The sequence below is a fragment of the Engystomops pustulosus genome, chromosome 4, assembly GCF_040894005.1.
Source record: "Engystomops pustulosus chromosome 4, aEngPut4.maternal, whole genome shotgun sequence".
NCBI lineage: Eukaryota > Metazoa > Chordata > Amphibia > Anura > Leptodactylidae > Engystomops > Engystomops pustulosus.
The window spans coordinates 166,908,877-166,980,965 of NC_092414.1; the positions used below are offsets into that span (position 1 = coordinate 166,908,877).

The window sequence follows — 72,089 nt, forward strand, 5'->3', positions numbered from 1 at the left end:
ACAGAGCGTCTCCATGGTCACGAGATGCCGACCGAATAGCGGCCACCCCAGTCTTTTTTGCCGCTCCGCCTGCGCATGCGCACTCAGCGCGAGTGTTCGATTAAACATGACAATGGTAAGATTGACATTAAAAGCAGAAAAGGAGTCCTCCGTGGTGAATACTATCACAAATATTTATAAAACCCTCCATACATGGATTGTCATTGTATACAATGAACTAATCTTATTAGTAATATTGATAAACCATACAGTGAGTCTGGCAGTATAATGTGCATTACATATCCCAAGCGCCAATCAACGCTCCAAAATTGGGACAATCAAGAAAGTGATCGTGCATAAAAGTGACCTGTGCTTACATGTGAATGTAAATTACATCAAGGAAATATATATGGATAAAAAATACGTGAAAACCACATTAAAAACATATCAACAGTTTGATATGTTTTTAATACGTTTTTAATATGTATGTTCCCCCTCCACTTGGATGTCTCATTCAAGTAAATCTCACTGATGTAGTCTGGGAGAGTAATTACTATAAAGAGTCAACAATGCATGCACGTCGGTAAGCCCCGGAAGAAGCCGTGGAGGCGAAACTCGGAGTTGGGCGAGGAAAACCGAACGTGCATTTTTAAATTACTAAAGGCCTTATTTTAACTTTTGTCTGTGAGTATATTGAATAAATGTTTCAACTTAATTACCCCAAAAGTTGTCTGCACTATCGCGTGTTATCTTCTCTTCCTTTTGACGAGTGAACCGGAGTGACCGCGAAATTTGTGGAACACACCACACGGTGGCAGCAGTTCCTGGTCGGAGGATTTTATCCACGCACCGGTAACAAACAACGATCCGGAGTTTTCGTCCAGCAAGACCGGAGGAAAGCTGAGTGAGAGCGTGGAATACGAGCACACCTTTTTCCATCAAGAAAGGTACTGTCTAATCTAACTTCACTCTTGGCGCTTGATGTGCGCTAATAAAGAGCGGGCAAGGACGTTGATGCGGTGAACAATATACTTCTTTCTTCTGTACAATCTGTGATATGATGGAATCTGATAGAAGGATTGGCCAGAATTTTTCCAAGCAATGATACATATTAGACCAATTGCTGTGGTATGTCGTTACATACCTGATTGTAGTGTCACCCGATTTTTTGGGGTGAGGTTGGTGGAGTTTGTCACGTGGGGTATCTTGTGCTCTTTTGAACGCCTTAGAAACAATGCGTTTTGAATATCCCCTCTCCAGGAACCGATTGGTCAAATCCCTGGATTGCCTCTGAAAGTTCGAATTCAATGAGCAGATCCTTTTTGTCCTCAAAAATTGTCCCGTTGGTATGGCATTTTTAAGTTGCTGGGGATGAGAAGAGGATGCAAGTAGGAGTGAATTAACGGACGTCTCCTTTCGGAACAGATCAGTCTGAATCAGACCCCGGTCATACTTTTTGACAAGGATATCCAGGAACTCAATCTGGCTTGGATCAGATTTCCATGTCAACTTAATGTTGACATCATTGTCATTGAGAGATGTTAGAAATTTATCAAGTTCAATTTTAGAACCATGCCAGATCAAAAATATGTCATCGATGAACCCAGTCCAAAATAGGACATGGTTCACCGATGGCAGGCGATCTGTCATGAAGAGATCCCTCTCCCACAGCCCCAGGAACAGATTAGCGTATGAGGGAGCGCAGGCTGCCCCCATAGCTGTTCCCTGGAGCTGCAGGAAGAAGGACCCCTTAAAAGTAAAAAAATTGTGCGATAACACAAACTCCATTAAGACACATATAAATTGCAGATCCCTGTCCACATTTGACATCCCCAGAAAAAACTGTATGGCTCTTAGGCCATCTACACTGTTTGTTTTTTTTCTTAAAGGCATTATATTGGGGGCAGGGGCTGCAGGCTATATACTATAGGGGATAGCAGGCTATACACTACAGGGGTCTGGCAGACTTTATACTAGGGAGCTGGCAGGCTATATACTACTGGGGGCTGGCAGGCTATATACTACAGGGGCTGGCTGGCTATATACTGGAGGGGCTGGCTGGCTATATACTACTGGGGGATGGCTAAATGATACAGGGGCTGGCTGGCTATATACTACAGGGAGCTGGCAGACGTACTACTGGGGGTTTGCTGGCTTTATACTAGGTGCAGACTGTGACCAATGCATTTTCCAACCTCGCCATATACTCGAGTCAATAGGTTTTTCCCAGTTTTTTGTGTTAAAATTAGGTGTCTCGGCTTATACTTGAGTATGTACTGTATATGTTCATTCTACTATACACTACACATAAAACCTGTTTATTTCCCCATCTAGGGTGCTCAGGGAATTCTGTACACAGCTAGGTATGTGTAATATATGTTCATTCCCCATCTAGGAAGCATGGGGAACACATAATACCTCTTTCTTTATTTTTGTTAGTTTTAATGTTCATTCTTTTTAGTATGCCCTTTTTTGATTACTTGGGTTTTCCCAAGCTTTCCAGACAATTACACTGATTCATCTGCCCCACAGATAACAAGCCCCCAAATGCAAAATAAAAGGGTTTTGGAACGGGGGAAAGCGAGAAACAATAACGGAGCTGGTGCTGAAGTGTCTTTGTGAACTCCGGTGTCCATTCTGTTGACTTTCAGAGCCCCTCCCCTTCCAGTATCGCTGACCCTATAGAACTCTTTAAATAACAGCAGCGGCCAATCGGAGAGCGGCAGAATGAAACGTGTCATCGCTTCTGACCAATCAGCGCGGCTCAACGAACACCTCAGTCACGTGAGCTCTTCCTGTCTTCCAGTTTAAACTCCACGTAACTGTTGCCCAATCCCGTGCGAGCATAACAAGCTCCCGGCCAATCAGCGACTACGTTGGAGTAACGCGCGGCCGGTTTGATCTGTGGGACTGAGTGAGAGGAAAATGGCGGAGACTGGATGAGGCGCAGTGACCCGGTGCTAGCGCTGCTCTGTCGGGTCACACATGGCGTCGTCTCACAATGTGGTGCTGCTGGTGGATGCGGCGGACGCGGCCGTGAAGGAGCGGGTGAAGCTGCTGTCGCTGCGGGTGCTGAACTTCCTGACGTGCCGGGCAGGCCTCGGCCGGGTCCGCTGGAGTTATCGCTTCTTGAACTCCCTCGGGGGGCGCTGTAGGCCGCCGCGGCGCTCTGACCTCCGGGAGCTGGGCCCGCGCAGCTGGGATGAGTTCGAGGAGGAGCTGGAGGCGTGCTGGGAGCGGGCCCGGAGCAGCCGTGGCTCCAGTACCAGCTGCCGGGCCGCGCTCACCCACACCGCGCTCATGGACACCCTGTCAGACTTCCAGTGGGACCGACCCGACATCACGTCTCCAGCCAAGCCCGCAGCACCCCGGGGCCGCCGCGCAGGACGCCTCATCCCCGCCGAGGAGACCCTGAAGGCGGCGGCGGACTCCCCCTCCGAGGTGGCGGCCAGCCCCAGGAACGCCGTGTTCATCCTGGCACCGTGCCCTCACTCCCGGCCACAGCTGTCACACTTCACCGGGGGCAGCGGCGGGGAGGCCGGCCTCCAGCTCCTCATAGACAAGCTGCTCTCCAGGGCGCTGCACAACATGGTCACCAACAAGAGGGTCACCTTGTACTGGATGGACACCTCCTCCTGGGCACAGGTGATGACACAGGGGGACAGCAGTGAGTGCCCCCCATCTGACACCTGCTTCACCTGCACACTGAGGCCTCCTCATGTCTCACCTGCTCCTATGAAGGGATCTGTTGTGACATGAGAGATTTTGACAGGAAGAATAACATCCTGCGCTGCTCTTCCTGTCAAATCTGCAGACTCTGTGGTGATGCGTCTAATGTGATCTGCTGTGCTGGGGTGTAATCTGGTTATCAGTCAGATGGTGGGCGAGGGAACATGTGGCAATCAAAAAAAAATCAGGCATCTCAAGTTTGACGCAAGTTAAGTCTTTCTTCTATTGCTGTCAGTCCAGGTTCAAAAACCTATTGGACTCGGCTGTCCTTCTGTCTGTCACATTTATCAGATAGTCGGAAGATATTTTTCTTAGATTTGAAACTTTGCTTCATACTATAATCTCTTTCTGATATTACATCTAGTTTCTGAATAGATAGACAGATACTTAACATCTGGACGCCCCTGTTATTTATAATGGGAGTCTGAGGCCACTCTAAAGCCCACAACAAATAAAGTAGCATGTTACTGCGTTTCACAGTGGTCTCGGTGACAGTGACTGCTCCCTTATTACCCTCATTGTATGATGCTGATCTGTGTGCAAAACAGAGACTGATACACAAATATTAGTTTCTGCTTTTTGACACATATGCATGGTGTGTTTTTGGTGAGGATATTGAAATGCACATATGCTGAAAGCGCTTCTCAGATTCATTTGTTAAAGGGAACCTGTCACTGGGGACCTCATTTTCACTAATGACAGGTTACAGAACCCAATCATGCCAGCAGTGCAAAAATGTCTTTCTGCCTTTTTTAAGCAGTTGCATTATAATAAAAAAAATTATGTTGTAACGTTCCCTGCACTCCTCTGTGTAGATCTGGGGATTGGGCTTTGCTTTGGACACATTTCAAAAAAACATGTGACTTGTCTGTGCTGCACACTCTTTAGCTCTCAGTCCCCACCTTTGTGCTCCTGTACAGCTCCTTCACAGAGCTCACAGCCTGGTGAGCTGACATAGGAAGGGAGGTATTGTACAGGACCACAAAGGTGGGGGCCAAGAGCTGAACTGTCTGCAGATTTTTTTTGAAATGCACCCAAGCCAAACAAATGATTCTGTCAGGGTGCAAGGTAAGTTATAACACACAATTATATTGTAATGAAAATGCTTAGAAAAGACATATGGGCAATACAGGTGTAATAAGCTTCTGCAACCTGTCTTTAGTGAAAATGAGGTCCCTGGTGACAGGTTCCCTTTATCTAAAGTACTATGAGGTATAAAATTGTTCTGAAGGTTTATTTTACTGGAAGACTTTATTAAATGACCACTGCAACCAACCATTGGCCTCAAGTGTTCACTTGTCTGCAACAGGCACTTGATAGCCACGTGGCGATGTGAGGTCTCAGCGACCCTTACTTCTCCCATCTCCTTAGGAAATAGGCATTGACCCTGCTCTATAATTTGCAGTGCAAGGAGACATGGACACACACCAGACTTCTGTGGGGGCCCTGCACTGACAGTTTGTGGGACCAGCTGACGGCCCAAATATACTTTTGTGTGCACGTAGTCTAATGTTGTATTGTGTATAACAGTGGTCAGGACTACATAAAGTCTGCCCTTGTAATGGAGTGTATAGGGGCAACATATGACTGGCTCATCTATGAACCAGCTTTTAACATCACACGACGGCTGTCAGTCCAGTGGTCAGGGAGTCTCCTCCAGGTATTAATAATAATGGACTGATGTACATAGTCACTGGCAGGACATGATCCAGGCATAGGTGAGCAACTGTTCTCCTATCACTGCCTGTAATGTGATGTATCACTACTTCCTTCACCAGGGGGATATGTAGTGACTGTGTCTAAGTCAGTAATGTGATGCCTACAGCACAAACTTTGTGTTCATCACCTACAGAAGATAATCATCATCATCATGTGCCTGGACTGATGGGAGTAGTGATAGGAGCTAATCACAATATCTGGCGGATGTCCTGCCAGTGCCTGCATCAGCGCTTATTCCTTTAGTAAATTTTTTTACTGATACTCAGAGTAGACTATCTAACAATTGTGATGTCCACTAAAGGGGCATAACATGAATGATACTAAACATGGGTATGTGGATGAGCCACATACACATGGGGCACGATACAGCATCTATATAGTGAATTATGTATATTTTTTTTGTGCTGGAGCATTTGTGGAGATAATGTGGGTTTATGACAGCAGTTTCAAAATTTTAACAGGACAGTGGCCAACCCCTTAGTCCAAGTGACATTTAGCTCTTGCATTTTTATTTTGGTCATTGACTTCACACTGCTTATAAATATTTGTTTTAACTATTTCAATAAACAAATAATGTATAATTATAGATTATCGTGTAATTTTCATATATTTCATTTTTTTTTTTTTTTTTTTTAAATATATCTCAAACCATTCTCCTAGTGTAAACGAGATGAGCCGCTGCACATAATATCCTGCATCTATTACATATACAAAATCTAAAAAGCCTTCAACACATTTCATCTGGGTTCTGGATTTCACAGCATAAAAACACTGGTGGTGAATGCAGATTAGTTACCATTTATGTAGGTGTTGCCAAAAAAAAATGAGCATGAATCTTGATCACTATATTGTAGGCCACGTGTGGCGTCTGCTGTATCCAAATTCATAAATAGAACCATCAGAAACCAACAAATGTTCTGCTTATTAGACTTATAAATCTTTGTAATCGTTGTTGGTCCGCAGTGTATTTTCGGTGCCATCAGGATGTCCATTTTATTCCAATTTGATCTTAACATTGCATTTCTTTCCTAGGTGTGGCAGACTGGTGATCATTTTGGATATTGGACTATGGTTGAACTTATGCAGCAGGTCGGAGGCAGGATAATACCGTCGGAGTGTTTGCTGGAGTCCTCCTGCCAACAAGCGGAGCAGCCTTTCTCCTCCAGAGCCACTCTGAATATTCCTTTTGACTCTGTGATGTGCTCATTGCTAAGCAGTGAGGTGGAGTACAGGTCCTGGTTCCCACAGCAGGATGGAGTGGTCATACTCAAAGCACCTGGTAAGATGCACACAAATATTTAATATTTTAGTATACGAGCAAAAAATACTTTCAGTATTTACATTTGTGTGTATTTCTGTAATTTGCACATTTTCCATACTTTTTGTAGGTATTTCAGCAGAAACAACTTACTTTTGGAACTACCGTAGTTAGTAGCTACCGGCCCCAGACTAGCCAGAATTGGTGCTGTACGATTATTCTGTAACTTATCATAGAATCTTTAAAAAATGAATGTGATAAGAACCTTTTACAGTAGCATTTATTGTTGCTCTGTATAAAAAAATTAAATGAAACCTACCATCAGAAATCTACCTATTAAGGTAGATCTGATGGTAGGTTACTAGTAACATTCTAAGCCCTAATCTATCATTACACTTTATCAAATTTATATGCTAATTTTTGGCATAGTCTACTGTGGTTTGGAGTATCCTCCTCTGGCAGTGGTAGCAAAGGTTACTCCAAAGCCCAGTAGCCTCCTTTGTAGCGGTTCTGGCTCCTTTTATGCAGCTGCATATATACCGGCTGCCAGTATATGCATTTTGCTGCTATGGGAAGCAAAAATCATGATATTGTCTTTTCAGCAGGCAAATTGCTGTTCTCCAGTCAGGGATGGCCTGACTTCAGCTGAGATGCCTGTGTGACCAGCCTCCCTTCAGGTGGTTTCAAAGCTGTGTGATTTCAGAAGTTTTACTATGTCTTGTTAACGGCAAATTATGCCTTGTTTTGATTTTTATAGATGAGATTAAACAGTGGGATTGTGCGGTCACTTTGGAACCAATTTCAACAACACAAAAGACTATTAAGAAAGTAATGAACATCCATTTAAGGGGCACCCTGAAAAACTGGAATAAAAGTCAATTAGGGTCACTGACCATGGAAAGCTGGCTAATGCAGAGTTTATCCATCAGCTCTAATTCTTCATGTCTGCATCTTGCACAGCTCCTGGGCACATCACTTTCTCATGGACTCTTCTTGGTAAGTAAATGTTTCCATATGGGTCTCTGTGCAAACAGATATTTACTAGAATGTCATTATCAAATTTTAGTGTGGCACCTTCTGCTTATCTTCTGTTCTTATATTGTGTGGGGCGGATATGTAGAAATGGCTGCATCAAAGCTGGATTTTACTTTATTACTTCCCAGGTTATACACTAATAAAGATAATCTCTTTACTCCTTTCACTACTTAATGCTGTTACCGTATTTTTCGGCCTATAAGGTGCACTGGAGTATAAGGCGCACCTCTAATAAATGCCTGCTAAGACATCTAGGTTCATATATAAGGCGCACTGGAGTATAAGGCGCAGGATCAAATGCAGTACCTAAAAATGACCAGCAGGTGGCAGACCTGTGCACAGTTCAAGCCAGCTACACTTCCCGGGAAACTTGTCTTCAGCGTGTCAGAGAGCTCTAATCTCAGAGGTATGGGCTGCTGGGGGTTAATGAAGGGTGATGCAGCAGGGGTTAAGCGGTCTCCCTCTGCCCCTTCTCCTTCCCTCCTCAGCCAGGGTGTTATTCCTGTGGGGTTCCCTGTGGCTCCTTCTCTTTCCCCTGTTACAGGGCTGTCAGGTATGGGGGATTGTCTACTGATGATGATGATGATTGCCTCGTGGTCGGCACTATGGCAGCTCTGGTCTCTCCGTGCCAGGGGAGGGCAGGATGGGCACAATGTTAGTTGTGGTGCCAGGGCACTTCAGGAGCTAGGGACCCTGTGTACAGTGTGGGAAGGTGCAGGAAATTTCTGGGGATGGAGCTAGTAAACACTGGTAAATGTACAGTGCATCTTGTCTGTAGTACATTTCTGTATAAGTTCATATATAAGGCGCACCGGCCTGTAAGGCGTACCTTTGATTTCTGAGAAAATTAAAGTATTTTTGGTGCGCCTTATAGGCCGAAAAATACAGTTCTGTCATTTTGCTGTCATGGCAAAAGCACCTATAGCCAACATTTTTCACGATCGGCTTTCCACCCGTGTCTACATTGTTCTATGTGAAGGTGCTATTCTGGTGCTGCTTAGTAAACGGCTGTTATGTACACGTTAGTGCATTTTATCACTAGGTTTTCCACCTGAAAACTCTTTTTATAATTTGGTGATCCTTTAGGCAGTATTCAGCTCCTTCATATCTGACCACTCCTTTTTTAACTCCTTTGCGCTGTCTTACAAGGACCTGATGACATCCATTGTCTCAATCGTAATAATAAAAACTTTAATTGGTATAAACCTTTTTATCTTTTAAGCAGCGAGTGATTTCAAACCTGGACCATCTCTACTGTACCTTTTATACTTGCTGTAATCCACCTACATTGGGTAGAAAACCAGGTGCACTGCAGCTCCACTACACGAAGGAGCTCTGTGTAAACTTTCTACCTTGCGCTCAGTAACAGGATTACAATTCTGTCCATCTATATCCTGGGTGATACCAGAAAACTAATCTTTAATGCTGTGGTCCCTCTTAATTTATGATCTCCCATAGCCACATGTTTTGTGTTTATCAGTTTTCTTGGTTTCTATTTTTGACTTTGCCAGGTTGCTGAAGTATCTGTTGGTGAAAATCTGCTGCCCAGGACAGGGATCCTCTTTCCTATTTCTGAAAATGCTGCAGTTCTTAATGTGATCAGTGGGGATCCATTAGTTGAGTTTAACAGACTCCATGATACAATTAGTGACGAAACTGATGAAGAAGCATCTTCAGATCTCCCTGATATTGTAAACTCTGTTATCAATCATGTTTTTAGTACCCAAGAAAGCACTACATCACCTGGTAAGTTATTTATTTATTTTTTGGACTTCTGTCCAATCTAGTTGCCTTTTACATTGACATTTTGGATTCTGAAATGTGCTCCTTGAGGTGTAAAGCATTAAATTAAATATTTTTAGGATATATTGTTTATCCTGCTAATTTCTTTATCTGAAGTTGCATGTAGGCTGGAAAAGTTTTCCTTTACTTTTTACATGGCAAATGTATTAAAACACTCTTTAATTTAGGAAGAATCTGCTCACTGTGGTATTTTTGTTTCGGGTAAAATATGGATCAGGAACCTAGAATAGATTTTTTTTTTTTTTTTTTTTTTCTTCCAGTGGAAAGTATCCTCCTATTCATAAATGTTTGTTTTTCCATATCCAACTGAAAATGGTATCTTCAGCAAAAATAAATAGGCTGCCTCCCATTAACACCTTAATGACCACCCTATCAGCTTTTTCACAGCGGTCGTTAAGGATACTTCTTCTGACGCGCCACCTTTCTACGTCGGCGTGTCAGAAGGAGGTAGCGGGAAATCAGGTCATGCCGGTGTCAGGCTCTGGCAGCACAGCCCAGACCCTGCACTAACACCAGGGACGGAAAACCTCTAATCCCAGGTGTTTAAACCCCTAACACGCTGTGGTCACACATGACGGCGGTATGTAAGTGTCCCCCCCATGGATCAGATAAAGTATATAAAACACAAACCGCAAATACATAATTGGTATCACCGCCTCCGTATTAATCTGTACAATAAATCTAAAACACTATTGAACCTGTTAGGTGAAAAAAAGTTATGTGCCCTAATTTGATACAACTGAAAAGAACAACTCTTTTTGCAAAACATAAGCCCTGAACCAGATCTGTAAACAGAAAATCAGAAGTTATGCCCCTGAGAAGTGGGCAATAATTAAAAAAAAAAAAAGTGATATTCTCCAATATTGGTTTTGCTCAGTAGAATTGAGCAAAGATAAGAAAAACTAATATAAATGAGGTATCACCATAATTGTAGTGAACCTGAGAATAAAGATAAAATTATTATTTTTATGTTATGGCAAGCAGCGAAAAAAAGTGCAAAAAATCCAATAAAAATTGATAATTTTATGTTGTATCCCCCTTGAAATACTTAATGAAATCTCATGAATAAGCTACAGACCCCCAAAATGAATTATCTATACCTTGTATCTCACCCTGCAAATAATAAGCTTCATATGTTTGCATTACCAAAAAAATAAAAAATTTTATAGCCTGTACAATGTGACAATACAAATCTGCTGTGAATAGCGCTGCTTTCATTCCATGCCGGCTGTGCGCCCATTCAGGATTTCACCGCCATATATGATGTATGAGTACACTCGTGATAAATTGGGCATCAAACTTTACAGAGCATTTCATCATTTTTATTCATTATGAAAGTGTCATTTTTGGCTTAAATGAATTTATTTTCCCCCAAAAATTCAAAAGTATCTAAATTGCGCTTCCATTTTGTTTTAACCCATGTGAAACACTTAAAGGGTTAATAGACTTAATAGAAGTTGTTTTACATATGTTGAGGGGTGTAGTTGATATAGTGTGGTAACTTATGGGGTTTTACTATTATTTAGGCCGTTCAAAGTCACTTGGAAGCTGAGTTGTCCCTTAAAATGTGAGTTTTGGCGATTTTCATAAAAATTTGAAAAATTGCACCTAAAGTTCTGCGCCTCGTAACATCCTAGAAAAAGGAGAGGACGCATAAAATATCATAACATAAAGCAGCCTTTCCAGAAATGTTAGTTGTCCAGCTCTTTAGGTATTTTAACTATCTGCCTGGAAAGCAGAACATTTAAAACTTTGAAAATGAAGAATTTTTCTGACATTTTGCCAAATTTTCTTTGCAGAATGAAACGCAAAAGTTATGACTTACATTGCACTTCGTGTTATTTGTAAAATTTTGTCTCGAGAAAACAATCTCCAAATCACCTAGATATGTTCAAACATTCCGAAGTTCTAACCAATTATCGTGACATTTTAAAATATTTCGAAAAATAGTCTGGTCATTAAGCTAAAAATAAGCTTTGGTGAGAAGGGGTTAAAGTAGGTAGATTTTGACACAATGATTCTGTGCAGGTATCCATGTCTATGAATTGCAGTGGTTACAAGATACGGACAGGAAACCGCCAATACAGATAGAGACTCGGGTCTCCCCCCTGGCCTGTACTTATTAAGCATCAGGGACATAGGTCAATATACAACATGGGATATATCCCTATAATAAACTTGGCATTTTCTGACTTCTGTTTTAGTAAATATTTTCCTGTGTCATTTGTATGATTTGTTCTGTCACTTTTTTTTCCTTTAGAAGTCTCGATGCCAGAGTGGATAAAACAGGAACTGTCTCAAAGTAGTCACTGGGAATCTTCTGTTATTGAAAGATGGTACCCAATATCTGGAATGTCTGGTGCCAGCAGTAATCTGATGGAGTCATTTAGGTAAGGAAGCAAGATCCAGTCTCTTCTCTTCATCTCTGATGCTTGGCTGATGAGACTGAAATCTGCTGCTAGAAACCCCTCTGAGATTTACAGAAGCTGCTGCATACTACTTTTCTCCGTTTTCACAATGGTAATTTCATATTGGCAATGGGAGATTTATTAATTGGAACAGTGCAGAGTTGGACAAGACCAGTCATCTGCTCCTCCAGATTCATCACTGGGTCTGATGATACATGTGGCATAGTTTTACTTTTAGGCCTTCCATTAGTTAGTCTAGTTTGATGAACAAAATTTGGCACAGTAATGTAATTTTTTTTGACATCTTGCTGCAAGGCACCCCCATTGTCATAGGCCACACCATCTTTGCCGAACTAGTCAAAAAACAGTGTGTTGGGTTCTTGTCAATGAAGCTTTTGGTGAATAGATTTAATCCTAGTGTGACAGTAGTTGCATCCTTTGCCTAAGAGGACAACTACATTTTAGTATTATTGCTTGAACTCTCTTGCGGATTATTGGAATAGCTTAAACGTACATTATTGCAGAACAAAACCTTCTCAATAGTTAAATGGGTAAATCTAGACTTTTTATTTTTTAATCTTTTCAAAATTTAAAACAGCTGGTTTTGGTCGCCTTCTTTAATCTGAGACTTGTATTGTGCTTGGACATACATGGCGGGGTGCCAAGCCATTTTACTGCAAATTAACTCAGTTCAAGTCAATGATGGCTGATCTGCACTGACCAGGCTCAATCGCAACATGTTAGGGGGAGATTTATTGAGATTGGTGATGTCACAAGGGGGGAAAGAAAAGAGCGTAACTGAGCTGAAATCTATGCAAACAGATGTACTGAAAGATCCCAGGTTTAGGTGCAACACCAAGCCTAGACTTGGATTAAATATGATTGCCCCAGTGTAAAAAGCTGTGGTCTTCTGGGTCTGTACACTTTTGTGTTACAGCTTTTTCTATATGCTTGTAGTTGAAGGTGTCTGCGTGTGTCATAACTTTTGGCGTGTGGCCATATGTTTTTTAATCCATATATTTGTTGATTTTACAAATAACCAATTAAATCTGTTCCGAGGAAAAATGTAAAAAAAAAAATGTCCTGTAAATTTCAGGTTAATAAGCGCAGAGTGTGTTGATCAAGATGAGCAGAAAAGTGACCAGGAAGTTACCCAGTACTTATCTGAGCTCTACCAGAAGAAGACTGATGATTCTGTGACTACACTACAAGGAGAGAACCTTAAGAAGCGTACGTTCCTGTCATATACATTACAATATTTTGCAGACTTCCTTTGGATGGACCATGTCTGCTGGGCAATAGAGACTTGTAACCAGCAGCTCATGATGCCAAGCTACTTGCACTCAGCTAAGATATTTTTTAAAGTTTAGCTTTACAAGGCACCGACCTTATTTCATGTAGAGATGTTGCTGTAATCCTTGTAAAAAAGTGGTCTTGCTATTAGGATATACAGGCGGTCCCCTACTTAAGGACACCTGACTTACAGACAACCCATAGTTACAGACGGACCCCTCTGCCCACTGTGACCTCTGGTGAAGCTCTCTGGATGTTACTATAGTCCCAGACTGCAATGATCAGCTGTAAGGTGTCTGTAATGAGGCTTTATTGATAATTCTTGGTCCCATTACACCAAAAATTTTGAAACTCCAATTGTCACTGGGGCAAAAGAAAAAAAATTGTCTAGAAGTTCCATTATAAAATATACAGTTTCGACTTACATACAAATTCAACTTAAGAACAAACCTCCAGACCCTATCTTGTATGTAACCCGGGGACTGCCTGTACTAGAGCTCTATAGAACTCTAGTATTTGACTATCTGGGAACTAGCTTTTACTTTCTTGATGGTTGTATCTTTAGGTCTACCACGGACTCCTGTGAGGCAGAAGATGAAGACCATGCCTCGTGCACTGCAAATGTTAAACGCTGCCAGGTTAAACTCTAAAGCTCAGAAGTTGCAACCAGAAGGTGCCCCTGCGGAAAAGAATTCACAGGCAAAGAGGAGGTCTTCAGAGAAGCCTGAGGGAAAGCCAAAGAAGCCAACGAGTGAGCAACTCTTTTTGGTGATCTTGCTCTATTGCAGTTTGTATTGGGTAGATAACTAGTTTGTTGCTGTCTGTGGAGGTGTTTAAGAGCAAGTATGACATTTGGTTAAGTTGTCACGTCTCCTGATTTCTTTTATAGGTTTTAAGTCTGAAGAGGAACTGAACTCCTTTTTGGTAGAGGATTATGATAAAGTGGTGTCCGGTGAAGATGATTCATTGCTGTCATTTGTCAGGAATGCTTTAACAACAATTAAGTCCTTCTTAAAATCCACTAGTAGCAAACAAATGGAGGTGAATCTAAGATTTTTTTTTCTCTCATCTTATGTAGTTACAGAATTAGTTGTGGTTGTGTGCAACATATTACATATATTTTACAGGCTGACTGCATGGATAAAATCAAAACTCTGCTGAAGACCAGTAAAATGATAAGACAACTGTATGGGCAAAATCCTAGCAAAGTAGCTAAACTTAGAGAGTAAGTACATATCTTGTTGCACCACATTTGTATAACTAGCAAACTACTTTCTGTTGGTAAATAATTCTGGATGTTTTGTTTTTTTTTTTTTTGTTTTTTTTTAAGATGTCAAATTCAAGCTTTGCTAAGACTGGAGATCTGTGTCCAATGTCCTTCTATACAAAGTAATGAAGATGAACTAGAGCAATTTGTTGAAGAGGTAACTGACCAAAAGTTATCAGTTTAACCCATTTTAGTTTGCCATGTAAGATCACCTATGAGTTAGTGGGAATCTAGAGTTCTATAGAACCGGGGGGTCGGGGGAACTCTGCCAGTAATATGTGCAAATTAATTTCCTTTCCTTCTCTTGTTTCAGATCACAGATATGCTCCGAATTATTTCCTTGACGGAGGATCCCTCGTATCTGACTAAATTTTTGGCGGGAGTTTTGACAGAGTATGTGCCTATCTTTTGGCTAAGCCAACAATTTCTGAGGGAAATTTTTTAATATTTCAGGAAGCTTCTGGTTTTGCCCGGTCATCTCCACCCCCCCCCCCCCCCTCCCAACCCACCAAAATGTAAACGAAAGGCTTGGGGTTACATCCTCTATGCCTTTACAGTCGGTGACTATGGAAAAATCAGAAAGCTACTTTGCCAGATGCCGTTTTCTTGCCTGAAAGATGTGCAACATGCTGTGCTTTTCCTTCTGGCACAAAAGATGCTTCAATTTTTTTCCATCCGTTACAATTTTCTGTAGCTTGCCACAATTCTGTACAAATCCTTTCATATGTTTATGTGGATATGTCCACAAAGTTTTCTGCACCTTGGTGTGTAAACTTCTGTTTATTTTCAGTTGCTTTTTTGATGCATAAGTATTGTATATGTATTTACAGCCTGACCACTTTACATAGATTAAATCTTCAAATGGTGTCCAGTGTTGGTTATTCATTTTTAAATCCCCTACTAGGTTTTTAGTTATTACACTTTTGTTAACCAGAAGTCTAATACACATTTGCATTCTGCTTGCAGGTACATAGCAAACATTCCTAAAATCTTGGCGGAGCTATATTTTAGTCTTGGGACACAGATTCCTGAAGAGTTGAAATTGGTTCTTCCTACAGATGGAGACGATTCCTTTCTACTGGATGACAACACCCCCATGTGTCCTCAGCCATCTATGTCAAGGGTTCCCAGTGTGCCCCTGGCTGTAAATGAGGAGGATCAGCTAGAAGAGCTTAGAACAAGATCTGCTAAAAAGAGGAGGTAGGATTCTACAGAATGTAGGAAGACTGTCAATAATTGTAGCATATGTTTTGTAATATAAAACATTTGTCATGTTTGCTTTCAAAGGACAAGCACTATGGCAAGACACAGAAGTATAGCAGAGTCCTCACAGAGTTTGAGGCAGATTGAGCTTCCAAAGAAGAATGTGAATAGGGTAAGAACGTAATTGTACTACATTTTATTACAAATTAGTCTAGGATTAAGTGTATCTTGGACCATTTGTGTGCTGTTCAATGATGGAGAGAAGGATCGGAGTCCTTATATGCCAACATAGAATTAAGTGACAATCTTCTACCTACAAGTGCAATTTAAAGGAATTTTGTGCTTTAAAGATTCTGAAGGGTTACGTTGAGAACGCTCAACTTTTACTACAAAAGGGGCTTTATCTTGTTAAAGTAAACCTAACACCATGTATCTACCTATTAAGGTCGATCCAGTTGTAAGTTCCTCTAATCTAAAGTAATATAGCCCTTTTTAGGGCTAATCCTTTAGTTGCCCAATTCTTTTATAATTTTTTAATGCCCCTAATATGCAAATTTACTAAAGAGGCTACTGGGGCATGGAGTAGCTGGATTTAAGGCTACACTGTGCAGCTACTCCATGCTCCAGTAGCCTCTTGCATTCTGCCTACCAATCCAGCTTCAGCGCACGGCTACGGGGAGCTCTGCACTCTTGTCTATGAAGCCAGGTTCTGCACATGCTACAAGGATCTGTGCACTGAAGCTGAATTGTTAGGCGGAATGCAAGAGGTTATTGGGGTGTGGAGTAGCTGCGCATTGTAGCCTCGGCTCTGGCTAATCCATTCCACAGTAGCCTCTTGTACTTTCGCATATTAGGGGCATTAAAAATAAAAGATTTGGGCAACTGAAGAATTGGCCCTTAAAAAGGGCTGTACCTTAATGGGTAAATCCGTGGTGGTAGGTTTCCTATAAAGGGACCTTGTCACCAGGAATGTAATTTTTCGCTGGTGACAAGATTCAATAGTCTATGCTATGCTGATTTTAAAAAAATTTGTCAGCTTTCTGAAACATTTCAGTAGTTTTTTTAATGGTTTATTTTACATTATCAGGCTAGTGGCAATTCCCAGGGAGGAGCAACAGCATCCTTTGTGTTTCCCCCTCTCACCACGACAGCACCCAACCAGAGAGAGAGGGATCCGCCTCCAGGGACAGGAAACCCAGACTTCAAATTTTGCGGTACGCCCCATCTCCTTCAGTGGTTTCCTGTCCCTGACGGGGGATCCAGTGAGTCTCGGTGAGGCTCAGGAGTCGCGGTGAGAGGGGGGGAATGGGAGTCCCAGGTACCCCCAGGTGGCTGCACAGGTCCCCCGCCGAGGCTTACCGGAGGGTGGTCACTCGGCGGCGGTGGAAAGGTGAATGCTGCGAGGTGCAGCGCAGTCTGTGGGTGCGGGCGGACTCCGGCACGCCTCCGATCCGGAGTTGGAGGCGTGCGTGGAAAGGCGGCTGAGCGCAGGCTTCTTCCTCCCCACGGTGGTCTTCTCCAAAATGGCGCCGACTCCACTTCCGGTGAGGACCGGAAGTGACGCGCCGCCCAGCGTCCACATGGGAGATGACGTCAGAGGCGGGAGTTTTAAAAGGAGATCCCACACAGGAGTCCTGTGTGTTGTTTCTAGCACCCACAGCCAGCCACAGGAGTTGCTCCAGTCGTGGATGAAACGGAGCTGTATCCTCACCACTGAATAAGATGAGTTCTAATGAAGGTGGTAGAGAGTCGGTGGACACCGCTACGGTAAAGTTTGAGTAGGGGGATAGTCCGCTGATTGGTGAGTGTGGCCTTACCATGCCTTTAAACTGGTTCTGATGATGTCTTATGTGATTCTTATTTTAGAGGGAAGAATCTCGTAAGGGGAAAGCCACTGTAAAGTCTAAGCATCGTGCATGTAGAATCTGTGGAGATAATCTGCCTGACTCTTATTTAAAACCTAACTGTGACCAGTGTGTTCAGCGCCTGTTAGCACAAGAGCAGTCGGCCTTGTTTGAATCCATGCGTATGCTAATCCAGCAGGAGGTGCGTAGTTCTGTGCAGGAAATAAGGAGATCCCTCAGGTCAGAAAATTCCCCAGGCACTTCCAGGCAGCTTGAAGATTCTGGCCCTAGTTCGGGAGAATCATCTGAGTCAGAAGAGGAGGACAGGTCAGGCAGACCCCTGTTTCCTATCGAGGATATTGATCATCTGGTGAAATTAGTAAGATCAACTATGGAATTAGAAGATGAAAAGGATGAACGCTCTGTAACAGACGTTATGTTCCAGGGTCTAGGAGAAAAGAAGAGAAAGGTTTTTCCTATCCATGAGAATATTTCCTCCCTTATCCAGGCAGAATGGCGCAAGGCGGACAAAAAGGTTTTTATCCCTAGAGCTATGAAGAGGAAGTATCCCTTTCCTGAGAAGGAGACAGAGATTTGGGACAAGGCACCGAAGGTAGATGTTGCCGTTTCTAAAGTGTCTAGAAAGAGTGCGCTTCCAGTTGAGGATTCAGGTGTGCTTAAAGATCCTATGGATAAAAAGGCAGATGGCTTCTTAAGGCGTTCCTGGGAGGCAGCAGCGGGCGCATTCAAACCCAACGTCGCGGCTACATGCGTCTCTAGGTCTCTTTTTGTTTGGCTTTCCCAGCTGGAGGAGAAGATTAAGGCTGGTGCATCCAGGTCACATCTTATCTCGGAGGTTACCACTGCACAAAAAGCCTCTGCCTTCTTAGCCGATGCCTCGGTGGACGCCTTAAGGTTATCAGCAAGATCGGTGGCCTTATCTAATTCTGCCAGAAGGGCCTTATGGCTGAAGAACTGGACAGGTGACCTTCCATCTAAAAGTCATCTGTGTAGTATTCCCTGTGAGGGGGAATTCTTGTTTGGGTCTGCACTAGACAACATCTTGGAAAAGGCAGCTGACAGGAAGAGAGGTTTTCCTAGTACAAGGCCTCAAGAGAGGAAGTTTTTTCGCCCCTCAAGGCGATTTAGATCTCCTCAGAGATCCGGAGACAAGAAAGAGGGGTGGCGACCCTCTAGGAGGTCTAAGGGATTCATGTTTTCCCGGCCTCAGGATTCCAGTAAACGTCCCGGTCAGCAATGACGCCAGGGGTCCTGTGGGGGGAAGGCTCTCCCTGTTCAAGGAGGAGTGGAGCAAGATTACAGGGAGCAAGTGGATTTTGGGGATCATACAAGATGGCCTAAAATTACCTTTTCTATCCCCTCCCCCACAGCGTTTCAAGATAACCTCAGTGGCCGGAAGAGCAGAAAGACAGGCTCTGGAGACCGAAGTAAGATCCTTACTGGGAAAGGAGGTGCTACGGTGGGTGCCACTGCAGGATCGAGGGACAGGATTTTATTCAACCCTGTTCCTTATAAAGAAACCGGATGGCACATTCCGGACCATTATAAATTTAAGACCACTAAACTGCTACCTACAAGTGGAAAAATTCAAGATGGAATCGATAAAGTCAACCGTAAACCTGCTCTTTCAGGATTGTTTTATGGCTTCCATAGACTTAGCGGATGCATATTACCACGTCCCTATTCATCCGGACAGTCAGAGATTCCTGAGAGTGGCGGTGATGATGGACGGCAAGATAGAGCACCTCCAATTCAGAGCTCTACCCTTTGGAGTGGCGATAGCACCGAGAGTTTTCACAAAACTAATATCAGAAGTGGGAGCCTACATACGAAGATATCAAGGCACCTTTGTGCCATATCTAGACGACTTCCTGCTGATCGCAGGTTCGGCAGAGAAGTTGCAGACCTTGATAAGGGTGGTGATGAAGATCCTACATCGCCTGGGCTGGATGATAAATTTGAAGAAGTCCTCCCTTACTCCGGCCAGATCAAAGATATTTCTCGGCATCACATTAGACTCCACTCAGCAGAAATCTTTCCTTCCTCAGGACAAGGTGGTGAAGATTGTAGCCTCGGTGGAAAAGCTGTACAGACAGCCATCCCCTACCATAAGGGACATTATGAGGACTCTGGGTCTCTTTACAGCGGCTATTCCAGCGGTGCTCTGGGCGATGTATCACGCAAGGCCCTTACAGCTCTTCATGTTGGAAAACTGGAGGGGGGACCAGTCCTCCTTGGACCAGAGGATTACACTTCCCCAACAGATCCTGGATTCCCTGAGATGGTGGCTAAGAGAAGAGAACCTCCAGGCAGGCAGGCCTTGGAGAGAGGAGAACCCCCTATCCATGATTACGGATGCGAGCTCTACAGGTTGGGGAGCTCAGGTCAGGGGACTCTTGTTCCAGGGGTCATGGAACGAGGAATCCAGGAAGAAGTCCTCAAATTACAGAGAACTAGAAGCCATCCTGCAGGCAATCAGACAAGCTCTGCCGATGATTCGGGGGACAGACCTGAAGATTGCCTCGGACAATGTCACAGCGGTGGCGTTCGTGAATCGCCAGGGAGGTACCCGAAGCGGGTCCTTAATGAGCCTCTCGCATCAGATTCTAGAGCTGGCGGAAGCCAATCTAAGATCAATATCGGCGGTACATATAAGGGGCAAGGACAATCTGCAGGCAGACTTCCTAAGCCGTCATCTCTTACGTCAGGGAGAGTGGTCCCTGAATCGGAGGGTGTTCTCCAAGATAACCAGACTCTGGGGTCAACCAAAGGTAGATTTATTCGCCACAAGAAAGAACAGACAGGTCAGGCTCTTCTGCTCCCTAGACCCGAGAGACCGATCTTTAAGTCTGGATGCCTTCTCAATCAAGTGGAACTTCAGCCTAGCCTATGCATTTCCACCCCTGTCTATTCTCCCGAGGGTTCTGAAGAAGATACAAGACCAGGCCAGAGTTATTCTTATAGCCCCCTTCTGGCCCAGGAGGGCATGGTTCTCAGTACTGAGAGATCTATCGATATCAGACCCTTGGATCCTCCCAGAGAGTCACGATCTCCTCTCCCAGGGCCCAGTATTCCACCCGCAGATTGCGAACCTCCATCTGACGGCCTGGAATTTGAGAGGCGCATCTTGAGGGAAAAAGGCCTCTCGGACAAGGTAATTACAACCCTGCAGAGGAGCAGAAAAGTAGTTACCTCTAAGATCTATTTTAGGGTCTGGAGAGTATTCTCAGATTTTTGTTCTCCAGATAAAATAGACTTAGCTCATCCAAATATAGCTAAGATATTAGATTTCCTGCAAGCAGGATTAGATAAGGGCCTAAAACCTGCCACCCTTAAAGTTCAGATTTCTGCCCTTAGCTCCCTGTTTGAGTCCCCTTTAGCCTCTCATCCCTGGATATCTCGGTTCATAAAGGCGGCATCTCGTATGACCCCTTTTAGGAGATGTACGGTGCCCCCTTGGGACCTCACTCTGGTATTAAATTATCTGATAAAAGACCCCTTTGAGCCCCTGGAGTCTTGTTCACTAAAATGGTTGACCATTAAAGTCGTATTTTTGGTAGCAATCACTTCAGCCCGTAGGGTTGGAGAGATATCGTCTCTATCTTGTAGAGCACCTTTTCTCAAGATCTTGGATGACAGGGTAGTTCTGATGACAGGCCCGGCCTTTTTACCGAAGGTAGTCTCTAGATTCCATAGATCCCAGGAGATCAGGCTCCCATCCTTCTGCAGTAACCCTTCTACGGATAGGGAAAGGGAGTTTAACAAATTAGATGTTAAAAGGGCCATTGAGCTCTATTTGGATAGGACTAGAGATTGGAGAAAATCTGATAGTCTTTTTGTTCTTTTTGGTGGCAAGAATAGGGGGCAGAAGGCCTCAGCGGTAGTTATAGCTAGATGGATTAGGCAAGCTATTAGCTCTGCTTATGTAGCAGCCGGTCAGCCGATACCAGAAGGTCTAAAAGCCCATTCCACTAGAGCAGTTTCTTCCTCATGGGCAGAATTTAGAGAGGTGTCAGTTAATCAGATTTGTCAGGCTGCCACCTGGTCTTCTCCACATACTTTCTATAGGCACTATAGGCTAAATGTAGCAGGTGCACAGGAACTTTCCTTTGGGCGAAGAGTTCTTTCTTCGGTTATCCCTCCCTAAAGATTTCATCTATGTTATTCTCTCTGGTTGGGTGCTGTCGTGGTGAGAGGGGGAAACCGGTAATTACTCACCGGTAATTGTGTTTCCTTGAACCACGACAGCACCCTGGGTATTCCCTCCCTTGTAAATTCTTTTCACACTTGGGTGTTCAGCGTTATGTGTGTGTCACAGAGGTGTGAGATTCTCTCATTGAAAGTGATACTGAATGATACGGTGGTCAGAATTAATCGAGAACATTAAGTCCCATACAGTCTCTGTAATCCACTGAAGGAGATGGGGCGTACCGCAAAATTTGAAGTCTGGGTTTCCTGTCCCTGGAGGCGGATCCCTCTCTCTCTTTGGTTGGGTGCTGTCGTGGTTCAAGGAAACACAATTACCGGTGAGTAATTACCGGTTTTGTGTCTCATTTCTTCCTCTCCTCCACGTCATCCCCCTACTTGCTCAATGCACATGCCAGGAATAGGGGAGGAAGTTACATAAGCGTGGAGGAGAGGAAATGGACCCAGGCTGCAGCTGCCCCTCCTCACTCGCCACACACTGCTGACGAAGAGCCAGATAATGTGAATTAAACTTGTATAAACTACTGAAATGATTTAAGAATGCTGACAAATCTTGATGGCATAGTATATTGGAACCTGTCACCAGCTAAAAATAACATTCCTGGCGATTGGTACCCTTTAAATGGGGCTTGTGGTAAAGATTATTGAAATATTCCAGTTTCCTTATTTTTTGGAGCATTTTTCTGGCGTTAAATAAGCAAAGTATGATTAGACAGCCTTGTATCAGACCAGATTTATTATCCAGCATCAGACATTGCAATAAATCTTAAGCAGAATAAGACTGCCTTGTGCACTAACATTTTAGACACCGTTGATAAATCTGCCCCGTTATGTTTATACTGCATTGTATGGAAATGATATTATACCTTTTGATTTTATTTCAGGAGAGCTCAAGCACTAATCTCATTGTGCTGGTTGAGAAGTTAAAGTTGCCTCTACCAGCGCAGACCAATAAAGACGGTGAAGGTAGGGGGGATTTCTTCACCTCTAAACGCAAAATAAAACATGTTTGATGTTTATAATTTGTAATATCTGTATCTCCCACTCCCAACGATGTCTATAATTTCCCAAATCTTTGGTTCTACACCACATACAAGTGTGACACCAGAAGCTATGCTTGTAGGGGCTTTAAGAGCTCTAGATAGCAGTGTCTCTCCAGACAGCAGGACAGTATTCAGCTCTTTTGAATGTGACTTTGGTGTTGATTTTCAACACATGGGAATACTAAAAAAGGATTTTCTAAACCATATATGAGGGTTTTGGGGTATGACCTTTTAAATCGGGAAGTGGCAATCTGTTGCCATGATGGCCTTGGCTCTTCATCACACCTGAGGTTGCATGATTTCTGAAGATTTGTTACAATGAGCCTGTGGCTCCTTTTAATGAATCCTATGTAAAAACGCCATATACTGCAATACAGTAGTATTGCAGTATACGGTAGGAACACTTAGACCATCTTGGGTAGTATAGAGTGTCTAAAAATAGTTTAAAAAAATCATAATAATAAAATATTAAAAATCTCCCCACTTTCCCTAGAACTGATAAAACTAAACAGTAAAAATCAAGCATCCCAAAATTCCCAATCTATCAAAAATAAAAACTGTTATTGCAGTCAGTGAACCCTATAATGAAAACTGGCTCCCAAATGTCGGAAACACGACTTTTACACTATTTTTTACGTAACATAAAAAAATGTAATAACGTTATCAAAAGGTTGCACAGTCCTCAACATGGTAGCAATGAAAACATCCAAGTTATCTCGCAAATAATGACACCTCACACAGCTTCATACACCAAAGTATGAAAACGGTATTGGGGTCAGAAGCTGGCGAAACAAATTTTTTTTTTTGTACGTATTGTTTTGTAATTTGTGAAAATGTATTGAAAGTATCACCATTATTGAACCGAACCAAAGATTAAAGTATCATTTGCAGCGCACAGTGAAGGTCCTAAAGAAAGTAGTGACTCAAATGTGTTATTTCGCCGCATTTGACATTTTTATCCAGCTTCCCTGTACATGACTAAGAATAATAATGTCACTAAGTAGTAAAGAAGGTCCTCATGCAGCTCTGTCCATGAAAAAGTTTTATAGATTTTTAAAGGTGGGCAGTGAAAAAAGGGGTTAACTTCCTGCACTGTTTAGAGTATTGACCATACCAATTCACCTTTTTATTTTATTTTCATTTTTTTTTTAGCCACCAAAGTAAGAAGAAACTTATTTGTCCAAGAGAATCGCTCCCCTACAAGGAAAGGCAGTAAAATGCCAAGAAGTCATTCAGTATCAGCAGTAGAGGGTCTGAAGCACAAGCGTAGCAAGAGTCATGATGACACTAAAGGTGACACATTATTAGTTGTCTTATTGCTCCTTTAAAGGAAATCTACCATCATCTTTCATGATAATCCAGGGACACTTACTCATAGATCCATGCAGTGTGACTGTGGTAATCTTACATTTGTTATCCTTGGCCTCCTCCTAAAATTTACTATTAAAATTCTACTAATGAGCCGCATGTGCTCTAGGGATGTTACCAGAGCCACTATGTCAGTGGTGGCGAACATATGGCACAGGTGCCAGAGGTGGCACTCGGAGCCCTTTCTGTGGGCACCCGTGCCATCGCCCCAGCACACCAGACAGTTCCAAGCAACTTAAAAGATGCTGCTTTCAGTCATATTTTCATACTTACTTCGCTACTTGGGACTGTAGGAAAGGGAGAATGAATAGACAGGGCCGAATTATCTTTGGAGGACCTCCTGCTGGCCCCACGATTCTCTGTGGGACACTGGAAAGAAGCTAGAATTATGCAAATTTTCCACCTTTCTACTGTGTTGCTGTTGTTGAAGAACAGGGAGCAGTAAGTTACTGCTTTAAATTTTGATAGGCACCTCGCGATAAATAAGGGGGGTTTTGGGTTGCTTTTTGGGCACTTGGCCGCTAAAAGGTTCGCCATCACTGCCCTATGTGCTGCAGACTCACGGGCTGTTACACTGTGCAGGAGCAAACCCCCTCCCTACTCCACTATGTACTGAAACTTCCGTCGCCGCAGTGAAATTCTCCTTCTCTGTCTCGCCACGGTTTCTCCTTGCCATGCCCCTCTTTGTTTACAGGGGCACTGAAGCTCCGCTCTTGCACCTTCGTGCCTGGCCACCTCACTATTTTTACTTGGTTTCGGAAAACCCTTAACTTTGAATAATTAATCACCGTTTCTATTCTAGTAAAATTTACAATTAAAAAAAAAAAAAAAAAGATATCCTGCTGTGAAATTTTTTGACCACTGTCAAACAAGCTCCCAATATAATATGTTCCGATCCGACCCAATTCAATAGTCCTACCAATTGTCAGTGTATTTTAAGACTTCTTCGCACTTTGATCCTCCTATTCCTGTTTGTCATCATACAGGAGTAGACTCTTAACAGGGCAGAACATGTCAGTGTATTAAAGTGTAAATGGGGTCCATCTGGGGCACTTGTGTACAAAATCAAAGCCATGAAGCTGATGCGTGCAGAGCGTTGTTCAATTGGTCACTAGTCACTAGATTTACCAGATGGTGAGTGTATGTATGTATGTATGTAAATGTATGTATGTATATATCTCCAGCCTATTCTGTGTGTGTGTCATACACATATACACATGCGCAGAGGGTTTTTTTCTAACCATTCATTGCTGTTTTTCTCATTTGTCAGATCATTACAAGTTGTTAACAAAGAAAGTGACAGAAACGCCAGCACACAAGCAGATATGTAATCGGCTACTCTACAAGCAAATAAAAGGCCGGTGAGTTGTGTACATGAATGATATTTTAGAAATTGACACTCATACCAAACATTGTAGAAGCTGCCTATGGCTTAAGAGGTTGTGAACCATGCTTTAAATTGCCTGTGCAGTCACGTAGGTTATTGCTAGAAATGCACATCCTCATGTAATTGGAAACTGAACTTTTTTTTTTGTTGTGATTGTGTTGTATGATTCCTAGTGGAATGTTAATTGTATTCCAAGCATTGCATGTGTTTAACGCCTTATTTATTATTTTTTTTAGGCACAGTGAGTCTACATCAGATATCAGTGTTGTTGAAGAGTCTCCAGAAAAGGATTTAAGAGGTAGGACAGCCACCATACAGATCCTGCTCCTCCAAGCTCACCTATAACCCACAGAGATGTTAAGTCATTTCATTTCAGAGGCTTCTTCGTAAACACCTGCACATCCAATATAAAGAATCATGCCATTGTCACCTGTACTTGGTGCTGATGTGTTCTATCCAAATGTATTTATTGACATTGACAAGCAAATTGTGCATGGGCACCATTATTAAACATCACTACATTGCTAACTGCAGATTTGTTAAACATATCAAAGACAGTTCAGAGTTGGACTAAACAGTCTTGTACTGCTCCAGATGTATCACTATCTGATGCTGAATAATATGGTGTAGTTTAGGGCTCTGCAGTCATACTTTGCACCATCTATTAGTTGGTCCAATTTACCTAAAAAAAAAAAAACACTTCCAAAAAATTGAGGCATCTGCATTATTTTTGTTGCGCACACCTTTTGCTTTACTTTTTGGCAAAGTGTCTAAAAGCTCCCTAAAACACTTAATAAATGTGGTGCAATGCATTTCGGAGAGGTCTTTCGGCACAAATTATTCCAGAATTCTATCCCAGACTGTTAAATGAATCTCCTTCTGTGTTTTGTACAGCCATCGGCATGCAGCTTTGTCAGGTTGGGTGAGGGATTAATACTGGAGGTAAAATAAGAAACAAATGCTAAAACAAAATATGGTTCTAAACTTTTTTTTAACATGATCTGAACTTTTAATTTTCTTAGAGCTTGACTTGCGGAGAAGCCCTCGCATTAAGCAGCTGGCATTTACCAGGAGAAACTCCTCTTCCTTCTATGCATCGCAGCCAAAATCTCGTAATTTGGAGAGAGTTCACTCTGCGTCCCAGCAAAGGCCAAGTGCAGGTCAGTAATGTACTTTTCAGGGGGGCCTTTTGTGCTTTCAGATAAATCTACTGGGTTCAATGCAACATTTATTTTGTTTTTAGGCAATACAACCCAGTCTGAAGCTAAAACCCCTAAGCGGCTACTATTTGGGGAGGTTTTGGGGCTCAGTAGTCCTCCAACACGGCGTGCAAGAAGAAAACTGCTGTCAGAAGCGGAGCCTGCTAGCAGTGAGGTAACCTCTTCTTTTTACATGATTCTCCCATTTAAATTGAACATTTTATGAAAGTTCGTATTTTTACCAGGTTTGTGAAATTTGGTGTATTGTCGGAACAATTATCCTGGAACTGACGCACTGGTTATCAAATATTGTTAATTTTTTATTTTATTTTTTTTGTGTGTTTTTAAAGAATTTTTGTGGAGGTTTTTTCTTACTAAGCTCCACAACAGACAAACTCTTGTACTTTCTGGAGACCTCTTTTCAGAAGTCTCCTCATTAACATCCCTGGTCAGATTACAATAAAACATAAATTGAGTCATCCAGGAGGCCAGAGAATTCAGCTTTATAGACAGACATTCAGCTTTGGTGTGGCACCACCATGATTTACCAACAGATAAGGAGTGGTGGTGCAATGCTAAGTGCCAGACAGATGGAGTAAAGGATTTTATATTTTTAACACCCTGTTTAAAAAAAAAATGCAACTCCTCTTGCTTTAGTAATGCACGTCTTGCACAAATAATCAGGAGCTCAGGAAGGATGGCACCACCATAGTCGCGTATAGAAAATAAAACAAAATTAAAAAATTAGTAAAATGGATATATGTTTGACTGTTTGTCTGGTTTTAATAACTAACAAAATGTTCTCTAAAATTTTCAATTAATGTTTAGTTCAGAATCAATACAGTTTTTATACTTTCATTTTTCAGGTATTGGAAAAGTCTCCGAAGTTTACACCAAAGAAAATACAGAAAACTCTTTCAAGTTGTGAGCAACCACCTGACAGTCATAGATTGCTTCGGAGATCACCCCGGACACCACACACGCCAGTATCTACACCTAAAAGATTGAAAACTCCTTCCAAAACGCCAGTTGAGAAAAAAAGTGCAGCAAAAAACTTAGGAAGGCTTTTCTCTCCACCTGAAATGGAAGAAAAGACCCCTTCTAAATCTGAGAGAAGAAGTGAGCGTTTAGCTCAGACAACGCCTAACAGTAATGTCTCACCAGTGATGAGGTTAATTTCACCTTTAAAAACTATGAGGCAACCTTTTACGCCTCTGAAGGAGGGAATGGACAGAACTAGGGATTCTGTTTTTAAAAGTCCTCAGAAAACTCCTAAGAAGAGTGCGAACACCAGCACCCCGGCCAAAGTAACGCAGCTGTCCTGCACACCCCGCAAATCTCCTAGGCTGCAGAGTCCAAACACACAGTGCATCACACCAACAAGATACTTGCTGCGCACTCCCCAGAAAGTGTCCAAAACGCCTACGCCAAAAAAGCAACCTAAAATTGGGGCATCTGCTCTACCACTTACAGTAGAATGTACACCCAAAAAGGCAAAGCTTTTCTCTCCTAGAAAAGCTGCAGACTCTTTAGACCTCCTCTCCATGACACCTTGTCAGCCTACATTAGAAACTCCAAGAAAATCCATCCTCAAAGAGGTTAAACCTAGTTGTTCTCAAGAAGGTGTAAATACATACAGACTAGGTTCTCCCTCTTCATCTGCTCTGAAAAACATTTGTGAGGCTGCTAAGGTCTTGTCTCCATGTCGAAATAGCTCTCCATTATACAGTATATTGTCTCCTAAAGGGGAACCTATTGTTTTGTGTGAAAGGTTAGATATGTCCTGCTTGGAGAGCTCAGCGGGGACCGAGTCTTTGGTAAACACCTCTCAAACTGATGAAAGTATTGACATCACTGAAGCAGTGGTTGTGCCCACAGAAAGTTCTGATCTGAAGATGAAGCTTTTGATTAAGAGGAAGTCTTCTGATGCAGGGTTATTAAACCGCTTGCCAACCACCCCAAAGGGAGGGGGAGATTCAGCATGCTCCTCTCCATATGGGCTACGCTGTACTGTGGACAGAAGGCAGAGAGAAGCTGAGGCACGTCTTGGAACACCGCAGATTCCTGCAAAATTTTCAACTCCAAAAAGTCAGAAGAAACCCAATCCTCCTCCTGTTTATGAAGTTGAACTTGAGATGCAAGCATCTGGATTACCCAAGCTTCGCTTTAAAAGAACAGACTCCAGTTCTCATATTGATATGGACATAATGCCAAAATCTACTGACTCCCCTAGAGGACCTCGTGGTAAAAAAGGAAACGAAAGTCCTTTTGGAGAAACTTGGTGCAATAAGCATGCTATGAAGCTGGAACCTACTTGTGCATCTCCTTGTCTACGATCTTCCCATAATACACCTGGAAAAAGTGGACTGCAGACATTAATCTGCCAAACTTACACACCAAAAAGATGCTCCTCTAGCACTGCCTCTCCATCACAAGCAGAGGCTGTAAGTCCATGGACTCCATCCCCAAAATACAAGGATAAAAATGGCAGCGATGTCATCAATAACTGGCCCCGCAAGAAGAAAGCCTTTCCTGTCAAACCTACTTCTATTCTTAGACAAGAGAAGAATCAGGACTGTGCTCCAGGAGAGGAAGGCGCTCCAGAACATGAAGGGGATAAGGCCTCCCCATTCAGGGACCTCATGGTAGAAGGAGTTTCCAAGCTTCTTGAGCAGTCCCCAGTCTTGGAATGGCAAGGTAAAACCGAGATTGGGGCAATGTCCTTTCAATCTAGAAAGAGATGCTTTGATTTCTTGTCTCCCACAAAAGACGAACCAATTTCTAAACGATCCTGCATATTGAGTGACGTCTTTGAGGATACAGAAGAATGTGTAGCCTCTTCTAGTCAAACGCTCTCATCAGATGTGAGCTGCTCACAGCCAAGTTCTTGTGATGATGAAGTCTTCAATATTTCAGGTAACTCCTCGCTCTGTTAGTATTCTACAATTTTTTTAGTTCAGATTTTACAATTGGCTTGAATTGTATTTCTTCTTTTTAGCCTTCACCCCACCAAATAAAGTGCTGAAGAATTCTTTGTCTACAAGTGGTCTTTTGGCCCTGACAAGGTCACCTATGCTGTTTCAAGGGAAAACCCCTTCATCCAAGAGAAAAAAGAAAGGTGAGGAAACTGATTCACTGATTGGTTCATCTATTTTCTCCTTTCTCTGCTCCCAAGTGTAGCCCACCCACTGTACCATAATATAATGGTTGATAATTCCTATAGTGTTCTACCAGCAGTCTATAGCTCAGTGCCCCATGTATGTTTTTACATGTGTGCTTAATTCTCGAATCTTCTTCTCTTTTTGATATATAAAAAACTCCATCCAATTGCTCTGAGTGCACTTCAGATCTGGTTTAAATAAAAGCATACGCCTTTAGCCGCATGGACATGAACGTGTGCTCACCCGGGCGAGATCATGGCCCTCATAACGGTTGTGTGCATGAGGCCTTAGATATATCGTCTGGTGTGAACACTTGGCTGCTTATGCCCCTATTTCCATTGAGAACCAATGGAGTTTATGCCATCAGACATTTTGAACAATATGATTGGACATATTGTAGAAACCTATTTCAGTAGATGGGCATTCATGTAATGTCTATGGCCGCCTACTTTCTAGTGTGATTATCGGAGCTTGTAAGGAATCATCACAGGATTGGCTTTCTGTAAGCACAAACCTAGAGAACTAAGAAATGCTACAGGTTCTATAGTAATTGCTCTTTGTTAAAACCTAAAATAACCCTTTAATATTCTGCTCTCTTCTATCTTCTATGGAGAATGGTTGAGAAAGTTTCTTAATTCTTTCTTTCACGGATTCAAAAAATGTCACTGCACCATTTCATAATATTGTTCTACATTTGTGTAGCTGATCTTCCTCAAAGGACATCTACCACCAAATTGCTGATGGTAGATTGTCCTAAGTAGACTGCTTGTTCTGTCTAGGGAATGGGGGGGGGGGGTTCCCTGGCCGGAGAAGGAGGCGGCTTGTAGTGGGGGAATTTAAAAGTCGGGGAAGCTGAGAGGCACGCGGGCGCATCAGTCTGAGGGCCTCCGGCTGTTTTACAAGGTTAATATTTCATTATTAACCCCTACAGGACTCGGCCTATTTTGGCCTTTAGGAACACTATTTTGGCAAAAATTTTGAAAAATTCTTTATTTTCAAAGTTCTAAATTCCCTACTTTTGATGCAGATATTCATAGCACCCAAATAAATTCAATCACTTACATTTCCCAAATGTCTGCTTTATGTTGCCATGGTTTTATAAGATTTATACTAGAATGTTATGAGGCTCAGAATCTGGGGCCATTTTTCGCATTTTTTTGGAAAAATCGGAAAAACCCGTATTTAGATGGAGCTGCTCAACTTTTAATTGACACAGAGGCCTAAATAATAGCGAGACTCGTAAATTGCCCCATTATGAAAACTACACCCCTCAACGTATGAAAAACCACTTTTAAGAAGTTTGTTTAACCCTTTTAAGTTTTTTAGGGGTTTCAACAGAACTGAGGTGCGGTCTACAAATTGAAATATTTTTTGACAATACATTCATTTTGGATGAAAAATTAAACATTTGAAATGGATTAAATGAAAAAAAGGCTCCACAAAGTTTTTGATACCCAATTTCTCCTGAGTACTGATACCCCATATGTGGTGGTAACCGGCTGTGTGGCCGCACGGCCGGCATAGAATAGGAGGAGATTTAAGGGGCTTATTTTTTGCCAGAGATGCACTTTTCTGTTACATAATTTTGGGGCATTTATAGCTAATTGGTGAGATTTTATTAACTCTTTGTTGGTGGAGGAAATGAAAATCATAAATTTTTTGGAAGGTTTTTTTTTTTTGGGGGGGGTGGGGGGGGTTGGGCGTTTATCATACCATAAAAAAAGTATATTTGTATTCTATGGGTCGCCACAATTAAAAAAAAAAAAAAAAAATACCTCATTTGCATAGTAAAAAGTAATGTTCATTTTAGCATCACCATCTTTTCATATGCAGAACTTTTTTTTATTTTTTGGCTGCCGAATCTGGTTAAGGGCTTATTTTTGGGAAAGAGTTGTTCTTTTTTTAATAGTCTTATTTTACAGTGCTTATCATTTTTTAAATCACTTTTTAGAGCATTTTTTATAAAGTATTAATTAAAAATTCTTTTTTCGGCGTTTACCGTGCTGGTCTGTTTTATTTTCAGATTGTTATGGACGTGGCAATACCAAATATACGTAGGGGGTTTTCTGTATATTTATTTATTTTTTCTTATGTTTAAATTTTTGTGTTTTTAACTTTTATTACCATATATACTCGAGTATAAGCCTAGTTTTTCAGCACAAAAAATTGTGCTGAAACCCCAAACTCGGCTTATACTCGAGTTAAAGAAAATATCAAATCTCACCTTTCCGGTATTCCCCTCTGCTGGCTATATACTGGGGAAGGGGGCTGGCTATATACTGGCGGATATGGGCTGGAAGGCTATGTACTGGGGGGCTGTGACCAATGCATTTCCCACAGTTGGCTAATACTCGAGTCCATAGGTTTTCCCAGGTTTCTGTGGTAAAATTAGGGGCCTCGGCTTATGCTTGAGTCGGCTTATACTCCAGTATATACGGGTACTTTTATAAACTTGAACTTGAAAGTCCAATATGCTGCTTTACAATACTTAGTTTACACTTCTCTACAGTGAATGTCTGAGCATGCAGACGCATGCGCAGACAGTTTACAGTCAGACCCAGAAGGTGAGCCGGTGCGGGAAGTATCTACCTGCCGGGATGTACTATAACGTCCTGGTGCGCATAGGGGTTAAAGATCCCAGAAAACTTGTTAAAAATAGTCCCTAGACCAGTGATGGGATGGCGAACCTATGGCACGGGTGCCGGAGGTGGCACTCGGAGACCTTTTTGTGGGCACGCTGGTGAACTTTGTCCTGAAGTAACAGCCTAACAGGACTTGAATCTTCCTGCAGTCTTAGACAATTGAGATGCAGGTCTCGGCACTCTTTTAAGGTAACGTATCCTTGACTGATTGGAACTGCAAGAGGCGTAAGAAGGTGTGAACAGATCCAGAATATTTTTGGAGGTCTTACTGCTGGCCCGACGATTCTTTCTGTACAGAGAGACCCTGGAGAGGAGCTACAATGATACCTGAATTTACCCTCCTGCTTTCAACTGTTTTGGTGTCCTCAGGGGACACAGGAACAACAGGAGCAAAAAGTTACTGTTTAAATTGTCATGTTGGCACCCGGTTTTGGTTGTAGTTTGGGCACCCGGTCTCTAAAAGGTTCGCCATCACTGGTCTAGGGCAGTGAGAGCGAACCTTTTATAGACTGAGTGGCGAAACTACAACCAAACCCCACTTATTTCTCGCAAAGTGTTAACATGGCAATTTACGAAGTAACTTCTTGCTCCCTTCTCTGTCGTAGCTTTCGATCGTACCAGTATCCTGAGAACTCCAATACAGTAGAAGGGAGCGACAAAATCTGGTTCCCTTCAATAGGAAGAATTTTCAGGCCTAGAGCAGGAGCTAAAATGATAATGCAGATCTGCCCACACCTTCCCATTCCTCCTGTAGTCTCAGGCACCACTGAGCGCAGCAGGTCCTGAGCTGTCTGGGAATCCATGAGGATACCTTGCGTCCTCTTTGGAGATGGCCTCGGTGCCCACACAGATGGCTCTGAGTGCCAACTCTGGCACCCGTGCCATAGGTTTGCCACCACTGCCTTAGGGGTTAAGTGGGAGCCCTTCTATTGTGTCCCAGCACGTCTTCTCCTCGGAATAAAATACTTTATAAGAATATGCAAATGAGCTGGAGGCACTCAGGCCTCCAGATGAAATATGCACCCACCCCCTTCACTGATATTCTGTCGGCCGTCTACAAGTGCATCAGACTCCTTGCGCAGCTGCGCTAATCACATAAAATATGACATTTCCCATCTCACTCTTGTTTTTTCTTACAGAATGTGAATCCCAAAGTAACACCCCAGAAATGAAAAGGTCCGCACATGAGCTTCCCGGCACAGAAGACTCTCCGTTCAGCAATGTACCTGGAAAGCGCACCATAAGTCGAACCTACACCCGGAAAAAGCTTATAACTTGACCTCATGGGACCATCCCCTAGACTCAGTAGTGATACAATGGAAGCTAAAATGCACAGAACATGTGAAAAAAATACAATTACTTGTGACAAGACTGCGGTCTCCAGCACATGGGGAATAGCACCCTCCTTTTTGAAGAGGTTTGTGTATCCTCTGTATAAAGCTTATATTTTTTTGTTTTACTACAGATAATATGAACGTGTGTAAATAACTGAACAAGATGGATGTAAATGTATACGTGTGTTTTTTTATATGTGAGATGTGTAGATTGTATGTATATACCATATTAGAGCTGAGAATACTTTTAATAAGGTACTTTTGTAACAATAAACTATCATTTCAAGAATAAGGTCTTGTTCCTTCCGTCATGGATGAATAATTGTTAAAATACGTATATGTATACATAATTATTAAGGTATTGGCCCTAGATTATTTTTTATTTTTACAGTTTGCAGGGCAGGCTATTATGTTACAATATTTTGGGTCATCCAACTTTTTATGGACACCTGACTTGCAGATGACCCCTAGTCAGAGACAGACCTCTGACCCCTGGTGAAGCTTTCTGAATGCTTTATGCAATTTTTTTTTTTTTTTCGGCTGCTGTTATAATTCTGAAATATACCAGTTCTGACTTGCATACAAATTCAACTTAAGTACAAACCTAAAGAACCTATCTTGTATGTAACCCGGGGACTGCCTGTAATAATTTTCGCTATCCTAAATAAGTGGAAGGAAAACTGTGAAGAGTGAATGGAAAAAGCAGGGCAGCAGAGAGCAAATAACGTGTGACTTATAAAAAAGTTCTCACAATAATATACCAATGTTATCTTCTCTGTCTCTCAAGCATCAATTGTTTTAAGAATTTTTTTTATAAAAGACCACATTTCCTCAACTCTTATAAAACGTAAAGGATCACACTATGCAGCCAAATATAAACTGGGAACCAAGTCATCAGCACCAACCCCACAATGTCAAGTGAAAACTCCTAAATTTTTTGGGATGGCCTACCAACCAGTTGCTTCCTATGGGTCTATTTATACATCAGTCAATGGATCTGCAAAAAAAATGACTTTTTTTTTGTTGTTGTTAGGAAACCAACTGGACAGAAAGTTGATTGGAAACCATCCTATTTTATTTTTTGAATGTGGAAAAAAATGACTTTTTTTTTTTATTAGAAAAAATACTTTTATTCTCTTATTAGAGTATATAGAGGTCAAACAGCAGTGGGCCACACACTTTCAGCCATTAAAGGGTTAATCCTTCAGATCCCTCCCTGTGTGTGACATCATAATATGACACGTGTAGACACGCCCTCAGTGGTCACAGATGTTGTGCTGATGTCATAATTACTGAAGGTTCCATAATATCTGGCGCGCTGCTGTGCCCGCTGCCATTTTGTGCCATTGGACCTTGAGCTTGACTACCTACAATATACCTACCTTGATGCAATTTGGAGGATCTAGCAGGGACGCCCCATCAGCCCAGGACTCATCACCACAGCGCCGCCATCCTCTTCAAGGGGTTGTCTGCCTCAGACCTGGAGCTGCGAGGGAGGAAGGGGACATCCACCACCACATCAGCCAAATTATTCCTCTATAAATTGGGTGAGAGATATTTATTGGCAGTGACCCTCTAAGCCCAGAGGAAGGGCGACCCTTCAGCCATGGCTTCCCTAGAGGTTTCCCCCACAGGGGGTTTTTCCTCTCCTGAGTGCTGAGGGGTGACTCTTCGTGAGTCGGGGGTCTGCCATGGGGTGGGATTATAAATAAAGATTTGGCCATGTAATTCCCAATGAAGTGCGTTTTGTATATTTATTGTGTCTTCTTTGGTTTGAGAATCAGGGTCCATACAGGGTCTGTACACATCACATATCACACAGTCATATGGGAACACAGTCCAATAACTGCCCCTATGGATGCATCTGCCCCAGTGGTTGCCCCTTACCATGTGAAGAAGCCAAACTGCCCAGTTATCAGGTGTACACACATCCCTGGGGTAACAAGGCCCAGTACATGCAATAACTGTCCTGGTTACTCATAGCAACCAATCACAGCACAGCTTTCGTTTCTGAAAGTTCTCTCTAAATACAAAAGCTGCTCTGTGATTGGTTAGCACATGCATGTCTTCCTTTAAGCAGTTTAACCTTTCAGTAAGGAAATATTACACCAAAACTACAGTTACAGTGCATCCAGTATGAAGGGAAAGTGCAGGGGCATCTCTAGTGTGTCCAGGGGAACTGCCAGGAGAGATCTGGGGAACATCCTTAGATTGTAGGCCATTGCAATACATCACTAGTACTTCACTAAATGCCCCCCACGTGACCGGCCCTCCCTGTCACTGTATATCCCATGTTTAACTATTGCTCCATACAAGTTCCTTCCTGTCACCAATAAGTGCAGAGGTTGCAGTTTAATTATGTAACTTTACCCCCTCCATCCATCCTGGTGCAGAGATTTGCTTTTGCTTCTACAGGGATTTGCCGTTTTTCTTTCATCTTCAATGTTTGTGTTGAGAATTCATAAAGAGACTGTGACCTTGACCCCGGGCGTTACCAGCAGGGGGTTCAACTGAACCCAGACACCAACTTCTCAATTAAGTTCAGTGTCTGGTCCTCTGGACCTAAACTTTGTGGCTCAGGTCTAACACCATTTAGTCAATTCTGAAATTGTGCATAAGGGCCTTTCCTTAGGTACCATAGAAAAAGTACTATACATAGAAAGCATCCCCGCACTAAGCTCCTACCATCCATCCGTACATAGGACCCCGCACTAAGCTCCTATCATCCATCTGTACATAGGACCCCGCACTCAGCTCCTACCATCCATCCGTACATAGGACCCCAGCACTCAGCTCCTATCATCCATCCGTACATAGGACCCCGCACTCAGCTCCTACCATCCATCCGTACATAGGACCCCGCACTAAGCTCCTATCATCCATCTGTACATAGGACCCCGCACTCAGCTCCTACCATCCATCCGTACATAGGACCCCAGCACTCAGCTCCTATCATCCATCCGTACATAGGACCCCGCACTCAGCTCCTACCATCCATCCGTACATAGGACCCCGCACTAAGCTCCTATCATCCATCTGTACATAGGACCCCGCACTCAGCTCCTACCATCCATTCGTACATAGGACCCCAGCATTCAGCTCCTATCATCCATCCGTACATAGGACCCCACACTCAGCTCCTACCATCCATCCGTACATAGGACCCCAGCACTCAGCTCCTACCATCCATCCGTACATAGGACCCCAGCACTCAGCTCCTACCATCCATCCGTACATAGGACCCCAGCACTCAGCTCCTACCATCCATCCGTACATAGGACCCCAGCACTCAGCTCCTACCATCCATCCGTACATAGGACCCCAGCACTCAGCTCCTACCATCCATCCGTACATAGGACCCCAGCACTCCACTCCTACCATCCATACATAGGGCCCCAGCACTCCACTCCTACCATCCATACATAGGGCCCCAGCGCTCCACTCCTACCATACATACATAGGATCCCAGCACTCCACTCCAACCATCCATACATAGGATCCCAGCACTCAGCTCCTACCATCCATCCGTACATAGAACCCCAGCACTCCACTCCTACCATCCATACATAGGGCCCCAGCACTCCACTCCTACCATACATACATAGGATCCCAGCACTCAGCTCCTACCATACATAGGACCCCAGCACTCCTACCATCCATACATAGGGCCCCAGTACTCCACTCCTACCATCCATACATAGGGCCCCAGCACTCCACTCCTACCATCCATACATAGGATCCCAGCACTCCACTCCTACCATACATACATAGGACCCCAGCACTCAGCTCCTACCATCCATACATAGGACCCCAGCACTCAGCTCCTTCCATCCATACATAGGATCCCAGCACTCAGCTCCTTCCATCCATACATAGGATCCCAGCACTCAGCTCCTTCCATCCATACATAGGATCCCAGCACTCCACTCCTTCCATCCATACATAGGATCCCAGCACTCCACTCCTTCCATCCATACATAGGATCCCAGCACTCCGCTCCTTCCATCCATACATAGGATCCCAGCACTCCGCTCCTGCCATCCATACATAGGACCCCAGCACTCAGCTCCTACCATCCATACATAGGATCCCAGCACTCAGCTCCTTCCATCCATACATAGGATCCCAGCACTCAGCTCCTACCATCCATACATAGGATCCCAGCACTCAGCTCCTACCATCCATACATAGGATCCCAGCACTCAGCTCCTTCCATCCATACATAGGATCCCAGCACTCCGCTCCTTCCATCCATACATAGGATCCCAGCACTCCGCTCCTGCCATCCATACATAGGACCCCAGCACTCCGCTCCTGCCATCCATACATAGGACCCCAGCACTCAGCTCCTACCATCCATACATAGGATCCCAGCACTCAGCTCCTTCCATCCATACATAGGATCCCAGCACTCAGCTCCTACCATCCATACATAGGATCCCAGCACTCAGCTCCTACCATCCATACATAGGATCCCAGCACTCAGCTCCTTCCATCCATACATAGGATCCCAGCACTCCGCTCCTTCCATCCATACATAGGATCCCAGCACTCCGCTCCTGCCATCCATACATAGGACCCCAGCACTCCGCTCCTGCCATCCATACATAGGACCCCAGCACTCAGCTCCTACCATCCATACATAGGATCCCAGCACTCAGCTCCTTCCATCCATACATAGGATCCCAGCACTCAGCTCCTACCATCCATACATAGGATCCCAGCACTCCGCTCCTGCCATCCATACATAGGATCCCAGCACTCCGCTCCTGCCATCCATACATAGGACCCCAGCACTCCGCTCCTCCATCCATACATAGGATCCCAGCACTCAGCTCCTACCATCCATACATACATAGGATCCCAGCACTCAGCTCCTTCCATCCATACATAGGATCCCAGCACTCAGCTCCTACCATCCATACATACATACATAGGATCCCAGCACTCAGCTCCTTCCATCCATACATACATACATAGGATCCTCACACTCAGCTCCTTCCATCCATACATAGGATCCCTGCACTCAGCTCCTGCCATCCATACATAGGATCCCAGCACTCAGCTCCTACCATCCATACATAGGACCCCAGCACTCCGCTCCAACCATCCATACATACATAGGACCCCAGCACTCCGCTCCTGCCATCCATACATAGGATCCCAGCACTCAGCTCCTACCATCCATACATAGGATCCCAGCACTCAGCTCCTACCATCAATCCATACATAGGACCCCAGCACTCAGCTCCTACCATCCATACATACATAGGATCCCAGCACTCAGCTCCTTCCATCCATACATAGGATCCCAGCACTCAGCTCCTTCCATCCATACATAGGACCCCAGCACTCCACTCCTACCATCCATACATAGGATCCCAGCACTCAGCTCCAACCAACCATCCATACATACATAGTACCCCAGCACTCAGCTCCAACCATGCATACATACATAGGACCCCATCACTCCGCTCCTGCCATCCATACATAGCATCCCAGCACTCAGCTCCAACCGTCCATACATAGGATCCCAGCACTCAGCTCCTACCATCCATACATAGGATCCCTGCACTCAGCTCCTACCATCCATACATAGGATCCCAGCACTCAGCTCCTACCATCCATCCATACATACATAGGACCCCAACACTCCGCTCCTACCATACATACATAGGATCCCTGCACTCAGCTCCTGCCATACATAGGATCCCAGCACTCCGCTCCTGCCATCCATACATACATACATACATAGGATCCTCACACTCCACTCCTACCATACATACATAGGACCCCAGCACTCAGCTCCTACCATCCATACATAGGACCCCAGCACTCAGCTCCTTCCATCCATACATAGGATCCCAGCACTCAGCTCCTTCCATCCATACATAGGATCCCAGCACTCAGCTCCTTCCATCCATACATAGGATCCCAGCACTCCACTCCTTCCATCCATACATAGGATCCCAGCACTCCACTCCTTCCATCCATACATAGGATCCCAGCACTCCGCTCCTTCCATCCATACATAGGATCCCAGCACTCCGCTCCTGCCATCCATACATAGGACCCCAGCACTCAGCTCCTACCATCCATACATAGGATCCCAGCACTCAGCTCCTTCCATCCATACATAGGATCCCAGCACTCAGCTCCTACCATCCATACATAGGATCCCAGCACTCAGCTCCTACCATCCATACATAGGATCCCAGCACTCAGCTCCTTCCATCCATACATAGGATCCCAGCACTCCGCTCCTTCCATCCATACATAGGATCCCAGCACTCCGCTCCTGCCATCCATACATAGGACCCCAGCACTCCGCTCCTGCCATCCATACATAGGACCCCAGCACTCAGCTCCTACCATCCATACATAGGATCCCAGCACTCAGCTCCTTCCATCCATACATAGGATCCCAGCACTCAGCTCCTACCATCCATACATAGGATCCCAGCACTCAGCTCCTACCATCCATACATAGGATCCCAGCACTCAGCTCCTTCCATCCATACATAGGATCCCAGCACTCCGCTCCTTCCATCCATACATAGGATCCCAGCACTCCGCTCCTGCCATCCATACATAGGACCCCAGCACTCCGCTCCTGCCATCCATACATAGGACCCCAGCACTCAGCTCCTACCATACATACATAGGACCCCAGCACTCAGCTCCTACCATCCATACATAGGACCCCAGCACTCAGCTCCTTCCATCCATACATAGGATCCCAGCACTCAGCTCCTTCCATCCATACATAGGATCCCAGCACTCAGCTCCTTCCATCCATACATAGGATCCCAGCACTCCACTCCTTCCATCCATACATAGGATCCCAGCACTCCACTCCTTCCATCCATACATAGGATCCCAGCACTCCGCTCCTTCCATCCATACATAGGATCCCAGCACTCCGCTCCTGCCATCCATACATAGGACCCCAGCACTCAGCTCCTACCATCCATACATAGGATCCCAGCACTCAGCTCCTTCCATCCATACATAGGATCCCAGCACTCAGCTCCTACCATCCATACATAGGATCCCAGCACTCAGCTCCTACCATCCATACATAGGATCCCAGCACTCAGCTCCTTCCATCCATACATAGGATCCCAGCACTCCGCTCCTTCCATCCATACATAGGATCCCAGCACTCCGCTCCTGCCATCCATACATAGGACCCCAGCACTCCGCTCCTGCCATCCATACATAGGACCCCAGCACTCAGCTCCTACCATCCATACATAGGATCCCAGCACTCAGCTCCTTCCATCCATACATAGGATCCCAGCACTCAGCTCCTACCATCCATACATAGGATCCCAGCACTCAGCTCCTTCCATCCATACATAGGATCCCAGCACTCCGCTCCTTCCATCCATACATAGGATCCCAGCACTCCGCTCCTGCCATCCATACATAGGACCCCAGCACTCCGCTCCTGCCATCCATACATAGGACCCCAGCACTCAGCTCCTACCATCCATACATAGGATCCCAGCACTCAGCTCCTTCCATCCATACATAGGATCCCAGCACTCAGCTCCTACCATCCATACATAGGATCCCAGCACTCCGCTCCTGCCATCCATACATAGGATCCCAGCACTCCGCTCCTGCCATCCATACATAGGACCCCAGCACTCCGCTCCTCCATCCATACATAGGATCCCAGCACTCAGCTCCTACCATCCATACATACATAGGATCCCAGCACTCAGCTCCTTCCATCCATACATAGGATCCCAGCACTCAGCTCCTACCATCCATACATACATACATAGGATCCCAGCACTCAGCTCCTTCCATCCATACATACATACATAGGATCCTCACACTCAGCTCCTTCCATCCATACATAGGATCCCTGCACTCAGCTCCTGCCATCCATACATAGGATCCCAGCACTCAGCTCCTACCATCCATACATAGGACCCCAGCACTCCGCTCCAACCATCCATACATACATAGGACCCCAGCACTCCGCTCCTGCCATCCATACATAGGATCCCAGCACTCAGCTCCTACCATCCATACATAGGATCCCAGCACTCAGCTCCTACCATCAATCCATACATAGGACCCCAGCACTCAGCTCCTACCATCCATACATACATAGGATCCCAGCACTCAGCTCCTTCCATCCATACATAGGATCCCAGCACTCAGCTCCTTCCATTCATACATAGGACCCCAGCACTCCACTCCTACCATCCATACATAGGATCCCAGCACTCAGCTCCAACCAACCATCCATACATACATAGTACCCCAGCACTCAGCTCCAACCATGCATACATACATAGGACCCCATCACTCCGCTCCTGCCATCCATACATAGCATCCCAGCACTCAGCTCCAACCGTCCATACATAGGATCCCAGCACTCAGCTCCTACCATCCATACATAGGATCCCTGCACTCAGCTCCTACCATCCATACATAGGATCCCAGCACTCAGCTCCTACCATCCATCCATACATACATAGGACCCCAACACTCCGCTCCTACCATACATACATAGGATCCCTGCACTCAGCTCCTGCCATACATAGGATCCCAGCACTCCGCTCCTGCCATCCATACATACATACATACATAGGATCCTCACACTCAGCTCCTTCCATCCATACATAGGATCCCTGCACTCAGCTCCTGCCATACATATAGAGGATACCCACTCTCAACACCTGAGCTCAGCTACCATTCATTCATAGGATCCTCACACTGAGATCCTACTGGGTACCCATGGGCCAGTGACGTGGCACAGATCTCAGGAGGTGAGGAACCCTCGGACGCAAGAAGAATGCTCATTAGCCCATTGTTCACAAAGGCAACCAGTGCTGTTCAAAAGAAATTATTAGCAGGTTCTATTTGCTTATAGTGATTGATTGATTGATTGATTGACAGGTCTTTATACAGGTAGTGCCCCCTACCCCTTATCCTATACTATTTCATATCTTACAATGCAATGTATCAGAATAGATACTCAAAGTAAGAAAACTAATAGATGGTATGAAATTATTGACAGTGTAAAGATACCCTATAGCAGTGATGGCAAACCTTTTAGAGACTGAGTGCCCAATCTACAACCGAGGCCCACTTATTTATTGCAACACAGGAATTTAATTTGTGATTTATACTCCCTTCTCTGTCACAGTTTTCATTGATACCAGCACCCTCAGGACATCAATAAAGCAGAAAGTAGTCCAAGGTACAGCTGTCACTTTAAAATAGCTCTGTGCACAGCAAGTCCTGGGCTGTCTGGGACTGCAGGAAGATACCTGGAGTCATCTCTGGTGATGGCCTGAGTGCCCACAGAAAGGGCTCTGAGTGCCACCTCTGGCACCAGTGCCATAGGTTAGCCATCACTGCCCTATAGCCAGGGCTGGCGCCAGCACCGGGCACACCTGGGCAAGTGTCAGGGCCCAGAGCTGCTGGGGGGGGCCCACATAAGGTTGTGCGTAAGGAATCCATGGGGGTGAGGAGGGCTGTATCTAATGAATCCATAGGATGTGAGGTGGGGCTTATATAAAATAACCATGAGGGGGAGAATATTTTAGGGAACAGGAGACTGAATGTTTAATGCCGCCACGTGAGTTCACTGCAAAGGGGCCGACTGAGGCTCTGTCTCCCAGGGGCCTCCTGAAACCTAGAGCCGACCCTGCCTATAGCCTCCTGCAGTGGCCAGTCATAGCACGTTCAGCTGGTAGCACTGAGGTTCTGCAATTAAGCTAGTTTTGTTATCTGTGCAGGCGATTTAGCAAGCACAAGGAAAAAGGTATCACACTGGTTCTTCTAAAATCACATTATTTTTTTCCCTGTGGTACTTCAGTTTTAACACATCATTTAATAAAAGTTATATTTTATTAGTGCAGTATATAGGGTTCAAGCTGCCCTGCAGTCCGAAGGTACAACTGTGTCCCCTATATACTGTACTGGATTTTCCCTTTTGAGGGATGTATATGTACACTCACCGGCCACTTTATTAGGTACACCATGCTAGTAACGGGTTGGACCCCCTTTTGCCTTCAGAACTGCCTCAATTCCTCGTGGCATAGATTGAACAAGGTGCGGAAAGCATTCCTCAGAGATTTTGGTCCATATTGACATGATGGCATCACACAGTTGCCGCAGATTTGTCGGCTGCAGATCCATGATGCGAATCTCTCGTTCCACCACATCCCAAAGATGCTCTATTGGATTGAGATCTGGTGACTGTGGAGGCCATTTGAGTACCATGAACTCATTGTCATGTTCAAGAAACCAGTCTGAGATGATTCCAGCTTTATGACATGGCGCATTATCCTGCTGAAATTAGCCGTCAAATGTTGGGTACATTGTGGTCTTAAAGGGATGGACATGGTCAGCAACAATACTCAGGTAGGCTGTGGCATTGCAACGATGCTCAATTGGTACCAAGGGGCCCAAAGAGTGCCAAGAAAATATTCCCCACACCATGACACCATCACCACCAGTCTGAACCGTTGATACAAGGCAGGATGGATCCATGCTTTCATGTTGTTGACGCCAAATTCTGACCCTACCATCCAAATGTCGCAGCAGAAATCGAGACTCATCAGACCAGGCAACGTTTTTTCAATCTTCTACTGTCCAATTTCGATGAGCTTGTGCAAATTGTAGCCTCAGTTTCCTGTTCTTAGCTGAAAGGAGTGGCAGCCGGTGTAGTCTTCTGCTGCTGTAGCCCATCTGCCTCAAAGTTCGACGTACTGTGCGTTCAGAGATGCTCTTCTGCCTACCTTGGTTGTAACGGGTGGCGATTTGAGTCACTGTTGCCTTTCTATCAGCTCGAACCAGTCTGCCCATTCTCCTATGACCTCTGGCATCAACAAGGCATTTCCGCCCACAGAACTGCCGCTCAATGGATGTTTTTTCTTTTTCGGACCATTCTCTGTAAACCCTAGAGATGGTTGTGCGTGAAAATCCCAGTAGATCAGCAGTTTCTGAAATACTCAGACCAGCCCTTCTGGCACCAACAACCATGCCACGTTCAAAGGCCTCAAATCACCTTTCTTCCCCATACTGATGCTCGGTTTGAACTGCAGGAGATTGTCTTGACCATGTGATTGGCTGATTAAAAATTAAGTGTTAATGAGAAGTTGGACAGGTGTACCTAATAAAGTGGCCGGTGAGTGTATAATATGTGTAATTACTTTTAATAAAGAAAATTAATTTTAGATAGAAAAAGTGTTTCTGCAGCTATGGTTCTTTTTGGTATTTTTTAATAACTAAAGGGTCCACTGTATCCTATAAGCCTTATTTTCTATAGGATGTACATAGTACTGCTACTCAGCCAATTTCACTAAATATGGATGAGCTGCAGTAACGGACATAGTCCATATACATTTCCAAAAAAAGATTGCAATCACAAATTCTTTGGTATTATTATCTTCATTTAATTTGTCTTCAATGGAAAAACCACAAAAATGATTGTCAAAAAGCCAAATTGGATATAATTCCACACCAAACATAAAAAAGGGGGTGGACAAAAGTATTGGAACTCTTTGAAAAATCATGTGATGCTTCTCTAATTTGTGTAATTAGCAGCACCTGTAACTTACCTGTGGCACCTAACAGGTGGGGGCAATAACTAAATCACACTTGCAGCCAGATGAAATGGATTCAAGTTGACTCAACCTCTGTCCTGTGTCCTTGTGTTACCACATTGGGCATGGAGAAAAGAAAGAAGACCAAAGAACTGTCTGAGGATTTGAGAATCAAAATTGTGAGGAATCATGAACAATCTCAAGGCTACAAATCTATCTCCAAAGACCTGAATGTTCCTGTGTCTACCGTGCGCAGTGTCATCAAGAAGCGTAAAGCCCATGGCACTGTAACCTCCCTAGATGTGGACGGAAAAGAAAAATTGATGAGAGATTTCAGGGCAAGATTGTGCGGATGGTGGATAAAGAACCTCGACTAACGTCCAAACAAGTTCCAGCTGCCCTGCAGTCCGAGGGTACAACAGTGTCAACCCCTACTATCCATAGGCATCTGAATGAAAAGGGACTGTATGGTGGGATACCCAGGAAGACCCCACTTCTTACACGGAAACATAAAAAAGCCAGGCTGGAGTTTGCCAAAACTTACCTGAGAAAGCTTAAAACATTTTTGGGAAAAGGCATCAACAAGTTTATAGGAGAAAAAAGAGTCCTTCAAAGAAAAGCACTCTCCCTACAGTCAAAAATGGCGGAAGTTCTCTGATGTTTTGGGGTTGCTTTGCTCCCTCTGGCACTGGACTGTGTGACCATGTGCATGGCATTATGAAGTATGAAGACTATCAACAAATTTTGCAGCATAATGTAATACATGCCACTATTTCAGAATCTACCCAAAAAAAAAACTCTCTCTCTTTTCAATTACCTGGACAATCCCTTTAAAGTTTCAGAGTGTGATCTACTTTCCTTTCCTTAGTAATCGTTTTACAGCTGTTTAGCTGGAAGTGTCCATAGATTTTATATGGCCCTGCGGAGCAGTAAAGAGATGCTGCTGTTTGTACAGCTGGAACCTATAGGCCGCTATGGTCGGGCAATGAAGTGCTTGGATTTCTGTATATTTTGTCTTCACTTTGCCCTGTCATGAAACATAAGAGGCTATATGTTCACATAAATAGTCGTTTTATCACATTAGTATGCGCACATTGTGTTGGCCGGTGTGGTATGAATGTCTGAGGCTATGGTAATGCCAGTAATCGACAAACCTAATAAAGCACGTTCATAAGTGTGCCGACCCCCGCAGCCCCCTGGTCCAGGTATGAATTTATGTTTGTGGACTGGAAGGTCTCCATCTATCCCACTTTTTTCTTTGTATACATTGCACACCAGTCTTACAGATGTACGTTGTGACGGCACAAACAAACTATTATTTATCTAAGACCAGTTTTGATACTCAGTATCCAAAATTTGTTGATAGATGCCAAACAGATTGAAACTTCAGGATTGCCGACATAGTTGGGGTTACCTTTGGGAGCCAGCCTGCCAGTTCTGAAAACTCTTCTGTATTCTCATCTGAAAGATTTTTCTGTTCTTAATCCGTACATTTTTTTTGGATACATTACATACATTTTTCCTAGATTAACCACTGTAGGTAGCATGAATTGCAGCCTTGTTATAGAAAGACTGTGGATATTCTGTATGCCACTAGAGGGCAGTGTGGATTCTTTTTAGTTGCCTTACTATACATTTATTTTAACATTTTTATCTTAATAAGACATCAGGGCCTGGCGCCAGCACTGGGCATACCTGGGCAAGTGCTGGGGCCCAGAGCTGCTGGGGGGGGGGCCCACAGAAGGAATCCATGGGAGTGAGGGGGGCTATATCTAATGAATCCATAGGGGGTGAAGGGGGCTGTATATAAAATAACCATGAGGGGGCTGTTTGGGATGATAAACTAGGGAATATGTTAGGGAATAGACTGTTTTAGTTTCTGAATTTTTAATGCTGCCACATGATTTTACTGTAAAGGGGCCCACTAAGGCTCTGTCGCCCAGGGGCCTACTGAAACTTGGAGCCGACCCTGTAAGACACCATGGACAGTGTATACTGATGATCTATGCTCTTGCCCCAATACATCCTGAAATCCCATACTATCCAAATCACAGAAGAACCCAAGTAAAAATCTTCTGTATAAATTGTTACATTAGTCTGTTGCCCTATTTTTAATAAGCATCACTTGTCAAGTGGCATCTTAATTGTTCGAAAAAGTTGATTAGTCAGAACCATGGCCAATCCCTTCAATTTTCTCCTGCTGAATGTCAATTTTACTGGATTACTGGCACATGAACTTTTACTATTGACGTGCACAAAAGATGCACAATACAAGTCTATGGGGACGCATCAAAAACACATTGGGGGTCATTTATTATGGCCCTTTGAATGGAAAAAGGCAGTGTTTTTTTTTCTTGTTTTCCTCTCTGCGCTGCTTGCACCTGAATTTATTAATTGTTGGTGCCTTAATATTGGTGTTTTCCAAAACTCTTGACTAAACCTTTCAGTCTGTGCGCCAATTCATTAGTCCCTGAAAATCACTGTAAAAATGGATAAAACTCTTCCAGGAGACTGGAAAATCGTCTGTTCTTTACTGACCAAGCTCTGATGATTTCTGCCGCGCTGTGTGAAAGGGATTTCAGTATGGGAGGTTCCTGAATCTGGTGTCTCCCCCTAGTTGTTACACTGGACAAGACAAGGATACTCCAATTATGTAAAATAAAGTCAAGAAGAGTTAAGTCCAATAATATAGATTTTTTTTATCTAAAAACTGCAACTCTCGCTCCTCTTTTTAGGGGGGAAAGTTTTCATATATTTTATCTGCTACAGGGAATTGTTTCTTCTCCTTATGCCACCTCTTTTTGGCTTATTTTAGACCAAATTATGCCGATTTAGGAGAATTTAATACTTGTCAAGTGAGTCATAGCTCCAGGAGGGACCTCTTTTATGTTTTTACTGCCCCCCTGATTGCTCACAGGAACCTGTCACTACTGCTAAAGAGCAGGAGAACCTGAGAAGATTGAAGTTTATTTTTGTAATGTAAATGTAATGTTAGTGAAAAAATCTGCTCATTCTAGGTTTAGGAGTCTAGTGAACAGTCCTACTCAGTGACTGATGTAGTTATATGAATATTTCTATAGGTAAAGCTGACCCCACCCACTGCACTCTCCAGCCCAGAATGAGCAGAGGTCTGGATGAATACATTAGTAGTTATACTAAGTAATTTGTGGGGATAGGCAGGGTTTGGATCACTTTGGCCTTAAAGGGGCCCCCACCAAATGTGGGTGAATCAGGCATTTGCATGACCGCCCAAACCACCCACGGTATATTGGGGTCCAGCTCTATGGTCTGGTACCCCCTAGACTTCAGTCTATGGCAGAGCAGCCCTCGCTATGTCATAGACCATCGGGGGTGTACTTACTGGGTTGCTGTATATATTACAGGCAGTCCCCAGGTTACATACAAGATAGGGTCTGTAGGTTTGTTCTAAAGTTGAATTTGTATGTAAGTCAGAACTGTATATTTTATCATTGTAATCCCAGCCAGAACTTTTTGGTCTCTGTGACAATTTGATTTAAAAAATGTTGGGTTGTCATAAGAATCAATATTAACAATAAAGCTTCATTACAGACACATTTGATAACTGTTTCAGCTGTTTATTGTAGCCTAGGACTAAAGTACAATAAATTACCAATATCCAGAGGTCCGTTTGTAACTATGGGTCGTATGTAAGTCGAGTGTTCTTAAGTAGGGGACTGCCTGTAATTGCTGGGGAGCTGTATATAGTGATTACTGGGTGGCTGTATATATATTTATTGCTGGGGGGGCTGTATATAGTAATTAATGGGGGCTGTATATAGTTATTTCTGGTGAAGCTGTAAATAGTGATTGCTGTTCCCTGTCTGGACTACATTCAATGGGGGCCCCCACCAACCTTAATCTGGCCCTGGGGATAGGTATCATTGAGGAATCCACTTTTACAGTCCATCATTACTGGAGTGTACTATATAGACCACTATTGATCCATTTAGAATTTGGGATAAAAAGAACATACGAATAATGAATCTTGAAAGACCAGCATTCACTTAGGTCTCATTCATATGGACGTACCAGTGTTGTTTCTGCACGGATGTTGTCCATCTTGTATCCACATCTGTCAATTTTTAATCTTCACCCACAGTTAGCACCCCTAGGAAGGTTATTGACTACAATGGAGGTCTGTGGTCCACATGCGAGAAAAAATCTGCAATTTTATTTCACGTCATTGAAAAACAACATACAAGTGAATCGACATCTCAGAAACAATAAAACAAGTTGGCAACTTTGAAAACACCTAAATGCCAAAAGGGTGGCATTTTGGAAAGCTCCACCTCTGTATAGTCGTCAGATTTTACTACACACATGCAGATCTGCTGGCTAATATTTCATGTTTTGACTGTCACATTCTTCCCAGAGCTTCTGTGCTTCTAGAAATCTGCCCCAGATCTGCAATGTCCAATCCATGTTGTTCTTCAGTCCATTACTGTTGGAGCTGCTGATCTGTGTGACACCTTCAGAGGTTAAGCATATAGACAAGCCAAGTCTGAACAAAGGCAGAGAAGTCCCAGAGGAGCAGAGACAAAACAAAGCTTCTCTGTGCTACTGAATGGTCTTTTTTGTTTTCAGATCTCTGTGAAATTACAGAACAAGATTCCTGACGTTGCCCTTTAATTACACGAAGCTGCCGGCGGTTGTCGCAGAATAAGCAGATCTGATGGTGATCCGGAAGTCTACGGCTTAGGGCAGCATTTGCATTTTATATATTTGAACTTCTATAGTTTGATGGGATATTTTATAATATATTTATGACAATTTTATGATTTATATAAATTGGTCTATTTCACTCTAAGACTAAAACAACACATGTATTGTTAGAGATGTAGTGTTGTACACACTGTATACTAGTCTAATATACATAATTACATAGACTGAATTTCAAATTACCTGTTTTACTATAACATAGTACTAAATGCGGGGTTAGTAGATATGTCTATTGCTGTGCATATCCACACAATATTCCATAAGTGCCATATGTGATGTAGGTGCCAAGTTCAGTACATGGTACCAATCCCACAATCTTAAGAACTCCTTCCTGACCCTATGTCACAGAAAGGCCGGCTGCACCCAAACTTGCGTCATACAGAAATATGATGTAAGGACTCCCTGTCTTCCAGCCTAACAGCAGTACAGGTATTGTAACTGTTTCTGCCTATATTTCTACATGATGGAAGGATTCCCATCCACTGCACGATTAGGGGCATTTCCAACAGTTTTTTGTTGCTTTTTTTCCTTGCTCATGTGCGTTATTTGTGGTGTCAGTATCACAATATTTGTCTTTTTCCTACACTCACCCCTTATTTTTTTGAGGGGGGAGGGGGACACACAATTTGAGCTTTGTAATCCCAACACATTTCCTGCACTTTTAGTTTCCTGACACTCTTTTTGGTGCACACTTAGAACTGCAAAAACTGGTCTACAGAGACCTATTTCACCTTCATGTAATAGTTAGTTAGTTCAGACCATTTTGGGTCGTGCGACAATTTGTTGTGCCATGATTGTATCCAGCCAGCCGAAGGGCAATTTTAGACTACCATGTCCATTTTTAAAATCACAAATAGCATGCAGACATGAAAAACACTGACTGGCTGATCTGTTACTGAGAGGTTTCTGTGCATTTATCATTCTCTTTCGTGGCTTCATTTGGGAATTCTAAACAAATCCAAACTGAAATTCCTAGATGGAAATTCCTCTTCAATGGTAGCACATGCAAACTATATGCAAAAATATCTTACCCTGAATAGAGTGTGCTATACTTGTGCCCATACTCAAACCAAAATTTTGTGGAGACCTAAAGGTCCCTTCTTTCCATGTATGGCAGACAGTACTAGAATGATGCATCCCTGTTGAAGCATTGGAGTCCAAGAGACTCAGGGCAGCTTTGCTGCAGCTTGTGATATTCCATCCAGTAAAGGGTTAAGTAGAGCCCTGAGCACTCACCTGCTTCTGGTTTAAAGCTCACGTGTTTCTTGGGTAACAGTTTTCCATAAACTACTTACACAGAAAGAAACAAAGGTTAATTCTTATGAACAAGAGGGACCTTTTATTAACAGAGCTGATTTATAAGGAGCTTGGGTTTGACTATTAACATGTGAATGGAGGTCTAGTAAGAGTAAGGCGTCCGCCATTGTCCACCACTTAAGGGCAACCTAGCTAAGCTATGAGATATCCAGTTACATCACAGAAATAAATTATGCATGTAACTTTTCATGGACATTCGGATACAATTACAGAAATTAGACCAATTAAATAAGTACTGCATATTTTGTTTGAGGAAGACACTATGGTCATAAAACCTCCATATTATACAAGACTTTTAATAAGGCTACCCGCACACGAATGAGACAATTCTTAGGCCGCGGTCACACCTCCCGCTAGGCGTCCGTCATAACGCGACGCTAGCGCACAGTGGGAGGTCCTCGGCCCGAACGCACATGCGTTTCCGGGGAAACGCATGCGATTGATAAGCCGATCGCATGTGTTTCTCTGGAAACGCATGTGCGTTCGGGCCGAGGACCGCCCCCTGTGCGCTAGCGTCGCGTTAGGAACGGACGCCTAGCGCTACATGTGACCGCGGCCTTAGGGTGCGGTCAGACGTTGCAGTTAAAACTGCATCTCAATTAGTTTTGGGTTGGTTTTAGGTGGTATTACTTATTTTAACAAGTTAAAGACATCAAATCAACAGGTGAATGGCATTAGTGGAACAGCTTTCTCCTTCAAAATCAAATTCACCCATTCAGCTCATGTCTTTCACCTGTGAAATTGACAAAACTGCACCTAAAACCATCTCAAAACTAATTGCGATGCAGTTTTAACTGCAACGTGTGACTGTACCCTCAGCCTTGAAAAAAATGATACCTCTCTGTTGGTATGTGTTGTATCTGCTCGTACCTATGAAAACTAAAACCTGGTCCACAAAAAACAACCCCTCAGTTTTCTATTAAAGAAAAACCTTTAAAAGTTATTATTTTCAGAAAGCGCTTACATAAAAATATACCGTATATTCCGGCGTATAAGACGACCTGGTGTATAAGACGACCCCCCTACTTTCCTGTTTAAAATATAAGTTTAAGTTTAAGATATATTCGCCGTATAAGACTACCCCTTTTCCAACGCATACAAAACACCAGTAAAAATTAAAAAAAAAAACAGATTTGAATTTAACATGGTGCTTTTTTTTAATTTAAATTCTTATGACATGCAGGTATATAGCAGGAAAACTGTCGCTCATAAACATAAGGCATACAACAACAACATTACCATTACAGCACAGCCCCCAGTAGTATACAGCACAGCCCCCAGTAGTATACAGCACAGCCCCCAGTAGTATACAGCACTGCCCCCAGTAGTATACAGCACAGCCCCCAGTAGTATACAGCACTGCCCCCAGTAGTATACAGCACTGCCCCCAGTAGTATACAGCACAGCCCCCAGTAGTATACAGCACAGCCCCCAGTAGTATACAGCACTGCCCCCAGTAGTATACAGCACAGCCCCCAGTAGTATACAGCACTGCCCCCAGTAGTATACAGCACAGCCCCCAGTAGTATACAGCACAGCCCCCAGTAGTATACAACACAGCCCCCAGTAGTATACAGCACAGCCCCCAGTAGTATACAGCACAGCCCCCAGTAGTATACAACACAGCCCCCAGTAGTATACAGCACAGCCCCCAGTAGTATACAGCACAGCCCCCAGTAGTATACAGCACAGGCCAGCCCCCAGTAGTATACAGCACAGGCCAGCCCCCAGTAGTATACAGCACAGCCCCCAGGAGTATACAGCACAGCCCCCAGTAGTATACAGCACAGCCCAGCCCAGCATTAAAAAAAAATAAACTTATATACTCACCCTCCGGTGGTCCCGATGTGCTGCGCTGCTCCCCCGATGTCCGCGCCGTCCGCGCCGGGGAAAGACATGGCGGCGCCCAGCAGAAGAAAGAAGACGGCGCGGAAGACTGAAGACGAGCCGCGCAGACATCGGGGCCAGAATCGAGGGTGAGTAGACATCGAGGGTGAGTATGCGCCGCTATCGCTGTGAAAACACCCGCGATCGGTGCTAGCAATATGCAGCAAAGACTTACCGGCTATGGAGAGGGCTCAGCCCGTGAGCCCTCTCCATGCACCGGGACCCGACCGCCGCCGTGAATACACGGCGGGCGGGCGGGATTACCGGCGTATAAGACGACCCCAGACTAGACAGAAGATTTTTCTGTCTTCAAAAGTCGTCTTATACGCCTGTATATACGGTATATTTTATATATTCTACAAAAGTAATGAAAGTTTAAAAAATGAATAATAATAATATCACTGTGATTATACTGATCAACATAATAAAGGAAATGAATTATTTATGCCAGTGCTAAATGACCAGTAGTGCATTATAATATAGGCGGTTTGGGTGATAGCCCAAGAGACTGAGAAGGACCTTCACCCATGAAATTTTCGAACATCTGTTCCTACTCTTAATACACATGTACACAAGAGCCATTTCAGGACCTTTGAAGGTCCTGAAACCGCAGATTGAAACCAGACAGACGGAGAGTATCCTCCATTCCCCAAGAATCTGATTCTAGTACCATATGTAGGAAGTGATTCCAGACTTGTAGGGGCTATAACATTCATACAGCCCAGGACCCATGGCAGTCTTAATCCCCCCTGTGAATGAGGTACATTTTAAGATAAAAGTTAATCAATAACTTGTATTTTTCCCCAAATATTGACAGTGCTTTTACAATATACTCTACAAAAACAAGTCTTCTTATCAGTAGACAAATTATATAAACCTTCCAGAATTTTGAGACGAAGTCCAAAATAGGCAGCATCTTGTAATGTTGATAATAATTATGGTTATGGAGTTGGCCCAAGTTTATAATTTACCAAATATCCAGAGAGTCAGTGATAATTGTCAGATTAGGGACAATTATAACTGATAAGCCTTCCTAATGGAATGGCAGACCCTCCACTCATCTCTATGGAACTGATGAATGCTGCTTATCTTCAGTATTCACAGAGAGTTGACCCAACTGGTGATTGGACCCACATTAATAAGATACTTATCACTTATTCTATACTTCGTATTTTGTCCAGAGGGGAAAAAGTTCTGTAAGGTCCACCATCTCCATTCCTTCGATCGCTGCATCACCGCTGGTCTTTAGTTTCCAGCTCAACTGAATCATCCCCTCATGTCATTACCGGTTGAGGGAGGACAGGACGGGATTATTGTGGGGCGACCCCTAATAACTATAAAGTCTAAATATTCTTCTATGCATCTCCACCACATACTCTTTTCAGAGTTGTCCTATTAGAAGCACTTGCTAATAATTTATTTCCCATCATTTACATAATAACATTCACAAAGACCGTAGTTATTGCATCCTAAATTTTCTTTTCTCAGGAATACATGGAAATCGTGGTCCAATTACTCCATTTCTCAGAGGTGAGACCTGGACTCATCCTGTCAATTTCCCTTTCATAATTGTGCTGGTAAATGAGTCAGAACAATGGATTTCAGACACATCGGAATTCCAAGTCTTGTTTGTAAATGAATCACACAAGTAAAGCCCAAAAACAATAGAGGCAGTCAGGCCCGGACTACCCTACTTTCTCCTCCGGTACAATATACGCTTTGTTCCTCATAGGAAGGCAGGAAGCATGGCACAGATACGTTGTGTAACGCTTCTGGAAGTGGATGTTGTATTAATGTGTGTAGATGTCCAGGCTATGGATGAAAGAGTCTTATGTATATTTGTATACATCCTAACCCCATAGAAAATAATACAAAAATCATACAAAATGAGGCCTCATGCACAGAAATGTATTTTTGGCTTGGACTCTAGTCATTGTTTTAATGGACCCATATGTTTCAATAAGTTCATGCACAAGGCTGCGTTTTCTATGTGGTCCAGCCACAATTTATACAGCAGGTACCATTCCTGCCCATTTAGCAGCTCAGGCAGCCTTTACTATTGTCACCTGAGTGTGAGCAGACCTGTCATCAAGGCGATGACACATGGGCTGTAAACTATGTACCATGGATCCTTTGTTTATAGCCCGCCATTGCACAGGAAAATTAGGATCACCCTTCTACTACGCAGAATAGAAAGTTATAAAAACTCATAGAAGGGCATACATCAATTTTGGCGCAAGGTTCCTGTTTTTTTGTGCACGATTCATGGGAATCATTTACACTGGGATGTTAGATTGTTGTGTAAGGGGTTAATAAATTGGTGCACGACCAACAAGTTATAGAAATGTCTCCACATTCATGATGGTGCAATAGGACTCCGTAGACCAGCTTTCTGCAATTCTAAGGCTACATTCACACTGATATGTGCCCGCCGTTCAATCGGTGCACGGGAGAGGAGGAAGGGGTGAGCGCTGCTCTCCATAGAAAATAGTAGCCGCACACCCATTGATATGGCCAAAAATAGAACAGGCTCTGTCTTATTGCGGCTATGGTTCAGAACAGTGAGCGCTTGTGCGCCATAGTCTTCTTTGGAGGACATACTGCAACCTTGCGGCTTTACATATGTTCCCCCGGCGGTCGTGTAAATGAGCCCTAAGTGTGCACCAAAAACAGTGTCGGAAACTAGAAGCGCAGGAAAAGTCTTAGGATTTCAAAGCATGCGCCAAAATTGGGCACCCCAAAATAGAAAAGGCGCGAGTGTCAGAAAGGCACAACTATTGTGGCGCCCACACTTCATAATTAAGGCACAACAGGAGCAGCAAAAAGCCAATTTTCTGTAATGTCTTATTTTAATTGTATATGTACCCCATGATCTGTACATTGATGCGGAATATGGTGGCGCTATAAAAATAAAGCTTTACTATTATACAACCACTGCTTGTTGCTGCTGGTGACTGTGTGGCCCCCACTTAATACTTACCCCACTGATTTCTTTGATAAATAGATAGTCCTGCTCCTTCAGGCCAGAGTACGGCATTCAATTCTTGTCCTTGTTCTGCACGTTTTAACAGATAACAGCTACATTATAACGCTGGATAGTTGGCCTGAGAAGTCATGAGAAGATTTGGGTTGTTCGAGCTTTGTGCAATTGGTGGAAGAATTCCTAATCCCTTAGTGAGCTGTAAGAAACTTTTTAGGTTGTTATACAAGAGCGAATGACCTCATAGATTGGATTTGACACAAGTTCTCCTGGAATTGTCAAGAGATATTTGTAACTAGAATTTATTTTATAGCACCATTAACCTCCATAATGTGATACATATGCAGCATCTCAAAGTTCAGCTATAAGGATATGAAGTGTTAACACTGTATATGTAATAACACTCTATTGTATTGGTTTATACTGTATTTTACCATGTAACTGTGATCCAATTATAAGATCCAAGCCCTGCTACATTGAGAGTAAGATTCCTTAAACAAGTAAAATATGCTGAAATTTCTAGCAATAGAGAGTAATAGCCAAGGTTATAATAGGAACTGCCCCCCCCCCCCAATGAGGGTGTGTTGTGGGGGTCACTGGAGTTGGAGGCGTCATTGGGGGGCGGCAATCGGCAAAGACCTGAAGACCCAAGGCTGTCTCATTTTAACCCATTCGCACATTGTAATGAATGAGGAGGAAAATCCCCATATACTGCCATACTGTAGTATGGTAGTATATGGAAGGATCAATCAGACAACCTAGGGTTAAAGTACCCTAGGGTTTCAGAAAAATAGTTAAAAATAAAAATAAAAAAAGTTTAAAAACATTAAATTAAAAAAATCTAAAAATTTAAATCACCCCCCTTTCCATAGAACTGATATAAATGTAAATAAACTGTAAAAATCATAAACACATTAGGTATCGCCGTGTCTGAAAATGCCTGATCTATCAAAATATGATAACGGTTTTCCACTACATTTAACCCCGTAACGGAAAATAGCGCCCAAAGTCGAAAATGGCACTTTTTTTGCCATTTTGAAAAATGTTAAAAATCAAATGGTCAAATGGTAGCTTTGAAAACGTCGTCAAAAGTCGCAAAATATGACACCACCCACAGCTCCATACACCAAAGTATGAAAAAGTAATTAGCGCCAGAAGAGGGTAAAAAAAAAAACTTTGTACAGGAGGTTTTAATTCTTGTAAATGAATCGTACTGACCCAAAGAATAAAGGAGACATGTCATTTGGGGCGCACAGTGATATCCGTAAAATTCCACCCAACAAGAAAACGGTGCAAATGTGTTTTTTCGCCAATTTCACTGTATTTGGAATATTTTTCCTGCTTCCCAGTACACGGCATGGAATAGTAAATACCATCACTATAAAGTGCAATTTGGTATGCAGTAAACAAGCCTTCACAGATCTCTGTATATGGAAAAATAAAAAAAGTTATGTAAAAACTAAAAAGGGCCTCGGCGAGAAGTGGTTAATTTCCAGAATGGGCATAGGATTACTGAGAGCACACAGGCGAGTATTACACCAGTTAGCACAAGATTGTCAGCATTGGGGTGGCTTGTGGTCTAAAAAGTGCAAAAGACTGTACTTAACAAGTGAATGAGCCTTCATCTTATGAGCATTGGGTGGACCATATGGGTGTAGTGAGAAAAAAATGTTTTACTGTTATGGATGTCAGCCGTAATCATAGTATCAAAGTATATAAGGCTGGAAAAAGACGCAAGTCCATCAAGTCCAACCTTTAAGAATTAAATAAATGTTTTATCCCCATAACCCGTGATATTTTTTCTCTCCAGAAAGGCATCCAGGCCTCTCTTGAACATGTACATAGAGTCCGCCATAACAACCTCCTGCGGCAGAGAGTTCCACAGTCTCACTGCTCTTATAGTAAAGAACCTCTGTCTATGGTGATGGTAGAATCGCCTCTCCTCTAGGCGTAGAGGATGCCCCCTTGTCCTGGTCACAGGCCTAGGTATAAAAAGATCTTTGGAGAGATTCTTGTACTGTCCGTTCAGGTATTTGTACATTGTAATGAGGTCTCCCCTCAGTCGTCTTTTTTCTAAACTGAATAATCCCAAATTTTGTAATCTGTCATTGTATTCTAATCCCTCCATTCCCCTAATAATCTTGGTTGCTCTCCTCTGCACCTGTTCCAGCTCTACTATATCCTTTTTATACACTGGTGCCCAAAACTGTACACAATATTCCATGTATAGTGGCAAAAATATGTCTTTATCATGAGAATCTATTCCTCTCTTGATACTTCCCATAATTTTATTTGCTTTAGCAGCAGCCGGCTGGCTCTGGTCACTAAAATTAAGTTTACCATCCACCAATACCCCCAAGTCCGTTTCAGCTCCAGTTCTACCAAGAAATTGAAGGTTTAGAACATAATTATACTTTTTGTTTCCATGGCCCAAGTGCATAACTTTACATTTATCTACATTAAACCTCATCAATAGAGATGAGCGAACATACTCGTCCGAGCTTGATGCTCGTTCGAGCATTAGTGCACTCGAAACTGCTCGTTGCTCGGACGAATACTTCGCCCGCTCGAGAAAATGGCAGCTCCCGTTTTGCTTTTTGGCGGCCAGAAACAGAGCCAATCACAAGCCAGGAGACTCTGCACTCCACCCAGCATGACGTGGTACCCTTACACGTCGATAGCAGTGGTTGGCTGGCCAGATCAGGTGACCCTGGGATAGACTAGCCGCTGCCCGCGCTGCTCGGATCATTCTGTGTCTGGATGCCGCTAGGGAGAGAGCTGCTGCTGGTCAGGGAAAGCGTTAGGGTGTTCTATTAGAATAGTGTTAGGCAGGAGTGATTCTACAAGAACCCAACAGCCCTTCTTAGGGCTACAATAACGTTATACTTTTTTTTTTTTTGTTTGCTTGTGGCTGGGCTTGCTGGCACTAGTAGTGCAGCTAGTACCATATTGTGAGGAATTTGCAGGGGGACTTGCTACCGTTGTGTTTAGCTCTTAGTGACACACATATCCACCTCAAACACCAAAGTGGGAAAATTTATTAGGGGTTTGATTTCAATTAGGCACAGTCTGCCAATTACTTTTTATTTTACGTTTATTTTTTCATAACTCAGCGTCATCTCATCTGGCATAGCAGTGTGCTTTCATACTTGGCTAGAAAATAGCCATAGGAGAATCCAAACGGCTTACTTACGCCTACAATAGCGTTATATATATTTTATTTCTGGTTGATCTGCTGGTGGCTGTCCTTGCTGCAGTGCATCTACTAGCCAATTGTGAGGAATTTGGAGTGAGACTTGCGACCGATGTGTTTAGCACTTAGTGACGCACATATCCATCGCAAAGACCGAAGTGGGAAAATTTATTAGGGGTTGGATTTCAATTAGGCACAGTCTGGCAGTTTCTTTTTATTTTACGCTTATTTTTTCATAACTCAGCGTCATCTCATCAGTGTGCTTTCATACTTGGCTAGAAAATAGCCAAAGGAGAATCCAAACGGCTTACTTACGCCTACAATAGCGTTATATATATTTTATTTCTGGTTGATCTGCTGGTGGCTGTCCTTGCTGCAGTGCATCTACTAGCCAATTGTGAGGAATTTGGAGTGAGACTTGCGACCGCTGTGTTTAGCGCTTAGTGACGCACATATCCATCGCAAAGACCGAAGTGGGAAAATTTATTAGGGGTTGGATTTCAATTAGGCACAGTCTGGCAGTTTCTTTTTATTTTACGTTTATTTTTTCATAACTCAGCATCATCTCATCAGTGTGCTTTCATACTTGGCTAGAAAATAGCCAAAGGAGAATCCAAACGGCTTACTTACGCCTACAATAGCGTGATATATATTTTATTTCTGGTTGATCTGCTGGTGGCTGTCCTTGCTGCAGTGCATCTACTAGCCAATTGTGAGGAATTTGGAGTGAGACTTGCGACCGCTGTGTTTAGCGCTTAGTGACGCACATATCCATCGCAAAGACCGAAGTGGGAAAATTTATTAGGGGTTGGATTTCAATTAGGCACAGTCTGGCAGTTTCTTTTTATTTTACGTTTATTTTTTCATAACTCAGCGTCATCTCATCAGTGTGCTTTCATACTTGGCTAGAAAATAGCCAAAGGAGAATCCAAACGGCTTACTTACGCCTACAATAGCGTGATATATATTTTATTTCTGGTTGATCTGCTGGTGGCTGTCCTTGCTGCAGTGCATCTACTAGCCAATTGTGAGGAATTTGGAGTGAGACTTGCGACCGCTGTGTTTAGCGCTTAGTGACGCACATATCCATCGCAAAGACCGAAGTGGGAAAATTTATTAGGGGTTGGATTTCAATTAGGCACAGTCTGGCAGTTTCTTTTTATTTTACGTTTATTTTTTCATAACTCAGCGTCATCTCATCAGTGTGCTTTCATACTTGGCTAGAAAATAGCCAAAGGAGAATCCAAACGGCTTACTTACGCCTACAATAGCGTGATATATATTTTATTTCTGGTTGATCTGCTGGTGGCTGTCCTTGCTGCAGTGCATCTACTAGCCAATTGTGAGGAATTTGGAGTGAGACTTGCGACCGCTGTGTTTAGCGCTTAGTGACGCACATATCCATCGCAAAGACCGAAGTGGGAAAATTTATTAGGGGTTGGATTTCAATTAGGCACAGTCTGGCAGTTTCTTTTTATTTTACGTTTATTTTTTCATAACTCAGCGTCATCTCATCAGTGTGCTTTCATACTTGGCTAGAAAATAGCCAAAGGAGAATCCAAACGGCTTACTTACCCTACAATAGCGTTATATATATTTTATTTCTGGTTGATCTGCTGGTGGCTGTCCTTGCTGCAGTGCATCTACTAGCCAATTGTGAGGAATTTGGAGTGAGACTTGCGACCGCTGTGTTTAGCGCTTAGTGACGCACATATCCATCGCAAAGACCGAAGTGGGAAAATTTATTAGGGGTTGGATTTCAATTAGGCACAGTCTGGCAGTTTCTTTTTATTTTACGTTTATTTTTTCATAACTCAGCGTCATCTCATCAGTGTGCTTTCATACTTGGCTAGAAAATAGCCAAAGGAGAATCCAAACGGCTTACTTACGCCTACAATAGCGTGATATATATTTTATTTCTGGTTGATCTGCTGGTGGCTGTCCTTGCTGCAGTGCATCTACTAGCCAATTGTGAGGAATTTGGAGTGAGACTTGCGACCGCTGTGTTTAGCGCTTAGTGACGCACATATCGATCACAAAGACCGAAGTGGGAAAATTTATTAGGGGTTGGATTTCAATTAGGCACAGTCTGGCAGTTTCTTTTTATTTTACGTTTATTTTTTCATAACTCAGCGTCATCTCATCAGTGTGCTTTCATACTTGGCTAGAAAATAGCCAAAGGAGAATCCAAACGGCTTACTTACCCTACAATAGCGTTATATATATTTTATTTCTGGTTGATCTGCTGGTGGCTGTCCTTGCTGCAGTGCATCTACTAGCCAATTGTGAGGAATTTGGAGTGAGACTTGCGACCGCTGTGTTTAGCGCTTAGTGACGCACATATCCATCGCAAAGACCGAAGTGGGAAAATTTATTAGGGGTTGGATTTCAATTAGGCACAGTCTGGCAGTTTCTTTTTATTTTACGTTTATTTTTTCATAACTCAGCGTCATCTCATCAGTGTGCTTTCATACTTGGCTAGAAAATAGCCAAAGGAGAATCCAAACGGCTTACTTACGCCTACAATAGCGTGATATATATTTTATTTCTGGTTGATCTGCTGGTGGCTGTCCTTGCTGCAGTGCATCTACTAGCCAATTGTGAGGAATTTGCAGTGAGACTTGCGACCGCTGTGTTTAGCGCTTAGTGACGCACATATCCATCGCAAAGGCCGAAGTGGGAAAATTTATAAGGGGTTGGATTTCAATTAGGCACAGTCTGGCAGTTTCTTTTTATTTTACGTTTATTTTTTCATAACTCAGCGTCATCTCATCAGTGTGCTTTCATACTTGGCTAGAAAATAGCCAAAGGAGAATCCAAACGGCTTACTTACGCCTACAATAGCGTGATATATATTTTATTTCTGGTTGATCTGCTGGTGGCTGTCCTTGCTGCAGTGCATCTACTGGCCAATTGTGAGGAATTTGGAGTGAGACTTGCGACCGCTGTGTTTAGCGCTTAGTGACGCACATATCCATCGCAAAGACCGAAGTGGGAAAATTAATTAGGGGTTGGATTTCAATTAGACACAGTCTGGCAGTTTCTTTTTATTTTACGTTTATTTTTTCATAACTCAGCGTCATCTCATCAGTGTGCTTTCATACTTGGCTAGAAAATAGCCAAAGGAGAATCCAAACGGCTTACTTACGCCTACAATAGCGTTATATATATTTTATTTCTGGTTGATCTGCTGGTGGCTGTCCTTGCTGCAGTGCATCTACTAGCCAATTGTGAGGAATTTGGAGTGAGACTTGCGACCACTGTGTTTAGCGCTTAGTGACGCACATATCCATCGCAAAGACCGAAGTGGGAAAATTTTTAGGGGTTGGATTTCAATTAGGCACAGTCTGGCAGTTTCTTTTTATTTTACGTTTATTTTTTCATAACTCAGCGTCATCTCATCAGTGTGCTTTCATACTTGGCTAGAAAATAGCCAAAGGAGAATCCAAACGGCTTACTTATGCCTACAATAGCGTTATATATATTTTATTTCTGGTTGATCTGCTGGTGGCTGTCCTTGCTGCAGTGCATCTACTAGCCAATTGTGAGGAATTTGGAGTGAGACTTGCGACCGCTGTGTTTAGCGCTTAGTGACGCACATATCCATCGCAAAGACCGAAGTGGGAAAATTTATTAGGGGTTGGATTTCAATTAGGCACAGTCTGCCATTTCCTTTTTATTTTACGTTTATTTTTTCATAACTCAGCGTCATCTCATCTGGCATAGCAGTGTGCTTTCATACTTGGCTAGAAAATAGCCATAGCAATAGGATAGCATCGTTTGGTTTTAAAAACTAAAAAACACAAAAAAAAACTAAAAAACACAAAAAAACACAAAAAAAAGGAAAAAAAAAATTAAAGTTATAACTTTCATTTTCAAAATGTTTAACCCGAGGGCTAGGGGTAGAGGACGAGGGCGGGGACGTGGGCGTCCAACTACTGCAGGGGTCAGAGGCCGTGGTCCTGGGCAGGGTGAGACACCACCTGCTTATGAGGGAGCAGGGGAACGCCGCAGAGCTACACTCCCTAGGTTCATGTCTGAAGTTACTGGGACTCGTGGTAGAGCACTGTTGAGGCCAGAACAGTGCGAACAGGTGATGTCGAGGATTGCCGACAATGCTTCAAGCAATTTGTCCACCAGTCAGTCTTCCACGCAGTCCACCCATGTCACCGAAATCGGCACTCCTCCAGCTCCTGCACCTCAGCCTCCTCCCCCCCAGTCTGCCCCCTCCCATGAAAATTTGGCATTTGAACCGGCATACTCTGAGGAACTTTTTTCTGGACCCTTCCCACAGTCACAAACCACTTGTCCGGTTGCTGCTGAGCAATTTTCCGATGCCCAGGTTTTCCACCAGTCGCAGTCTGTGGGTGATGATGACCTTCTTGACGTAGTGGAAGAAGTGTGTAAAGAGGTGTCCGACGATGAGGAGACACGGTTGTCAGACAGTGGTGAAGTTGTTGTCAGGGCAGGAAGTCCGAGGGGGGAGCAGACTGAGGGATCGGAGGATGATGAGGTGACAGACCCAAGCTGGGTTGAGAGGCCGGGTGAACACAGTGCTTCTGAGACGGAGGAGAGTCCTCGACCAGAACAGGTTGGAAGAGGCAGTGGTGGGGCCAGACGGAGAGGCAGGGCCAGAGCAGGTGCATCAGCACCAAATGTGTCACGTAGTGAAGCTCCCGTGGCGAGGGCTCCCGCGGCGAGGGCTAGATTTTCAGAAGTCTGGAGGTTCTTTAAGGAAACACCGGATGACCGACGGACTGTGGTGTGCAACCTTTGCCAAACCAGGATCAGCAGGGGTTCCACCACTACTAGCTTAACTACCACCAGTATGCGCAGGCATATGAATGCTAAACACCCCACTCAGTGGCACCAAGCCCGTTCACCTCCGGGCGTGCACACCACTGCTCCTTCCCCTGTGTCAGCTGATAGTCAGCCCCCTGCCCAGGACCCTGGCACAAAAACCCCATCGTCGCCTCCACGATCCTCCACAGTATCCACCAGCGTTCAGCTCTCCATACCCCAGACGCTGGAGCGGAAACGGAAATATAGTGCAACCCACCCGCACGCCCAAGCCCTTAATGTCCACATCTCCAGATTGCTTAGCCTGGAGATGCTGCCCTATAGGCTAGTAGAGACCGAGGCCTTTCGCAACCTCATGGCGGCGGCCGCCCCTCGGTATTCGGTCCCCAGCCGCCACTACTTTTCCCGATGTGCCGTCACAGCCCTGCACCAGCACGTGTCAGACAACATCATCCGTGCCCTGACCAACGCCGTTTCTGACAAGGTCCACCTGACCACGGACACGTGGACGAGTGCTGCCGGGCAGGGCCACTATATATCGCTGACGGCACATTGGGTTAACTTGGTGGAGGCTGGGACCGAGTCTGACCCTGCGGCTGGTCATATACTGCCGACGCCGAGGATTGCGGGGCCTACCTCGGTCCAGGTCTTTCAGGCCTACTATGCCTCCTCCTCCTCCCACCCCTCCTCCACCTCCTCCTCCGAACTACCATCCCTGGGCATGGCGCCATCAGTCGCTAGCTCTAGGCACAGCAGCAGTGCCGTCGCTAAGCGACAGCAGGCGGTGCTCAAACTGCTGAGCCTAGGCGATAAAAGGCACACCGCCCAAGAGCTATTACAGGGCATCACGGCGCAGACTGATCTGTGGCTGGCACCACTGAACCTGAAGCCAGGCATGGTTGTGTGTGACAACGGCCGTAACCTGGTGGCGGCTCTGCAACTCGGCAGACTGACACATGTGCCATGCCTGGCCCATGTGTTAAATCTGATAGTTCAGCGTTTCCTCAAGACATACCCCAATCTGTCTGATTTGCTCACGAAGGTGCGCCGCATCTGTGCGCATTTCAGGAAGTCCAGCACAGATGCTGCCACTCTCAGGGCAGCGCAGCGCCGCCTCTAACTGCCCGCTCACCGACTGTTGTGCGACGTGCCCACGAGGTGGAATTCAACATTAACCATGTTATCCAGAGTTTACCAGCAGCGCAGAGCGATTGTAGACTGCCAGATGTCAACTTCCACCAGAACTGGTAGTCAGGTCAGTCAGCTTCCTCAAGTCTACAATGAGGAGTGGACGTGGATGTCTGATATCTGTCAGGTGCTGAGTAACTTCGAGGAGTCAACACAGATGGTCAGTGGCGATGCCGCCATCATCAGCCTCACCATCCCGCTGCTTGGCCTGTTGAAAAACTCTCTGATCAGCATGAAGTCGGAAGCTTTGCGCTCGTCACAAGAGACGGGGGAAGAAGATTCCCTTGTTGATAGCCAAAGCACCCTTAGGTCTGTTTCTCAGCGCATATCGGGGGAGGTGGACGTGGAGGAGGATGAGGAGGAAGAGGAGGAGAATGTTGGCGAGACACAAGAGGGGACCATTGTTGAGTCCTTCACTGTTCAGCGTGTATGGGCAGAAGAAGAGGAGTTGGAGGAGTTGGAGGAGGAGGAAATGGACAGTCAGGCCAGTGAGGGGAGTGAATTCTTACGCGTTGGTACTCTGGCGCATATGGCAGATTTCATGCTAGGCTGCCTATCCCGTGACCCTCGCGTTCAAAGAATTTATTCCAGCACCGATTACTGGGTATTCACTCTCCTGGACCCACGGTACAAGCAAAATCTTTCCACTCTCATCCCTGGAGAGGAAAGGAGTGTGAGAATGCATGAATACCAGCAGGCCCTGGTGCACAAGCTGAAACACTATTTCCCTTCTGACAGTGCTAGCGGCACTCATCAGTGTGCTTTCATACTTGGCTAGAAAATAGCCAAAGGAGAATCCAAACGGCTTACTTATGCCTACAATAGCGTTATATATATTTTATTTCTGGTTGATCTGCTGGTGGCTGTCCTTGCTGCAGTGCATCTACTAGCCAATTGTGAGGAATTTGGAGTGAGACTTGCGACCGCTGTGTTTAGCGCTTAGTGACGCACATATCCATCGCAAAGACCGAAGTGGGAAAATTTATTAGGGGTTGGATTTCAATTAGGCACAGTCTGCCATTTCCTTTTTATTTTACGTTTATTTTTTCATAACTCAGCGTCATCTCATCTGGCATAGCAGTGTGCTTTCATACTTGGCTAGAAAATAGCCATAGCAATAGGATAGCATCGTTTGGTTTTAAAAACTAAAAAACACAAAAAAAAACTAAAAAACACAAAAAAACACAAAAAAAAGGAAAAAAAAAATTAAAGTTATAACTTTCATTTTCAAAATGTTTAACCCGAGGGCTAGGGGTAGAGGACGAGGGCGGGGACGTGGGCGTCCAACTACTGCAGGGGTCAGAGGCCGTGGTCCTGGGCGGGGTGAGACACCACCTGCTTATGAGGGAGCAGGGGAACGCCGCAGAGCTACACTCCCTAGGTTCATGTCTGAAGTTACTGGGACTCGTGGTAGAGCACTGTTGAGGCCAGAACAGTGCGAACAGGTGATGTCGTGGATTGCCGACAATGCTTCGAGCAATTTGTCCACCAGTCAGTCTTCCACGCAGTCCACCCATGTCACCGAAATCGGCACTCCTCCAGCTCCTGCACCTCAGCCTCCTCCCCCCCAGTCTGCCCCCTCCCATAAAAATTTGGCATTTGAACCGGCATACTCTGAGGAACTTTTTTCTGGACCCTTCCCACAGTCACAAACCACTTGTCCGGTTGCTGCTGAGCAATTTTCCGATGCCCAGGTTTTCCACCAGTCGCAGTCTGTGGGTGATGATGACCTTCTTGACGTAGTGGAAGAAGTGTGTAAAGAGGTGTCCGACGATGAGGAGACACGGTTGTCAGACAGTGGTGAAGTTGTTGTCAGGGCAGGAAGTCCGAGGGGGGAGCATACTGAGGGATCGGAGGATGATGAGGTGACAGACCCAAGCTGGGTTGAGAGGCCGGGTGAACACAGTGCTTCTGAGACGGAGGAGAGTCCTCGACCAGAACAGGTTGGAAGAGGCAGTGGTGGGGCCAGACGGAGAGGCAGGGCCAGAGCAGGTGCATCAGCGCCAAATGTGTCACGTAGTGAAGCTCCCGTGGCGAGGGCTCCCGCGGCTAGGGCTAGATTTTCAGAAGTCTGGAGGTTCTTTAAGGAAACACCGGATGACCGACGGACTGTGGTGTGCAACCTTTGCCAAACCAGGATCAGCAGGGGTTCCACCACTACTAGCTTAACTACCACCAGTATGCGCAGGCATATGAATGCTAAACACCCCACTCAGTGGCACCAAGCCCGTTCACCTCCGGGCGTGCACACCACTGCTCCTTCCCCTGTGTCAGCTGATAGTCAGCCCCCTGCCCAGGACCCTGGCACAAAAACCCCATCGTCGCCTCCACGATCCTCCACAGCATCCACCAGCGTTCAGCTCTCCATACCCCAGACGCTGGAGCGGAAACGGAAATATAGTGCAACCCACCCGCACGCCCAAGCCCTTAATGTCCACATCTCCAGATTGCTTAGCCTGGAGATGCTGCCCTATAGGCTAGTAGAGACCGAGGCCTTTCGCAACCTCATGGCGGCGGCCGCCCCTCGGTATTCGGTCCCCAGCCGCCACTACTTTTCCCGATGTGCCGTCCCAGCCCTGCACCAGCACGTGTCAGACAACATCATCCGTGCCCTGACCAACGCCGTTTCTGACAAGGTCCACCTGACCACGGACACGTGGACGAGTGCTGCCGGGCAGGGCCACTATATATCGCTGACGGCACATTGGGTTAACTTGGTGGAGGCTGGGACCGAGTCTGACCCTGCGGCTGGTCATATACTGCCGACGCCGAGGATTGCGGGGCCTACCTCGGTCCAGGTCTTTCAGGCCTACTATGCCTCCTCCTCCTCCCACCCCTCCTCCACCTCCTCCTCCGAACTACCATCCCTGGGCATGGCGCCATCAGTCGCTAGCTCTAGGCACAGCAGCAGTGCCGTCGCTAAGCGACAGCAGGCGGTGCTCAAACTGCTGAGCCTAGGCGATAAAAGGCACACCGCCCAAGAGCTATTACAGGGCATCACGGCGCAGACTGATCTGTGGCTGGCACCGCTGAACCTGAAGCCAGGCATGGTTGTGTGTGACAACGGCCGTAACCTGGTGGCGGCTCTGCAACTCGGCAGACTGACACATGTGCCATGCCTGGCCCATGTGTTAAATCTGATAGTTCAGCGTTTCCTCAAGACATACCCCAATCTGTCTGATTTGCTCACGAAGGTGCGCCGCATCTGTGCGCATTTCAGGAAGTCCAGCACAGATGCTGCCACTCTCAGGGCAGCGCAGCGCCGCCTCCAACTGCCCGCTCACCGACTGTTGTGCGACGTGCCCACGAGGTGGAATTCAACATTAACCATGTTATCCAGAGTTTACCAGCAGCGCAGAGCGATTGTAGACTGCCAGATGTCAACTTCCACCAGAACTGGTAGTCAGGTCAGTCAGCTTCCTCAAGTCTACAATGAGGAGTGGACGTGGATGTCTGATATCTGTCAGGTGCTGAGTAACTTTGAGGAGTCAACACAGATGGTCAGTGGCGATGCCGCCATCATCAGCCTCACCATCCCGCTGCTTGGCCTGTTGAAAAACTCTCTGATCAGCATGAAGTCGGAAGCTTTGCGCTCGTCACAAGAGACGGGGGAAGAAGATTCCCTTGTTGATAGCCAAAGCACCCTTAGGTCTGTTTCTCAGCGCATATCGGGGGAGGTGGACGTGGAGGAGGATGAGGAGGAAGAGGAGGAGAATGTTGGCGAGACACAAGAGGGGACCATTGTTGAGTCCTTCACTGTTCAGCGTGTATGGGCAGAAGAAGAGGAGTTGGAGGAGTTGGAGGAGGAGGAAATGGACAGTCAGGCCAGTGAGGGGAGTGAATTCTTACGCGTTGGTACTCTGGCGCATATGGCAGATTTCATGCTAGGTGACCCTCGCGTTCAAAGAATTTATTCCAGCACCGATTACTGGGTATTCACTCTCCTGGACCCACGGTACAAGCAAAATCTTTCCACTCTCATCCCTGGAGAGGAAAGGAGTGTGAGAATGCATGAATACCAGCAGGCCCTGGTGCACAAGCTGAAACACTATTTCCCTTCTGACAGTGCTAGCGGCACTCATCAGTGTGCTTTCATACTTGGCTAGAAAATAGCCAAAGGAGAATCCAAACGGCTTACTTATGCCTACAATAGCGTTATATATATTTTATTTCTGGTTGATCTGCTGGTGGCTGTCCTTGCTGCAGTGCATCTACTAGCCAATTGTGAGGAATTTGGAGTGAGACTTGCGACCGCTGTGTTTAGCGCTTAGTGACGCACATATCCATCGCAAAGACCGAAGTGGGAAAATTTATTAGGGGTTGGATTTCAATTAGGCACAGTCTGCCATTTCCTTTTTATTTTACGTTTATTTTTTCATAACTCAGCGTCATCTCATCTGGCATAGCAGTGTGCTTTCATACTTGGCTAGAAAATAGCCATAGCAATAGGATAGCATCGTTTGGTTTTAAAAACTAAAAAACACAAAAAAAAACTAAAAAACACAAAAAAACACAAAAAAAAGTTAAAAAAAAATTAAAGTTATAACTTTGGTTGCACAAGCTGAAACACTATTTCCCTTCTGACAGTGCTAGCGGCAGAGTGCGTAGTTCTGCGGGACAAGTAGCGAGGGAGAGTAGGCGAGCAGGCAGCTTGTCCAGCACTGGCAAGGGTACGCTTTACAAGGCTTTTGCCAGCTTTATGTCACCCCAGCAAGACACTGTCACCTGTCCCCAGTCTCGGCAAAGTAGGGCTGATCTTTACAGAAAGATGGTGAGGGAGTACGTAGCTGACCATACCATCGTCCTAAATGATCACACAGCTCCCTACAACTACTGGGTTTCAAAGCTGGACATGTGGCACGAACTGGCGCTGTACGCCTTGGAGGTTCTTGCCTGCCCTGCCGCTAGCGTGTTGTCCGAGCGGGTTTTCAGTGCAGCTGGTGGCATCATCACCGATAAGCGTACACGCCTGTCGACTGACAGCGCTGACAGGCTGATGCTTATTAAGATGAATAAAGCCTGGATTTCTCATAATTTCCAATCTCCACCAGGTGAAGGAAGCTCAACCTGAATAATTTATGCACTCCTCCTCCTCCTCATTTTCCTCCTTCTCCTCCTCTTTGTACACTAAAGCAGAGGAAACTGGCTATTTTTTTGACAGGGCCCACTGGCTCTAGCTATAGTACTTTATGCATTTAATTTTTCTGGAGGGCCACCTACCCGGTCCTCTGTTTTAAACAATTTTTGGGAGTGCCACATACAGGCACTCAATCTATTCAATTTTTCTGGAGGGCCACCTACCTGCTCCTCTGGTTTGAAAACTTTTTTGGACTGCCACATGCAGGCACTCAATCTATTTCATTTTTCTGGAGGGCCACCTACCTGCTCCTCTGGTTTGAAAACTTTTTTGGACTGCCACATACAGGCACTCAATCTATTTCATTTTTCTGGAGGGCCACCTACCTGCTCCTCTGGTTTGAAAACTTTTTTGGACTGCCACATACAGGCACTCAATCTATTTCATTTTTCTGGAGGGCCACCTACCTGCTCCTCTGGTTTGAAAACTTTTTTGGACTGCCACATACAGGCACTCAATCTATTTCATTTTTCTGGAGGGCCACCTACCTGCTCCTCTGGTTTGAAAACTTTTTTGGACTGCCACATACAGGCACTCAATCTATTTCATTTTTCTGGAGGGCCACCTACCTGCTCCTCTGGTTTGAAAACTTTTTTGGACTGCCACATAGAGGCACTCAATCTATTTCATTTTTCTGGAGGGCCACCTACCTGCTCCTCTGGTTTGAAAACTTTTTTGGACTGCCACATACAGGCACTATCCAAATTAAATTGTCTCCATAGCAGCCTCCACACGTTGTCTCCATTGCTACCTCCAAAAGTCGTCCATATAGCTGCCTCCATACATCGTCCCCTTATCAAACGAGGTGTGTCAGGCAGAAATTTGGGTTGTTTTCATGGATTCCACATCAAAGTTGTTAACTTTGTCGCCACCCTGCTGTGTTATCCACAAAATATACTGGCAAACTTTTACCATTTAGGGATATTATTTCAGCGCTTCTTGCGCATCTGTTTACATTCCCCTCACCCGCCATATCCCAAAATTATAAGAACGCTACTACACTTAACTTGGTGCACGCTGGGACCGAGTCTGACCCTGGGGCTGGTCATATACTGCCGACACAGTGGATTGCGGGGCCTACCTCGGTCCAGGTCTCAAAGGCCTACTATACCTCCTCCTCCTCCCACCCCTCCTCCACCTCCACCTCCTCCTCCTCCGAATTACCATCCGTGGCCGTGGCGCCATCAGTCGGTAGCTCTAGGCACAGCAGCAGTGCCGTCGCTAAGCGACAGCAGGCGGTGCTCAAACTGCTGCATAATAATAATAATAATAATCTTTATTTATATAGCGCCATCATATTCCGTAGCGCTTTACAAATCATAGGAAACAAATACAAATGTAATGTAACAGAGCACAACATTTGTATGGA

At 44.3% G+C, this 72,089-nt stretch overlaps 1 protein-coding gene and 1 long non-coding RNA gene across 2 annotated transcripts; one reads left to right on the forward strand and one right to left on the reverse strand.

Annotated features, from left to right (window-relative positions):
- Positions 1 to 2,791: 2,791 nt before the first annotated feature.
- Positions 2,792 to 34,191, forward strand: TICRR (TOPBP1 interacting checkpoint and replication regulator). The gene is made up of 22 exons (XM_072148498.1): positions 2,792 to 3,624; positions 6,460 to 6,706; positions 7,443 to 7,681; positions 9,232 to 9,466; positions 11,784 to 11,913; positions 13,028 to 13,161; positions 13,790 to 13,975; positions 14,114 to 14,265; positions 14,352 to 14,449; positions 14,555 to 14,648; positions 14,805 to 14,884; positions 15,458 to 15,691; positions 15,779 to 15,866; positions 22,650 to 22,731; positions 23,961 to 24,101; positions 25,447 to 25,537; positions 25,800 to 25,861; positions 26,586 to 26,723; positions 26,807 to 26,937; positions 27,629 to 29,678; positions 29,761 to 29,880; positions 33,705 to 34,191. Exons 1-22 carry the CDS (start codon positions 2,965 to 2,967, stop codon positions 33,842 to 33,844), a joined length of 5,532 nt encoding a protein of 1,843 aa, XP_072004599.1. The 5' UTR covers positions 2,792 to 2,964; the 3' UTR covers positions 33,845 to 34,191.
- On the reverse strand, positions 5,922 to 35,875 carry LOC140127619 (uncharacterized). Its single transcript, XR_011855031.1, has 4 exons — positions 35,787 to 35,875; positions 35,282 to 35,385; positions 7,579 to 7,707; positions 5,922 to 6,703 (listed from the first exon to the last, which is right to left on the reverse strand). It is a non-coding gene; the product is annotated as an uncharacterized lncRNA (long non-coding RNA).
- Between the last annotated feature and the right edge of the window lie 36,214 nt (positions 35,876 to 72,089).

Bases quoted from the DNA above. Each gene is read 5' to 3' on its own strand.
- TICRR (XM_072148498.1), top strand. From the start codon at position 2,965: ATGGCGTCGTCTCACAATGTGGTGCTGCTGGTGGATGCGGCGGACGCG. The intron at 13,162-13,789 runs GTACGTTCCTGT...TTGTATCTTTAG, and splicing joins AGGAGAGAACCTTAAGAAGC to GTCTACCACGGACTCCTGTG. The intron at 15,867-22,649 runs GTAAGAACGTAA...ATTTTATTTCAG, and splicing joins CAAAGAAGAATGTGAATAGG to GAGAGCTCAAGCACTAATCT.